Consider the following 71,775-nt stretch of genomic DNA (forward strand, 5'->3'; position numbering starts at 1 on the left):
GTAGATTTCGAACAAAATCAAAGGAACAACAGTACTGTCGGTTCTTTTGATTGCAACATCGGCCATACCTACAAGGCCTATCTCTATCTTTTTATCCTTGCGTGGACAGACCATGACTCCCAAGAACGCTGTCATGAAAGCCAAAACACGTCTTGCTTCCCATTTGTTTCTGTTCCCGCCATGAGTTAGTCCAAGGTTTGGTTCCTCGAAACCTTGCGGAGTTCCGTACCGTTGATACAAGAATTGGAGAGCACAATATCCTCACGATAAATCGTCATGTTGTACCTTCCGACTGATGCTTAGCAAATTCAGGAACGCGTGCGGAGATACTGGCCTTGGCGAAAGTAGGTATTGCCCTCTTAACCTCCCATTCAATCCCGCATATCTGGCGACTTCCTCTAGTGTCGGTGAAAGTTCAAAGTCAACAAAACGGAATACATTGCGGGTTGGGTCCCAAAATGGTATTAGAGCTTCAAGAATATCTATCTTTGGCTTAATACTCAGCAAATTGACAAAACCTCCCAATACTCTTCCCACTATCTCTTTGTTATCGGCTTCCAAATCATTCCACCACATGTGGAGTTGTAGAGGGACCTCGCTGAGGGCCGAGAACGGTTCATTTTGCTTTGTGCTCATCCTGCACATTTATTAAGTTAAATAAAGAAAACTCTTACTAGCCTCAAAACAGAACTGTCTATACTTGATTTTTGAAGACGGAGGACTTGGTTGTTCATATACGGCCTTTCAGCACTTCAGGGACGAAGATTTTTAAGGCTGTGTGGGTCAACTAGACCAAATCTTAAAAAAAAAAAAAGGACCCAAAGGTGGCTGTTTATGCAAAGTCAGCCTTCCGGCGTCCCTTTCGGGAACGTTTGGCTATGTCTTGATAAAACAACGACACCCGACTTCTTTATGACAGAATCAAAACTTCGACATGTTTTTTATTTATTTGTTTTTGGCTATTTTAGCAAAACGGGGGGTTGAACCCGATGAGGGTTGCCTACGTATTTCACATCCGGTGAGAATCAAACCCGCGTAGTTCGGGCGATAAACTAACTAACCTTTCGAAAACAGACATTTTTTTTGTTTTTTTTTGAAAATAAAGCAAATTAAAATAAAAACTCATTCCCAACTCTCCGCTTGCTATTTTTCTCTTTTTCTCTTTTCCTTTGTTTTTTTAGTAAAACAAACTATTAAAATAAAATATACAAATTTTCTCTTTTTTTTCGACACTATTTGAACATTGTCATTTTCTTTTCTTTTTTGTAAAAATTTTCCCAACATTCAAAACCAGTCATCATGCAAGTCCGAAATAAATAAATGCACAAGTAGTGAGCAGGATGCATCAGGATGGCCTTTTCTGTTTCAGGTTGCTATTCCTAGACGGACCCAACCCCTGTGTTGAGTCCCCTAAGTCAAAAAAATGCACATGATGCACATAAGCGTTCCTACTAGGGATCCGGCATGAAGTTGAGTTATTCTAGGTTCAAAACCTGGGTGCTTGGTCTAGACCTGGCTTACCCGAGCGGATAGCTCGAGCCGAGGGGGGGCAGCGTACCGGGAATACAGAAGCTTCACCGGCTTAGCAACTTGTCCGAACCTAGTTCTAAATTGGGATTTGACACTATACAGAAAAGAAGTCGTACGAAGTACACTCTTCTTCATGATTTAGAAGACTCAGAAAGGATAGGGGTTTCGGCACAATTTATATACAGTTCAAATAATATCAAAGCGGTAAAAGGCAACCAATTAGCACATTAAGCACAGATCATGTAACAAAATCAGACAAAGCTGAACATAACAGTTTATTCTAAGCTCGATTTCTAACCCTGAACCAGTGGTTCTGGGCGGAATCCCCAGCAGAGTCGCTAGAGCTGTCACACCTCCTTTTTACATACCCGAGAGGGTACGAAGGAGTTTTTCCCAATTAAAGAACAATCGAAACGGGATTTGTTTGTTTATTTCAGAGTCGCCACTTGGGAGATTTAGGGTGTCCCAAGTCACCAATTTAATCCCGAATCGAGGAAAAGAGTGGCTCCATATTACAGTCTGCGTACCAGAAATCCGGATAAGGAATTCTGTTAACCCAGGAGAAGGTGTTAGGCATTCCCGAGTTCCGTGGTTCTAGCACGGTCGCTCAACTGTCATATTCGGCTTGTTTATCTGATTTTTAATACAATTATGAACCAATGTGCCAATTTTAACTTTTTACCGCTTTATTATTATTGTTTTAAAAGAATGTGAACATCGCTTAAAACATGTCTTTGGACTGCGTCACATGAAATGCGCCCACAATCCGGAACACATTTTATTTGATGTTTTGGGATTTTGATTTGGGTCGCATGAAATGCACACCCAAGTTTAGGAAAGTAGATTATTAAACACGCGCCTAAAGAGACTATCGTGTTATTATTCTGGGAAGGCCGTGAGGTTTGCTAAATGGCCCGCCCTGAAAACTAAGTACTTTGATATATACATTTAACGAGGGCCCCGCAGCTTGTGCATTATTTGTTTGTCGAGACTCGTCTCATCTTTATTTTAAAAGGATACCCTATAGTGGCTACATTTCTTGTTACGTTTGTCTCTACTTAATAAAATCAAAAATGATCCTACTTAATTACATGCTTGCAGGTTATTTATAGAGGGATTCCGAATGATTTCGCGAAATCAGAAGCATGGCCACGTACACGGGCAGCTTATCGAATATTATGGGCCCAAACCCAGCCCACACAGTATCGACTGGGCCTGGGCCACTGCTTTTCCGATGAAAGCCTGCTTGGTTCGTTCGACTTGGGCTCAACCTTCGTGAGGTTGAGAAATGCAGACTTGTGCTATTTGTTCTAAAGGCATGGTTTGCCAATTATAATGAGGCAGTTTATCAAAAGGAAATGAAATTAACTAACAATGGATAGTTTTCATACTTAACATGCATTAAAGGATATGCTAATCACAAACATGGCTAAAGTCTAAGATATAACCTACTGCATTGTGAATCCTTTTATCTACCAGCCTATATACACAATCTAACATCCAGTTACCATACATTGACATTCACTATGTATGAGGGCTACCTCCAGTATCCAAGCAAAAATGTAAACTATTATACATTACATGATATTCAATATAACAGACTATGTATGAAAATAACATCTTCAACTCTTCTCTTTTGTATTCATGCTCAATTTTCAAATTATATTGACAGTGTATTAGTCGTGTACCTGGTATAGAAAAGCAAAAGAAGAAGGAGAATGATCAGCTGAGTAGTATGCAACAAACACAGCAATAGCAGCAAACAGAAGCACACTCAGTCGAACAGCCCCAAACCAGTAAAAGAGACAGTCCAAGAAAAGCAGACCAAGGCTCAACAACAATTTAAGAGACACACCCAACAGCGAGTCCAGAAAACCAAACAGCAACAGCCCACAGAAATCAATAAAAATAACCAGTTGCGACAGTTGCTTAAAACCAAAACAGTATTCCCGGAGTAAACTGATGGAACAATATTCAACCAACAAAAACTGGACACTACCAAACTGAGAATCCAGCAGTGCTTAAACAGTACACAGACTAGTACGAGAGGTAGTGATTTCTGATTTTTGGTTACACACTCAAGAGCAAAGACAATTTCAAGCCCTTTGATGTAAAGCTTAACCTAAAAATGCAAGACTTAACACTCTTTTTTTTAAAAAAAAAACCTTCAGCTCTTTTTCTCCAACCCCCTCTTTTTTCCTAAACAAACCTATTTATAGGCAGAAATGGCAAGCACCAGGCTGCCTTGATCCCCTCCCTTCTTTCCTGCCCATAACTTCTTTTAAAACTAATCAAAAGTATTCCCCATGCCCATCTATTTGACAGCCTCCTAGCATGTGTGTTTCTGCCCAAAGGCATGGGCAGTCCTTTTATTTAATCATTCCCATGCTACCAAGTTTGGTTCCCCACTATTACATTAGTTTAATCCTAATTCAGTACCCTATTTGTCAGCTCACTTAAACTAAGCTTTTCTGTTCTTTTCAAACCCCAAACTACCCCTGTTAAAACCTGATTATTACTGTACTAACATATTGCAGCATCAGGGCATTTCGAACTTCTGAAAGTTCAAATTCAAAGCTGCCCTAGACTGGATTCTAATCATTTGCATTGCAGTTACAAACTAATTTCAGACAATGTCAAGCATCCAATTAACAACAAAGTTCGATCAGTCATGTGAAGTTATCAGAATATTTAAACATTTAGTCATAGAAAACTAATCGACGATGTTTATCAAATCGACTATACTAATTATAACAAGGAATAATCAGTCGATTAAATAAACAATACGTACAGGGTCCCAAATGGCTTCAGACAACTTTGCACAACACTGGGAGGCCGTATGAATTATCTATGCGACGACTAATCTAATCGAACATGTATATCACAGAACGTATTCAAACATGCACAGAAAACAATCGACCAAATAAAAGGCCTTACAAAGACGGAAGAAATTGGAAGAAAATATCAGAAATACCAAACAATCACAACAAAACATGCTAACAAACTCAATCAATATTCGAACAAAACTAAAAAGAAAAAGAAAAACTTACTGTGAATGTTTAATAAAGGCCGACCCAGGTCTGAACTAGATTTGACCATTTGAGGCCGAACAAACTTTAATCGGGGTGTTCTCAACCGAGAACACCTTGATTAAAGTCTATTAGACCCCAAACCCCCTATAAAACCGGCAGGATTCCAAGGTTCTTTGTGTTCTAGGGTTCGAATCTTCAGATTTGGTTTTTTAGGATTTGTGGGTTTCGGACCAAACCAAGCTTGGTTTGGTCACAAAGGAGGTCAGGGGGTTGTCCAGTGTGAATCTGGGGTAATTTGGTGTAGATCTGGGTTTGGTCTCGAATCTTCAAATCAATATTCGAGAGGGCGGGGGCTGATTCGAGGCAAGGGGGTAACAGATTTGGGTTTAGGGTGGTGAGGTGCATCAGGGGTGTTAAGGGGGTGGTCATCGGCATCCTTGCCGCCGGCTTTACGGTGAAGGTGAAGGGTGGCGGCTAGGGTTTGGGATATTAGGGTTGGTCTCTGGAGACGATGAAGCCGGGGGGTGTTTGGATAGGGGCGGGGTAGCAAGGTGGGGCTTTATATATGTTTTAGAGTTTTAGATCCTGGTCGTTGGATCAAGTGAGATCTATGGCCAGGATCTATTCATTTAGGAAGGACGACGTCGTTTAGGTATGAAGGTGGGTGAGACCGGGTAGGGAAATGGATCGGATCAGATTAACGGGTCTTAGGGGAGGGCCTGGATCCGTTGGATCAATGGGATTGGACGGCTCAGATCAAACGCCCTGAAACGGCGTCGTTGTGGTTAAATGAGCGGCCTTGATCGGGACCGTTCAGCTGAATCATATCAACAGATTAAAACAAAGGCGCCGATACGGCGTCATTTGGGGCCGTGCTTGGGCAGCCTGGGTTGGGCTGGGTCTGTTTTGGTTTTGGGCCTAATTTTTGAGGTCCAAACCGATTTTAACCCAACTTTTTTTCTCTTCTTTAATTAACAAAATTAACTAAACTCCTAACTAAATTGTAAAAATAAAAATAAAATTGCACGCATACTGGTTAACACCCACACGATTTTAACATTAAATAAAAATCACTCAATGAAAAAAAACATATATTTTTTGATTTTCTTTTTCTTTTGGAGAACTTCCGTGAAGCAAAAATCACGTGCTTACAACTACCCCAATCACACAATAAATATGTGGTCATGGTAGTGGTGGGTAGACTAAGCAAATACGCCCATTTCATAAGCTTGAAACACCCATATATTGTAACCTCAGTGGCTCAAGCTTCCTTGGATAATATATACAACTTCATGGTCTTCCTTAGACCATAGTAAGTGACAGAGATGTTATTTTCTTGAGCAAATTTTGGCAATCCCTCTTTGATGTTCAAGGGGTCCATTTACATCACTTTACAACATATCACCCACAATCCGATGGCCAAAACGAGGCAGTCAACAAGTGCATGGAGTGCTATCTTAGATGTATATGTACAGATAGGGGTGACAAATGGGCGGGTTGGGCTGAATTTGGGCGGGTCAAGATGTGTTAGGTCAATAAATGGGTCATTGCCCAACCCAGCCCAAAGTGTACTTGGCCTAAGATGGGCTAGGTCAAGATGGGCTAAACAATGAGTCAAACCCAACCCGCCCAACTTGACCCATGTTTTAGAACCATGCTCAACTTGCATAAAAAAAGCCTTTTATCTTAAAATGTATAAGTCAAAATTTTTTTTGGGGGTGGGGGGTGGGTGATGCAGAAAAACGAAAAAAAAGAAAATAGGAAATTAAAATAAAAAAACATAATTTTTTTTAAAATACAAAAAAAAAATTGAGGGAGAGGGGGGTTTTTGCAGGGGGAGGTGGTGCAGGAAAAAAAATAGAAAATTAAAAATACAAAAAAAGTAAGGGGGTGGGTGGGGGAGGGGTGGTGGTGGTGCAGAAAATTGAAAATACAAAAAAAAAGTAAAATTTTTTTAGGGGAGGGGGTTTTGCGGGGGTGAGGGCGTGGATGGTGCAGAAAAAAATAGGAAATTGAAAATACAAAAAAAAAGTAAATACTTTTTTTGAGGGGGTGGGGGGGGGGGGAGTGGATGCAGGAAAAAAAATAGAAAATTGAGAAAACAAAAAAAGTAAAAAAAAAATTTGAGGGGAGGGGGTTTTGCGGGAGGGGGGCAGGGTGGGGGGATGGTGCAGAAAAACAAAAGAACATAAAATTAAAAATACAAAAAAAGAAGTAGAATTAGGGCAACTAAATAAATTTCTATATAAGTTGGGTTGAAATATCTTTTGTTTTGGGTGAGTTTCATGGGTTGTATTTGGGCTGCTTAATGGGTCAGAATTGGCTATAAAATATAATTGGTTAACTTGGGCTCAGCCCAAATTGACCCATGAGCTAAAATGTTTGTAACCCAACTCATTAATCTCTGGACGGGTTGGGCGGGTTAGATGGGTTTGAGCTCAAATTGCCACCCCTATGTATAGATAGACCCAAATATTGGGCTCACTGGTTGCCTTTAGCTGAGTGGTGGTATAATACTACCTAACACTCTACCACCAAGTTGACCCATTTTAAAGTGTTTTATGGTCAGGAACCACCCCTGCACATGCCTTATATTCCTTGCAGCTCCATGGTAGATGAGGTTGACAGGAGTCTTCAAGCTAAAGAATGAACCATAAAGCTTCTGAAGCATCATCTAGTACTGGCTCAATTCAGGATGAAGGCTTTAGCGGATAAAAAACGATCCTTCAGAGTATTCGTAGTAGGAGATATGGTCTTTGTAAGGCCACAACCTTACAAACAAATGTCACTCAAAGGCCACTCATATCACACGTTCAGTCCAAAGTGTATTGGTCCCTTTCGGGTCATTAAGAGAATTGGATCTGTTACATATTAACTACAGTTACATCCCACGCAAAAATACACTTTACATTCCATGTTTCCCAACTTAAGAATATATTGGATCTACCCAGTGGTCTCTGAATTGCCAGTCTCTCTCTCTCTCTTCATGGTCATATTGTACTGGATCCTGAGAGAATTATTGAAAGGGTGATCTCTAAGCTCAACAGGCAGCTCATTCATTACTTGGTGAAATAGTTTAATTGTCCCACTAAAGATAGCAGTTGGATAGATTCTCCTACTTTCAAACTTTAGTTTCCTCAATTTGCCCTTGAGGGCAAGGACTCTTAACGCGGGGGTGGGGGTGGGGGCAGTTGTTATGTGCCAATTAATTAGAAGGGGTATATTAGTCAACTCACTTAAGAGTTAGTTATACAGTTAGCTGTTAAAAGTTAGTTAGTGAGCTTAGCTAATTGGTTGCTAGAGTGGTCATAAATACTTAATACATTGTAAGGAATGGATATGAAAATAACAATAAACTTTTCCTTTCCTTAGTCTTAATTACTCTTGAAGTGTCTTGTTCAGAGATTATTCTTTTCCCTAATCTCTTAGACTTACTTCCAATTTTGGAGCTCCATTGTTAGCTATGCAACAATAGTAGTAGAAATAGAGTTAGTATTTGGTAAACTTATAGCCTAATTGTCCAAGCTTCTCCAAAGCCAAAAGTATTTTTTCTCTTCAAAAGAGATTTTTTTTAAAAAAAGTTGAAGGGTTTGACCAAACTTTCAGAAGAAAAAAAATTGCTTTTAAGTTGGAGCAGAAACATTCTTGGAGAAGCAAAAAAATTGAATTTTTCCAAAAAGTATTTTTTTGTAAAAGACTTTTGAGAAAATACACTTAGGGGTTGTTTGGTACAATGGTGGAATATCTCATGGGGTGAAATATCCCAAGGGATTAGTTATCCCACCTTCTATATGGAATAACTAATCCCACCATTTTAGCGTAAAAATTATCCCCGAATTAGCTAATACGTCAAACCAAACATAGGATAAAGTTAAACCCAAACGTTATCCCGAGATTATTATCGTTATCCCATGTACCAAACGACCCTTTAGAAGCACTTTTAAAGCTAGACCAAATATTAATTGCTGCTTAGAAGTGTTTCAAATTAATTAGCCAAACACAAATTATTTCTCACTAGAGTACTTTTAAAAAAAATATTTTTGAAAATAAATATTCTCAAAATAAATAAATTTGAGAAACTTGGCCAAACATGTTATATTTAAAAAGGGGAGAAAGTAAATTCATTTCAAAGCAGATGCAAAGTTTTGGCCGGAAAACAAAAATTTGAATGTTAAAAAGAAGCATGAACTTTGAAGTGTAAACAAGTGAAAAATGGAGAATGTGTGAATAAAAAAATCTGGAAGGATGAGTTCATTTATCGTTAAAAGCAAAACATTGTTGATATGCCAATCACGAGGTAGAAGACAAGTGGCCCAATTCCATCCAAAACTCCAAAACAAGCGTAAGTACTCTACTCTTCTCTCTCACACGCACTAGATCGATAAACGCAGACACATTAGCCAAAGACGCAACCTTTCTTCCAAGTTTCAACAAAGGCAACAACATCAAACAAAGAGAGAGGAAAAAAAAAAGGCGTAAAGTAAAAGAAAGAAAGAAAAAAAAAAGATGCCACTACAGAACAGTGTCCACCACTATTGGATACCTCTCCTTTTGTTGTCTTTTTCCTCCACTTACCCCCCTCCCCCACTTTCTCTACTTTCCCAACACATTTTTCCTCCATCCCAAGCTTTGTATTTTCCCTAATACCATTCCTGTTGTCTTCTCCTTCTGATTCTTTTTTTCCCTTGCTTCAAATTCCTTTTCTCATTTCCACTTTTCTTTGTCAGCTTCAGTTTCTACTCAGTATCTCCAGTCTGGGTTTGGTTCATCTCTGAAATCTTAGAAAGGGGCATGTAGCAGATACAACAAGATTGTATTTTTGGTCTTTATCAACTTACCCATCTGAGTTTCTCTCTTTCCACTTTATATTTGGGTCTGTAAATAAGTAACAATTAGTTATAGTTGTTGAGAGATTTCACTTTCAGCTTCAGTTTCTGTATAGTATTTCTGGGTTAGGTTTACTTTTGAAATCTTAAAAGGGGGCATTTGGCCGATTCAACAAGATTGCATAGTTACTTCTTTATTTGCTTACCCATCTCAGCCTCTCTCTGTTCCACTGTTGTATTTGTTCTGTAAATAATAGTCTGTGATAGTTGTTGAGGGACTTCACTCTCAAGATTGAACATTTTTCTCTGTTTTATACTGTTATTGCGTTTTTAAGTAATAATTTTTGAGGGGTGCTCTGATTTTTCCTCTCAATATGTCGCCAACTGTGGTTGATGATGGAGTAGAATACTGCTTTGCTATGGAGTATGATGGTCCACCAATAACCCATGATCTTCCACGGGCAGTTCCTATAAATGTTGATAGGATACCAGTGGCCACTGTTGTTTCACAGGTGCCATTATCCCACAAGTTAACTTTACCAGTTGTTCAACCTATTTCAGCCACAGATATAACCAAAAGATTTTCTAAGCATAGTTTAGAATCAACTGTGTCCCCTACATCTGTGATAGCTTTTCAGGGGGTAGATGAAGATGATTCTGCTAGCAAAGAATTAGCTTTAGGCTCAGAGATTACATTGTCCCCTAGCTCTGTTACTGCACTTGAGGAGAGAGTCTGTAGTAATGGGACGGCTTCTGGTCTTTCAGGCCAGTCCAGTAGTTCTAGTCCATTTGAAAGGCGTAATGGCGATGAGAGTGTAGGTGAATTTTCTGGTTTAATTAATGAATCTACTGACTTGGCATTGTCTTCCATTAGTCGTGATCATTCGCATGAATTGTTGGGAAGGGTGGGAAGTTCTGGTACTTTTAGATTTTCGAGTAGTTTTGAGAAATCCAGAGACTTGTCAAGGAGTAGTCATAATTTGAGGGCTTCGACTGGTCGTAAAGATAGAAGCTTGGAGTTAAATGATTTAAGCCAACCAGATTGGGCCTCGAATGAGTCAATTTTGAGTCTTGATTATCCGTCTTCTCGTGTTTCTTCTTCACGTAAATATGGGGATAGTTTTAATGAAACTAGCTGTGATGTTAAAAGAGCTCCTGTTGTGACTTTCTGTGATATTGAATCGGAGGATGAAGGTATTAATGAAGATGTTAGTGGTACAGAGCCTGAGGTGGTCCGACCAAAGAAAGAACCCGCAGTTAAGGTGAAGAAAGGGGTATGCTATCGTTGTTTTAAAGGGAATAGGTTTACTGAAAAAGAGGTATGTATTGTTTGTAATGCGAAATATTGCAGTAATTGTGTGCTTAGAGCCATGGGGTCTATGCCAGAGGGAAGAAAGTGTGTCAGCTGCATCGGTTATCCGATTGATGAATCAAAGCGAGGCAACTTGGGCAAATGCTCTAGGATGCTCAAGCGACTGCTAAATGATTTGGAGATTAGGCAGATTATGAAGGCGGAGAAACTGTGTGAATTGAATCAGTTGCCATCTGAATATGTATGTGTGAATGCAAGGCCTCTTTCTCCTGAAGAGCTTGTTATATTGCAGAGCTGCATAAATCCACCAAAGAAGCTGAAACCTGGGAATTATTGGTATGACAAAGTATCTGGTCTCTGGGGAAAGGTGAGTAGAATTTGATTGTGGACATCATTTATTCTTTTTTCCTCAATCCTCATGATATGTTTTGTATATTGAGCACTAATCTAGAAGTAACCCAATAATTTATTATAACAGGAAGGACAAAAACCTTCACAAATTATCACTCCCCATTTAAATGTTGGAGGTCCCATCAAGCCAAATGCTAGCAATGGAAACACTCAGGTCTATATAAATGGCCGTGAGATCACCAAACCTGAGCTACGCATGTTACAGGTTAATTTTTGATACCTGAAAAACAAGGTCTGGTAATAATTCATTTTTTCTGTTTTAGACTGACTTCTGTTGATTACTTGTACAGTTAGCAGGAGTACAATGTGCTGGCAACCCACATTTTTGGGTGAATGAGGATGGTTCATATCAGGAAGAGGGACAGAAAAATACCAAAGGATATATATGGGGCAAGGTTGGATTTATGCTCGATTTGAGTTTGTTATCCTTCTTTCATTGTTGGGGGTCATTGGTAGGAATAAGAATTGATTTGCACCTGGTTTGCTCCTGTTTGAGTTTAATTACCTTATGGAAATGATAAGTGTCTTATTTATGTTCCATGATTGAGTCCTTCTCGACTTATCCACTTTGCATACTCAAACATACAGCCATATCTGGTGCTCAGTGAAAGTATTTAACTTTTCAGGCTGGAATGAAGCTGGTTTGTGCCGTACTCTCTCTTCCAGTTCCTTCAAAATCATCTAATACTTGTGGAGAGCAAGTTAATAGTGTGGTTAGTCAAGCCGTACCTGAATATCTTGAACAGAGGGCACTTAACAAGCTACTTTTGATTGGATATAGTGGATCTGGTACTAGCACTATATTTAAGCAGGTGATTTTCTACTGTTAGAATTGACTCCTTCAGCCCTTGCTCTTTGCTGTTTTAGCTAATATAATTTATCTGTTATCTCTCCACGCATATAATGCTCTGATGACCAGCTCCATTGCTTTCAATTATCTTGTTTCACAACATCCTATTTCACCTGATTTACGCAGATTTGGGACTTTATTCTCTCTTGAAGAAGCATTAGTTACTATCTCAAAAAAAGTTTGGTACAACAACAACATACCCAGTATAATCCCACACATATAATGCTCTGATGACCAGCTCCATTGCTTTCAATTATCTTGTTTCACAACATCCTATTTCACCTGATTTATGTCAGATTCAGGACTTTATTCTCTCTTAAAGAAGCATTTGTTGTTGTTCTTGCTCTTGTTCCAATGCATTAATCTTCCCATCCTATCTTGCTAGATGAGAAAAAGTGAAACAAAAAAGCGAAGGGAAAGGAATTATGGGCATCTATGCCAACTACTTTGAGAAGAACCTTTTTTTAGCTTATTGTTGTTTACAAATTGTCGCTTTTGTTTGTATTCTGTCTGAGAGCAATTAGAGGCTATTCGTCTTCTTCTTCTTCTTCTTTTTTTCTTCGTCTTTTTAACAATTTAGATATTTTGTGGCATACTGTAATATTGTCTTACATAGAGTTTTCTCTTTGCAAGACTTGTGCTGATGCTTCTTTTATGTTGTTGACCTGTCTGACAAGAAGAATCACTTCAGCTGCTGCGACCTGACTTGCCTTTATTATGATCTTAAAGATGTTTTTATTGGAAATTGAAGGAATGAGGTAGTAGGATGTTGAAAGATATTAAAATATAAATGATACAGAGAGATAGAGCCATAGAGGTGAAGAACTGGTTAAATTTTGGTTGTATGGGCCAGTGAGTTCTTGTTATGGTACCTCGATTTGCCAAAGTGATGCTCATTTGCCTTTTGGGTTTGCTCCATCTTGTTATATTTCTCCTCAGATTTTTATGCTTTCTAATACCAGTATAATTAGAAACGTGAACATTTAAACAATCTGTTACCTTCTGAGAAAAAAAACTAAAAAATATACTTGATGGAGGCTCTGTATATAAAACACATGTCGCTGATTTTTGTCTTAATGATGATATTATTACTTGATTTTGTTCCTTAGAAGGTAGGTTCAGTTCAGGAAATATTTCTATTTGGGCACCTCAACTAACTTCTTGATTCCCTTTCTATTTTTGGTTTTTTTTAAGCGATTTAAGTGGGCAGTTCCCATTTAGCCATGTTAATTAACTTATTATGCACCTTGATTTTTCCCTATATTGTCTTTATTTAATTTGGCTTTTATGGTTGGTAAATTAGGCAAAAATTCTTTACAAGGATGTTCCTTTCTCGGAGGATGAGAGAGAACATATCAAATTGTTGATCCAAAGCAATGTATATGGATACCTTGGTGTGCTGCTTGAGGGCCGCGAGCGCTTTGAGGAAGAGAGTTTAAATGAATTGCGCGAGGCTTCTTTGTCTTGTGACACTAGGCTGACAGGTATTACAATTTTCGGGCTCCTCCTTTTAATTGGTTCCATAAACATGATACTTCGTGTGCATCTCGTCATGTTTGTCTGGGAGCCCAGGAGACTTGAGTGTATAAATTAGTGCGATGAAATAAATAATCCCGTCTGCGGTGAAGATTGGACGACTGTTTTAATTTTCACATAAATTGTTTTGTCTAGTTATGTGTGCTTAGAGGCTTTTATTTCCTCAGATACTTGGTGAACCTGGATTTCTTGCAATATACCCCTTAAGTAACAATTATTGCTTATGACATCAGGGAATAGCACTGGGATTGAAAAGAAAACATTATATTCCATACCTCCGAGATTGAAAGCATTCTCAGATTGGCTTCTCAAAATAATGGCCACGGGTAATCTTGAAGCCGTTTTCCCAGCTGCAACACGGGAATATGCTCCATTAATTGAGGAGTTGTGGAATGATTCAGCCATCCAGGCTACTTATAAGCGGAGAAGTGAACTGGAAATGCTTCATGACATGCCTTGTTATTTCTTAGAGCGGGTAAGAAAATTCTATGTTGACATTTTACTCAGTTAGATGATATCACACTTATGCATAATTGCTTGCAATTGATATTTGAAGGTTGAAGAACTTGTACCTTAGATTCTTCGTTTTATGGTCAAAGTCTACAGCTATTTCATCTCCTTCATTTCACATTTTTCCTCCACCAATGCTGTCCAAACTAAATAGACAAATATTGTTTGGCCCCAAGGAACTCTATCCCCCATAATTTTTATTTTTTATGAAGTAAATAGATTCATGGAAGGCATCAAGAAGATGCAGGATTACTCCCTTGTTAACTTTATGACACTTCATGCCTTTAAAAGAAAGAAAAAGGCTATTTAAAATAGGTTCCATCTTGTCGAGCTCAGGAGCGTGGGCTTGTGACCCAAGTGGGGGCAATATAATGATTGGAGGACTTCTTTATCAAAAATAGGTTCCATCTTAGGGCGGGTTATTGTTATTGCGACATGTGCCTTGTGACTTCGCCTATGTTCTTACGTTTGAGTACTAGTTGTAAGCCAATCTGATGCACGAGATCCTTTCTAATATCAGAGGTTATCACCTGATGGTAAATGTTACTGCTAGTGGTAGTTTTTTTTTCTTTTTGATAATACTGTCAGTTTTATCATTTTAAATTGTCACCATTATTAAAGGGACTCAAAGTTGTATTCTTGAAATAAAATTGTTGTTGTAAATTTTATGACATTATTTGTCTAATATAGAATTCTTTGAAAGAATCACTATATCAGGGGAAGATATATGTCTAATTTGCCTGACTTTACACTACTGCATTTCTTCTCTATACTGTTGATTTTGCATGCTTGCTTGGAGCTAAGGGTCTATTCGAAACAATTCCCTACCTGCACAAGTTAGGGGTAAGGCTGCGTACTCACTACCCTCTACAGACTCCACTTGTGGGATTACAGTGGGTTTTTTGTTGTTGTTGATAAGAGTGTTGAGTACCCATGTTCTGATGTAAATTCTCTACTTTTTGGTATACTTCCTGTATACAGGAGTTCTCTCCCTTTTGATTAATACAATTTACCTTATAAAAAAAAGTGTTGAGTACCGTAAAAAAGTGAAGTGTCTCTGTTTTGGATTAATCAAAAAGGTATGCCCAAGTAGTCTAGACCCTAAGACATCTGATAACAACTGAAATTGGTATGCGTCTTAACTTCTCTGGCAATATAGCTTGTTACTACCTTTTATGATATTTTTGATGGTTGATTTGATTACACCCGCACACTCTTGATCGGAACAAAAATTGAAATCTTTTATGGTACTTTAGTGGACTAAACTTGGTTGACATTGAAAAATTAGTTTGTTTATTCCAAGTTTTTAGTATACCTTGACATAGTAGCATTTGGCTTGGATTATTTTACTGTGAGTTCCTTAATTGATTCCTACAATCTTTCACGTGTTGCTAAATTTCTCTTCATCTATTGTTTTCCTATTTCAGGCAGTTGATATTTTACAAACAGACTATGAACCTTCAGATGTGGATATCTTATATGCTGAGGGTGTTACTTCTTCCAATGGACTTTCATGTGTGGATTTCTCATTCCCAGATTCTGAAGATTATGATAATCTTGACAGCAGTGATCACCCTAATTCTGTGCTCAGGTTTGAAAAGTAAAAATTAACATTTGGTTTACTCGCCTTTGCACTGTTATGCCTTTGATGGGGAAGCACTTTTGCCTCGTTGACTTACTACTTTCTCACTTATGTGGATTAACCTAGAATGTAGTGGGCGACATAGTAAAAACTTTCAATTATTATATTGGTAAGAGACCCATCTCATGGCTGGTGCATAAATCTCGGGTCCATGATAAGTAATTGATATGAGAACTGAAACCGAACGATTGGGCTGGGATTCTCAACGTATAACTTTTTTATGCAGATAATCCTTTCTTATAATTGATTTTAGGATCTGCTTAAATGAATATAGGGTGAGAAGTGAAGTAATTAATAGCCCGTCATTTACGGACTTGATAGATGTGTTGTTAACTATCTTACATTTTCTGTTACTCAGATTTCAGCTGATTAGAGTACAGGCAAGAGGGTTCATTGAAAATTGTAAGTGGCTTGAGATGTTTGAAGACGTTCGGGTGGTCATTTTCTGTGTTTCATTAAGCGACTATGACCAATATGTTGTTGAGGAAACTGGGGAGACAGTTAACAAGATGTTATTGAGCAAGAAACTTTTCGAGAGCATCGTGACTCATCCAACCTTTGATCAGATGGACTTCCTTCTCTTACTAAACAAGTTTGATTCTTTTGAGGAGAAGCTAGAACATGTTCCTTTGACCGAATGCGATTTGTTTGACGATTTTCATCCAATCGTTAGCCGGAATCGCTCCAACAGCAACTCCACCAGCATCAACCATAGCCCTTCGTTGGGCCAGTTGGCATATCATTATGTTGCAGTAAAATTCAAGAGGCTGTTTTCTGCTCTCACTAACAGGAAGCTGTATGTTTCACTAGTAAGAGGTTTAGAGCCAAAAACAGTAGATGAATCGCTCAAGTATGCAAGAGAGATAATTAAGTGGGACGAAGAGCGGCTAAACTTCAGCTTGAGTGAGTACTCATTTTATAGCACTGATGCAAGTTCCTTCTCACATTGAACTCAAAGCTTCAAACAATTATTTTTCCCCAAAAGAAAAGTTATGTCCATAAGAGGTTGTACTGTATATACTGAGATGGATTACATTACACTGAGATGGTAAAAGAAGAAAGCAAAAGCAGAAACAGTGGGCAGATGATCTAAGTGCTTTGGTTTGGCCTTTTGGGTTATAGACTTCAGTTTGTTCAAATCTAACGCAAGTGAACAGAAAAGTGGATCCTTTTAGGACCGAGATACGTTTGCCAATGAATGTGCACAAACACTTCTTTTTACAGAATAGGCTTGTAAATGGCTAATTTGGTATAGATTTGACAATTTTTGTAATATTGTATGTCTCTCTCCGGTAATGTAATCAAATTGTAGAATATAGGATTTAACCAAATTAGAGTGGAAGATGCTCGCTAACTATATGCTCTATGTGTGTATCTCTGTTTTTTTGTTCGTTTGTACACGTAAGTAATCCTCTAAAATGCCTGGCAAATGGGAAAAGGAGGAAAATTATTAAAATAGTTGAATCAGAATCCATCACCATAGAGAAAATGACAAGTTACAAAATTGATATCTGGAAACTCAAATACTATCACAACTTATTTCATTTTATGCCAGGTAACCAAAAATTTCTTTTTTACAAAAACTCATGGTTCACTTTGTCAAATTTCAATTTGATTTTATCCAATTGTAGTATCTCTTACTAGAACAGACTAAAATCATGGTTAATGCGTCAGTGTCTTCTTTATAAAATCCTACAGCGCCAAGTGAACCTGTCCAGCAGATGGAGATCAATATTGGCATTAAATGTAAGGTCTAATGTTTAGAATTACAGTACAAAGAGTCAAAGATAGCTCGAATTGGAAACTGGCAATTCATATGAAATGGACTTATTTTGTTCCTATTTCTAATGGGATCTTGTGTCAGAATGCATTGAATTCATTTTGGCAACATCATTCAATAAAAGGTTATACGATTAATTGGTTTAACCGACATCATTTCAGATTATGGCAAATGATACAAATATGGAAATTCAGAGTTTTCATCTCTGATTATATCTTTAGCCTCCTCAGGGGAAATATTAAACGGCTGTGAGGGGTCAAGTTTTCATATTTCCTCAAATGAGCTCTGCAGAAAAGGTGTAAAGAGACTTGGAACTCTAACTAGAAATAGCAGCTCATTTGGAAGATGATGAAAATGTGTTCAACACGTCAAACGTCCAAGTTGTGGTCCATACTATTACACTCTGCTCATTGAAAATAAAGTTTATTCCGTCTTTCTTTCTTCTTCAAAGAAGCACAATTTTATAAAGCCTCCTCGCTTTACTTGTTTTTCCTTTGCTCTTTTTTTCTTCCATAAACCAAACTTTGTTATCAGGAAATGGCTACAACCTGTGAGAGGTGCAAAGTGATTGAGAAGCAAAAGTATTGGGAAGAGTTCGATAAACATCGGTTCTTCAAAGTAATGATGAATGATTTCAGGCCTAGATTGGTGAGTAAGCCTCTACTATTCTTTCTTTCTTACATCTTTTTTTTTTTTCTTAAAAAATGCAGAGTTCTCTCCTCAAATTTATGTATTTGTAGCTGACACATTTTTGGGTTCTCTTCAGCGCATTCCACACAAGTTTGTGATAAATTTAAAGGACAGTTACAAACTGTTGGGCCGAAAAATTCTTAGGGGTCCCAGTGGCAATACATGGACAGTTGAGGTTAAGAAAAGAGAAGATAATGATTATGTGTTTTGCAATGGTTGGGAACAGTTTGTCAAAGACCATTGTTTGGAAGAAGCAGATCTGTTAGTATTCAAGATGAAAAGCTTTTCATGTTTTGATGTCACTATTTTTGACCTTAGTGCGTGCGAGAAAGAGGAGACTTTCTTTGTCAAGAAAAATAGGAACCCATGTAAACATCCAGATGAAGTAACAGATGAACATACAAGTGATCAAGAAGAGAGTAGTGAAAATGGACATTCAACTGAGGAAGAAAGTTATGGAAAAAAGTATGTGTTTCATTCATCTCAGCTTAGAAAAGGGAAGAAGATGAAGAAAATCTTGATAGCCAAGCAGCAGATCAATAGGAAAAGGGAATGTACACCTTCCTCAACGTGCAAGAGAAACATTGAACCTGGTTAAGTTTAACTCTTCTTTCAATTGCACTTGTATTCTTTTGAATCTGTCTCTTTTTTTTCTTCCTACATTTTTTATGGATTCTGATTTGGAGAAATTGTTTGTTCAGAGGAAAAAATGCCCATATTCTCAAACCGACACAGAGAGGAAGTTTTTCAACAGGCTTCAAGACACAAATCTTCTGTGCCTTCTTTTCTAATGACAATGCAGCCTACCCATGTCTACTTGGGTCAGCTGGTATATGTTCTATTGTCCTTCTATAAACTAACAACAATAGGTTAAAATACACGAGAAAGTAAAAATTCTTTATACCATAAGTGTATATAAGTTAAATCCTTCCTGTTTAAACATTAGCCAAAGTGATAGTAGTATGTAATCAGAGGCGGACCTACGTTGTAAAGAGAGGGGTCACGGACATCCAGAAAGTTTAGCAAAAATTACACCCTATATACAAAGCAGATTCTGGTTGAATGTAAAAGTACACCCCTCACTTTCAAATCCTAGGTCTGCTTGCTTCTGTTAATATAATGTATGTCGCAACTGTTGATTTCTCTCTCTATATTCACTAGCAACCCACCATCAGTCTAGTTTTTCGTGTGTCCTTTCAGCTGTTTTTGTGTTAATCTAGTTTGTTGAATATATGTGCAAGCAGAAACTGCCAAAGAAATGGGCAAACAGATACATGAGGAAGAAATATGAGACAATTAACCTGAGAATCCCTTCAAGTGGAAGGAGGTGGGCAGTTGCAGTTAGTTACAGACAGGAAGGACTTGTGATGCAGAGTGGTTGGGAAGATTTTGTTATGGATAATGATTTGGAGGAGTTTGATATCTGCGTCTTTGAACTAGCTCAAGGAGGAAAGCACAACTTAATACCAGTTGTTTTAGATGTTTACATATATACATCGTGTTAATATGAGACCATCTTGTTCCAACAGCACATCTATTGACTAGATTGCTACTTGATTTGCATTTGAGATTTAAGTATGTTATGTTCTTCTATCATGGACAGTTAAAAGTACCTAGTTGTCTTGTGATATTGGTTGGCTTGTTTTGTTAATGTATTACTCTGGGATTTCAATAATTTTATTCAGTATTTTTCTGTTGTATTTATTTTTTGTGCCTTTCAAGTCATTAGTACTTTAGGAGTTGCGATGACTATTTTAATGAAATAATTCTGGTAAAAATATTGAACATCATCCACAAATAAAACGAGTCTTGCAAATCAAGCAAGCAAACAAATGTTAAACGCAAGTATTTAAAAAAAAGAAGGCATTTCCTCTTTCACTTCCCTAATTTCCCAGTGTAATAGGGAAAAAGGGTGCTTGCCTAGAAGGCATGACTACTTGTTAAAGTCTAGACCAACGTTGTTCTCTCTTTTTGAGGAACCAAATTTCGTAGTGTTTGGTTAAATTAAGTGGGAAAGGAAATAGTACCGCTGGAATTGTTTGGCCATGAATCATATACTGTTTTGACTGTGAGTATTTGTAAATATTGATCTTCAGTATTTAAAATTGCATAAAATTTTGTAATAGTGGTTTTTGTGTACGGGTAAAACCAGGGTAGTAAGCACCTGATTTTCCGACGAGGCAAACGAAGCAAGGACATAACTGCAGGAAATCAGATTTGAAGCCAGGAGCCTCTCGCATCAAGGCCCGAGCAAAACACCTGCCCTCGGAGTCATCGAGACCATGCTCCCCGGTCCGGTTCGAGTTTCGGGACCTCGGAGAGCATTACCGAACGGATGGATCGTGATATCCGTGTCCGACCGGATGTCACGGCGTAAATCTCAACCCGTATCAATAGTAGATCAGCGATTAGCGAAGAGAAAGATTTTTATCTTTTTTAGAGTTGTACTTAGGGTAAAACTCCCTTACTATATAAAGGGGAAGCTGATTATTCATTAGACACATTATAGCACATATATCAAGGCAATATACATTTGCTTTCTCTGCTTCTAAAGATTATTCTAAGTTCTTAGATTTATTCATAGCCCTTCGTAAGGGTTTGGTTCCGAATCAAAGGCAGGCTAATTGTCTGGATCACAATCGAGCTCGAACCCTGTCTTACAACTGGTTTGACCATTTATTCTATCTTTAATCTGCTCATCTAACGTTATTAATCACTTGTATTGAATTAGTTCACATATTCTTAAAACCACGTAAGAATTCGGTTGTTATCCATTTTAAGGGTAAACATGTTTGAAAGATATTTCAAGTGAAATACTAATGTATACTCACACAATTTTTATTTTTTACAAACATTTTTCAGTTTCTAAAACTGAAGTTCATGTCTAAACATAATTAAATTTTTATTTTTTAAAAAAAATTTAAACCTCAGATACATATATTTGACATATTGTTCCAAATGCCTAGGAAGTTTTGAGTAAAATATTAAGTATCCAAATTTAAACTTAAATACTAATATTGCTTTGGATGTGTTGGGGAAAAAAAAGACTAATTTGGAAGTATATTTCAACATAAGAAATTATATCTGCTCTCAAATCTTCAACTTTCCCCAATTTTATTTCCAAATAAAATTCATGTTTAAATTCAACTTAAAATTTTAATAAATTTATCGACATTAAATACTCTTTTCTTAAGCTTTTAACTCTTGTATTGTCCTAAATTCCTAATAATACGCCCCCTCCCCCCAGCAACCTTTAATTAAATAAGTCTGTCTAGAAAAAGAAATAACAAAAAAAGAAGAGTAAAAATGGTGATATATGCTTAAACCCTGAGCCCAAATTCTCCGTCACCTGCCACCACCATGCGCCACTTCCTAACCTCTCTCCGCCACAACCAGCTACATCACCGCCGCATAACGCCACGTATCCATTTCATCTTCTGTGCAAACTACAAGCCCCAGAAACCTCAACCACCACCATCCCCACCGTCTATTCCAAAACCTCCAAAAAAGCCGGTGACTTTCACCCATCACGGCGAGTCATGGGAGGACCCTTACAGCTGGATGTCGCAACTCAATGACAAAGTAGCCATGCGACACATGGATGCGTACATGGAACAAGAGGAGAAATACACTGAAGCCGTTATGTCGGATACCGAACGCCTCCAGTCCAAACTTCAGTCCGAAATGGGCTCTCGCTTGTCTAATGACCTCTCTACCCCTCCCCTTCGTTGGGGTCCTTGGTATTCTTCTGCTTCATTTTATTGTTAAAAATCTTTTTGTATGTCTAAATTGAGCGGAATGGATATAGGTGATTTATACAGCCTACGCCAATTAGTTTAAGATTAAGGCATGGATTTAAGTTACACGCACTGACAGTGTAATGAATTTTTTACACCATTACTGTAAATTAACCTGGTAGTAATAACAGGTTGCTTACTATTTATTAAAGATTACCAATCAATGCTATTACATAGAGTTACCCGCAGTTACCTTTTAAATGACCTCATTGTATAAATTATTTTACACCCATAACTTAATTGATTTATTCATTTGGATACATATCCCGTTGCTGTTGGGATTCTGAAATGTGATACTTGTGTTTACTGTATGGAGGTGGATATTGGTCGCCGCAGGTTGTACTATAGGCGAGTGGAAGAAGGGAAGCAGTATCCAGTGCTGTGTAGGAGGTTAGCGCGGGCGAATGAAGATTTCATTTCCAATAAATCTCCTTCAGCAGGTTTTGATTTTACTTCGGGCAAGAGAATTGAGCAGAAGCTTCTTGACTACAATGAAGAAGCTGAAAAATTTGGAGGTTTAGCTCTTTCACCACTTTGTTTTTATATTGATTTCAAAATGGAGTGGAATGTATGTTGAGAAATTTCTATATCCGACCCCAATCTAGTTTGGAGTCGAGATGTTGCTGCTTTTATGGTTTGTTTTACTCATGGCGCTTAACCCTTTTTACTTTGTTTAATTAAAGGTTATGCATATGAAGAATTATCAGAAGTGTCCCCAGATCACCGATATCTGGCATACACTATGTATGATAAGGATCACGATTACTTTAAGTTATCTGTGCGAGACTTAAATTTCGGCTCACTTTGTAGTCAGCCCCAAGCTGACCAGGTTTCAAACATAGCATGGGCAAAAGGTGGACAAGCACTTTTTTATGTTGTCACTGATCAGTGTAAGAGGCCTTATAGGTTGGTAATTCACTTATTTGGCTAAAAGATTGGTCTGACATACGTTCGTTATCTCAGTTTTTTCCAATTCTTTTTCAGGATCTACTGTAGTATGATTGGATCTGAACAAGACGATGTGTTGCTTCTAGAAGAGCCTAGCGAGAATGGCTATGTGAACATAAGACATACTAAGGATTTCCAGTTTGTGACAGTACATGTATTCTCAACTACGTCATCAAAGGTGATACTTTATCAGCATTATCTAACTTTTTCTTTTTATACGGCTTGCTGTTAGATCAATCTTATGTCAATGACTAGTTCTTAGATCTTTCTCATAGATACTGCTGAGCCTTTGTCTGGCATGGTACCTGTGTGGGAATGTGAGGCTCAAGCCCAGTGCATTCTTGAGCATCACCAAGGGTATCTTTACCTCTTTACTGATGCTGCTAAAGATGGACAATCAGTTGATCACCATTATCTTTTACGCAGTCCAGTTAACTGCTCACTGAACAGAAGAAAGTGGGACGTGAGTTTTTATTGTACTGGGACTTTTATCATGTTTAATTCTAAATTGCAACCCCCCCGGGGCCTGCCATCTTTCCTTCTGCTTGCTAAATAACCTTTCATCTGAAAGCATAATACTCACTCATGGTGAGACCTTTGGCTCATAGCTTTCTCATCAAGAATGCAGAATATCTTCAGTGATGACTCAGAGTTCATAATTGAAGATGTCGATTTCAATGACAAGCACTTGGTGCTCATTTTGCGGGAGGGGCAAAATTTTAGACTGTGTTCCATTTCTTTGCCTCTGCCAAGTGTCAAGGTAATAACTAATTGTGTTCCTGATTTGTACTTCTGATAACTCTTCCTGTTTCTTCCAACCTGAAGTCATTTACTTTACTTGTTTAAGATTTCCTCGGCTCTATAAATTTTACTTTAGAAGAATCCTTTTATAGCAATTAGTTGTTGCAGAAACCTTAAACACGCAAAACCTTGATAATCAAACCAGCCTCCCCCTATCCTCAGAAAGTAGCAAAGGGTCCACGGAGACAATTATGTCCTTTTAGTTCTGTACATGGCAGACTTTGTATCTAATGATTTCAATTTACGATGGTTTCGTTCAAGGTTAGACACTTTTATCCTTGTAAGCACAATTGCTTGCTTTCCTATTTTCTTGTTTCCTGGACTCTGGGGACTTGCTCATAGGCTCTCCCCAACTAACTTCGTAGACCAGGTTCCAGAAAGTTCAGCTTTGGGAAAAAATTTGGTATTTATAACTGCAATGTTTGTTTTGAGATATTTCTCTTCCCTCTAGTCGCTGCCAGAACTAATGAACATGCGAAGAAGCATTTGCAAAGATATAGAGTGCACACAATCTACTGAGTTATGAAATAAGTTCGAGACACATTTTACATTGTAGCTTCTTACTCTATGATTTGCGATATGATGTGCATTTATTGATTGAAAAGGATAATCTGCCTGTTTTGTGTCTTTGTTCCCCTTAATAATTGTGTTCGAACAGCAGTATGTGTTTCACCTGAATTGCTTACCATTGTTATGCTCCTCCTGTCCTTCTCTTCTCCAATTTTCCCTGGACAGGAAGAGATTAAACTCAAAGAGCTCAGTCCACAGTTTTTGCCTCTTCCAAAGAATGTCTCTCAAATTATGCCTGGACCAAATTATGACTACTACTCCTCGACAATGCGATTTACAATATCATCTCCTTTGGTAAGTATTTGTCACCTTTTGTTAATTTATTTCATATATTTTACCGTAGAATATAGTCTTGTGTAAACCAAAGCAAATAACTGTTACAGAATGAGATCTTATAGTTTGAGCTGAAAATTCATGATCTTTTATTGGACCTGTTTCAAAAGTTAGTGCGGTGGTTTTAAATGTATGATTTTGTATATTTTTGTTCTCTCTCCCTCCCTCGCCCAACCTCCAACAGGTGTGCCTATTGCAAGTAATTGAATGCTTGCATAATATCATATGTTGCGTTCACTAAATTCTACTGTTTTGATCTCCATAGAGGAGTAATGCATGATTTCTGAGTGCACATGTTGTTATGCAAGGCTGGCACAGTGATTAAAGTCCGCAATTTGCCGTGCATCAAAAAGCTATACTCTTAATATTTTTACAGGTTTAGTAAGTGCTTAGTTTGTAACGTGATCAGAGAGAGGATAAAGGTGGATTCTTGGGATCAACTTGTAACTTTATGATACTAAGTTGCGCATGAAATAGCCGAGGAAAACTTTGATCGTTTTATTACGTCAATGGAGTATCCTATTTGACCTCTTAGAAGAGTTTGAGGTAATGTTATTCTAGTGATGAAGACTCTAATGCAAATGTGTTATTTGCTTGTCCAAACATTTCTTGGCACTCTGTCTGTGATGATAAATTATATTATAATGTAATAATCATCAAATACTCTTATGTTTGACCAGGCATAGTTTCTGTTGAGTCTGTCTATAGCTTAAGTTCAACTAGATTTCTAGACTTGCATATTCATTAACTTCCATTGATCAGATGTTTATTTACTTAATTGTTAGAAGTATCAGGCTCATTTTGCTCTCCCAAATAGCAGTGTTTGACTAAATTTCACGCTGTTTATAGATGCCTGATGCAGTTGTTGATTATGACTTATCAAGTGGAAAGTGGAATATAGTTCAACAGCAAAACTTGCTTCATGAAAGAACGAAAGTGTTGTACGGATCATCATCTTCGGCTAGTTTTATTCAGAGGCCAAGGAATTTAGGCTCTAACAACGAAGTCAATCCTGAAAATCATCCTACATGGAATGATCTTTCTGAGTTTTATGCCTGTGAAGTCTATGATGTCACTTCTTATGATGGGATGATTGTTCCTCTGACTGTTGTCTATTCGCGAAGGAGGAAAAAGCAAGCTGAGAATCCTGGATTACTTCATGGACATGGAGCTTATGGAGAGATATTAGACAAAAGATGGCGCAGTGAGTTAAAAAGCCTTCTCGATCGAGGTTGGGTCATTGCATATGCTGATGTCAGGTGCTTTCTTCTCATGTCCAATTTAGTAATATAGCTCTAAAATTTACTTTTTCTCTATAATAATGCTCGTCTATATCTTACGGGTATCCTATTCCTATGAAGTGAAGACAGGTTATATTGTTATGGAGTTATGTTGTGACTACTGCTTGACATTGCCTTTTTATTGTCTTCATTCTCAGAGGCGGAGGTGGTGGGGGGAAAATGTGGCACCATGATGGCCGGCGAACAAAAAAGATTAATTCAATTTCTGATTACATATCCTGTGCTAAATTCCTGATTGAGAGGGAAATTGTGCAAGACAACAAGCTCGCTGGGTGGGGTTATAGTGCTGGAGGGCTGTTAGTGGCTTCAGCTATAAATTTTTGTCCAAGTCTATTGCGGGCAGCAGTTCTGGAGGTCTGCCCAAAACTATTGTTTGTACTAGTGCATTTATGCACCTAAAATCATTCTTTTCCTCAACTTTCTAACGTCCCTCACCCCCACGCAACAAGAAGAGGAAAAGTGAGGAAATAACTGTTATTGAAAACTGAAAATCTTCAGTTCGGGAGTAAAAAAGGAATGACCCTTTCAGGGAATGTACAGAGAGTCAACTATTTTTCTCTGTCGAGTAAATCTTCTTCTTTAATTTTATCCTCATTTTTGACTTTACTGAAAAGGTTGACTACCTCTTTTTGTAGGTACCATTTTTGGATCCAGCAAACACTCTCCTCAATCCGATCCTACCTCTTACACCTGCTGACTACGAAGAGTTCGGGTACCCTGGGGACATTGATGACTTTCAGGCAATACGTAAATATTCACCTTATGATAACATTCAGAAAGATATTTTATATCCAGCTATTCTGGTGACCTCTTCATTCAACACGAGGTAAGGTCCAAAGTTTTTCTCAGGGTTTCTGTAGATTGTTGGCTGATTCACTTCCTCTGGTTTGTTCAATGGTACAAGTTCCTTGTACAAATATGTGGCCATCGTCTAAAGCAATGTCTTTTACACTATAACATTAAGTTTGAGTTACAACTTACAACAAACTTTAGGAAAACACTCCATTTTATAAATGGGACTTTGCTTTTAGTTGACAATTTTTACTTGGAGATTCATAAATCCTGTGTTAGCACTTAGCAGCCTCTTCGCGGTCATCATAATCATCGTTATTTGAGTGTTTATTTGTCCCTTGATATTTACTTTTCAAGCAGTTCATGTGATTCCTCTCCATCTATATGATAATTCTTAGGTGGAACAAGTGTTAAACCATCTCCAGTCTTATCCACCCATCATGGCGTAGTAGGTGTTTTTCTTTCTCTTACGTACCTCATGTGCTACAGTACTATGATTGACAACTAGGACTGACCAGGTGTAAAGAACCTGATCCACTAAGAATTGTTCCAAGCTTGTAAATTAAGTGAACTAACATCCTTTTGCATGGGTTACAAAGAATTGTTCTAAGCTGTAAACTAAGTTAACTATAATCCTTTTGCATAAGTTCTAAAGAATTGTTCCAAGGCCATAACGTAAGTGAACTGTCATCGTTTTGCATACTAATGTGGAAATAATAGCAGCTCATTGTGTTGTGAAGTCCTCATAATCTTCCATTATTTTTCAGGTTTGGAGTATGGGAAGCTGCAAAATATGTTGCTCGGGTGCGTGAATATTCTGTGTATGATCCTAAACATCCAGTATTGCTTAATTTGACGGCTGATATAGTTGAAGAAAATAGATACTTGCACTGCAAGGAGTCAGCGCTGGAGACGGCTTTCCTTATCAAGATGATGGAATCATAGCTACTTGTGTTTTGTTTATTAATTTCATGTAAGATATAAAAGCTTATACCCATAGGACTATAACTTGTTTTTTTCCACCTTCCTATCAATCCAGATTGTAATACGCCTTAAAGCAGTGGATATTCCTACTAATCTTGTCCTTTATAGGCAAAGGTGCTCACCAGATAAGGAATCTCCTTTAATCTTTACTTGCCATATTCTTGTCCAACTAATTAGAGCTGTTGTTATTGAAAAGTGCGGTGCTTCTTCTTTGGATGAATGACGACTTTTCAAAAAAGTGGTTTGGTCTGATTGCATTCAAGATTATGACTTAGTTGTCGATAAAGTGGGTGAAAGTCATTGGAGATTAGAATTTTAATCTCTATAGTAAAAAAACTCCTTCGGTAATTTCTTCTCATCTGTCTAAGTCTTTGTCTATAGAGTTACTTAGTAGTAATACTTATGTTGGTGAGAGATAGCAACGTGCGAGTTGTTTTGGATAAAGAAGTGGTTTGGCTTGATTTTGTTGTTGAAGAGATTACGATGAAAATTGTGTCCTGAGATGCATTAAGCTAATTGCTAAAGATATTGGTGATTACTAAGTCCCAAATATACATTGCTGGCGCCTCTTGGATTGTTAGTGTGTCTAAATTTGTCAACGCTTCGTTGTCGCTCAACTACCTCCAAATTTGAAAATGCTTCTTCAACTAGATGACTACCAAATTCTATCAACCAATTTGTCTAACGTGGATCCATCTTCACTATTTTATTGCCTGTTGTTTTGAGATAATAAACACCCGCCAGGATAGAAAAAGCAAATATATATAAGTGAATGAGCACAGCGTTAAGAGGGGGAATTATGTATCATTGAAATGAATATGTTTAAATACCATCACAAAAAGTGGATGAAAAGAATCTAATTTATTTGATAAATGAGCCCACATAGAATAAAATAGACATATATAATCCTCAACTAGTTTGAGACGAGATAAAGATTGATTGAGAGATAGTGCAGTAAAATGGGAAACATGATTTTCGCATAACGTTGGGCAGGTTTGGTTTTTATGCCTAACGATGAAGAGAGGAGAGGGTACAATCATTCCCATCAATGAAAGGTGCATCTTTTGCAATTTGGGACCGGAATCTGCTAAAAAAAAAAAAAGATTAGTACAATGATACAAGACCTCACTATTATCTCTGTGGCAAACAAAACTCAATGGGTGTGGCCCCCTACAATAATTAGCATTACTGATAATCAAAGGTCCCTTTACTTCAAATCATTCACTCCTTATTCTGCTTTTCTCTTTTATCTTTTGTGAGGGAGGAGCACAGGGGCATTGAGGTGTAAAGAATGGACAATAGGAGCTGATGCATACTTAAGTTAGATGCCTATCCTATCTGAATATAAAACACTTAATTATACCATTTGAAACCTTATTGCTTTATGACCAATAGCCAGCAACCTTATAGAATATATGGACAGTTAATATTCATATTACCAACCCCATATTGCTTGGGACTGAGGTATAGTTGATGTTGTGCTTTCGAGTGTATTATTGCGATACATTCAAAGAGTTGAGTGATCTCCTTGTAGTAATTTAACCTTGACACGTTTCTAATATACTATGTCAAAGAAACCCCATAGGATTTATTCAGATGAAAATATAACAGCAGAATTAATCAACAACAACAACCCAGTGTAATCCCACAAGTGGGGTCTGGGGAGGGTAATATGTACGCAGACCTTACCTCTACCCCGAGGGGCAGAGAGGCTGTTTCCGACAGCAGAATTAATCATAGGAGTCAAAATATTTCTAAAAAAATCTCTATGTTTTTCTCAATTCTGCTATCAAGGTTGATGCTTTTACTGCCAGGCAATTTCACATAACAGCATAACTCTCTAACATTAATTGCCTATAGAAGGCATTCAACTCACTAAACATGGAACTTGGTCAAGTGACCATTAATTTCTAAATCCGAAGGGTGTTAAAAAAAAATCCTTGGAGCAACAGTAAAATTGTCTCCATATGACCTATAGGTCACGGGTTCGAGCCGCAGAAGCAACCACTAATACTTGCATTGGGTAGTAAAGTTGTCTCCATATGACATATAGGTCACGGGTTCGAGCCGCAGAAACAACCATTAATACTTGCATTAGGGTAGGTTGTCTACATCACCCCCTTGGGTGTGGCCCTTCCCCGGATCCTACGTGAATGTGGGATGCTTTATGCACCAGGCTGCCTTGAAGTGTGTCAAAATCATTCAGATGGACACTCAGTAGTAAGAATACTGTTTACTTTGATAGTAGTATACTGGACATTATGAATATACTTTATGACAAAATTATGCTGATAGCAAGAACTTGATGCAGGAGCAAAGACAAGAGACTGTATAAGAGACTGAGCAAGCATGAATGATCATTATACACAGCTGAGAAGCAATAGGGCAAATGGTGGAAAGGGATCATTTAACCCCTGCTTATATCTGCTTTGGTTCATCATGATTCATGACTACCTGAGAAAATACAGATTTCTAACTCCCAACTCTACAGGAACTCCAAAAAAGGTAAAGAAAGAAACATTCAAGCAATTAAAAACAAGAATGAAAAAAATTCTCCCACATGCATCGAAAAAGAGACAGGGGGGCCAAAAGAATACATCTCAGACCTTTCATTGTTTCTCTTGAACCTGAACTTTCATCAGAGTGAACTTACGGTCGGCGATACATCCCTGCATCTTAGGTTAGGAACAAAAGGAGTAAAAGCTATTAAACCAGCCTCAAGCTTCATGCCTCGGTCTCTTCTTCTGCAACAGGCGGGAGTCCAGCTTCTTTAATAAAGCCAGGGTCAAGAAATTTAGCCACAAAAGCCCACAACTTATAGACATCAGTAAAATTAGTGAGGAAGCCAAGTGAAGCAGTGACAACTTCGACTCTGACAAACCCACTTCTACCGTCATGCTTGCCATTTTCCATTGGTTTGCAAAGGGTAGTGTCATCAAGACTCAGAGATCGTTGCTGCTGTTTTGGGCTGTCTAAGATCCGTATATGACTTAAGATACCAATGCCCAAAGAGATACCATGTGCCTCACCCACTTTCTGAACTATTTCAGGACTCACGAGGCCCCTGTTTCTGTCTCTCACATTGAATGCAACAGCTGCACCCCTCTCATATTTGATTTTCGGACCATAGATGCGAACTAGCCGTGAACTGTCTTCCCCGTTTGAACCAGGAAATCTTAACTGAAGCAACGAGGTAACTAGCCAATTGATGAGATATCTTAGCCGGAGAGTAGTTTTATTGAGACCTAACATGTTTATGTGATCAAGATGCCTGCATGCTATCTCGGGTTCTCTCCTGTCTGAGTCTTGCCCGTCGTCATAATCCCCATCACTAAGGTACTCGTCATCATCCAAACTTGTTGCTAACAATTCCCCAGGCTCAAGTGTATGGCTCTGGCGAGGTTTACGGTTGTCTTCCATGCTGAAGGATACACGTCTTCCCCGGCTTCCAGGCTGATCAGCATCTTCTATACCAAAAAATCTACCTCCTGCATATCTGTTTCCTTCTCTCCTTTCCAATAACCTGAACTCACCTTCAGTTTCTCTTCTTATAGCACTCTCTTTAATCTCCGGGCATATCTCAGAGATTGATCCATTATCAAGGGTTTGATGCCGAGAAATTGAAGTTGAGTTGTCCAGACCAGATCCCCTTACAGAAGAAATCAACATGTGACCCTGTTTGCTGGTCTCTGGTTCTTCCTCGATCTCTGGGCTTCTCTTATCAAATTGGTCTTCTTCAGGAATCTCCTTGAAGTGGTCGAATTCTTGAGACACCGACCGGACAGCTGCATCAAATGATAGCACATGGTTGTCCTCATGCCGCCCTGTGTCATACAATGGGCTGCTTGATATCTTTGAAGGCTTGGGCGAGAGCCTTTTATTATTCTTCCTGCCAGCAAACCAAAATGGGGGTGCTGGAGAGGCAATCTTTTGTTTGTTGGATTGCCCAGCACCGTCAGATCCCAAGGGGCTCTGGCCCAAGTCAATCCACAGGGAGTTATCAGATGATTCATCTTCACTAAAGACTGGACTTCTCATTACCTCCCCAACAGAAATGCTTTCAGTCTCTTCAAATATCGTGCTGGCTCCGTCCCTATCGGAGCTGTTGTCATGTTCCATCTCCGTCTCAAATACATCCCTGACCTGAGCAGAAGTGTAAGCACCAGAAAAGGCTGGCAACTGAGATCCTGGCCGAGTTTCAGCATTTGCTTCACTGTCCTCTCCCGCTTCATCATCCTCGGCCAATCCAGGGAAACCATCAACGGAGTCACTCAAATACAAGGGGAAAACAGGAGTAATTTTTACTATACCAGACCCAGCATGCCCCGACTGATTTTGAAGGCTTCCCATCACAGATTTTTTTATAAGAAGGCATCCAAATCCAGTTGGGTCATAACCAAACACCCTGTAGAATGAAGTAACTATAAAGTCCGGCCGGAATAAAGACAATCCTAGAGAATCCATGTCTTTTGGACCCAGAGCGCCAGCATCAAGCAACACATGCCAATTATTCTGCTGAGCCAGTGCCATCCACTGGTATGAGTACTTGGCACCAGTAACTCTAGATTGGACTGGGAAAACAAAGAGACCAGTAGCTGAATCTTTCTTTCTCCTCTTTTTGTTCGAAATTTGCTTCCTCAAATCAGTTGAACATAGTTTGAGGGTAGGCCATTTGAACCATGCACTATAAACCTTGGCACCTTTCTCTCTGGCACACTGACCCATCCAGTTAACCGACTGGCTCTCATGATCAAACATAGTCAACAACTTTTTGTTGGTCTGAAAAGGGTATGATTCAGCTAACAACTTAAAAGCTGAGCCCCTACTCACAGTAAAAACAAGACCATACTCATTCTCAGGGATGTTCAAGTAATCCATAATTCTAGTCTTAATATCGTGTTCCACAGTGCCTTTCTCAGCACCCCCATACAAAGCATGATTGCTCAAATTAGCAGTAATCTCAGACAAGCTAAATGTAGATGACTCCCAGTAATGAACACTTTGAAGGAATGAAAACAACCCAAATCCACAGTAATCAAGACATACCTTAGGTGCAGAGCCAGAAAGGTGAGAGTACTCATCTGACCTCAGCTCATCAATCTTTTCCGAGGACTGGTACTTAGGATACATGGTCAAGAACTTAGAAAAGGCTTCATTTAGCTCAGGAATGGAGTCCTCAGATTCAAAAGTGCGCTCTGCAGCAAGAGCAGTGGCTTTCAAGAACTCTTTTTGGGCATGTAGCCTAGCGAGTGACCGGGATCGGCCCAAGCCTTCATCTTGGTTCTGTGCTGACAGGGAGTCCACATCTTGAGATTTAACAAGAGACCCATTTTCAGATGCTTCCTCAAGAGCCTCCCTCAGCTTATGCTCTTGCAATTTTTTCAGCACAGATGGGTTTTTCTTTATCTCTTCGGTGGTATGGTTAGACCCATTTCTCTTTCTGCTCTTTTTGTCCAAGATCAGAGAAGCACAGTGAGATATTGGCTTCCATAGTGAAAGATGCATTACAACCTTATTTTTTCTTTGTCTGTGTGTCAATCAATCACAGAGAGGACCCAAAAAAGGAGTGACTGAACAAAGCTTCACCAAAGACAAAGAAATAGTTTTTAGCCCATCTAACTCTAAACCCCAGAAAAAGAAAGGCTTAGTACCCAAACCCTAACTTCTGGAAAAGCAAAGGAATCAAGCTAAAAGCATCCCCCCAAGAATCAAAACCTTTGCTTTCAAAAATCAAATGCACCCTAACTTAAGGAGGGAAAGTCCTAAAGCATTTGCCTTTACCAAAAACACAAAGACCAGATACTGGTATCAAAAGAATTGATTAAAAATTATACAAAATAGACCAGATCAAAGAAACCCTAATTTTGCCCTTTCTTGAAGATTGACACAAACCCAATAATCTTTGACTGGAATACTCAATCAATCAATTTCAGGTTCTTGAGGTGAGAAATTTCAACGAACAAGAATATAGAAGTTAACATTTGAAGGGGAAAAAACCTAGACGGAACTTAAGATCCAAGACTCAAAGACTTAACTTTTACAAAACCCCACAATGTCCAAATCCAAAGTCAACAAGTTGAATGAAATTGGAAGAAACCCCAACACCCAAAAGTAAGCAACAAAGCAGATCTTCAAGAAATGGACACCAAAAAAAGACACCAAACGAACAGAAAAAGAGAGAGAGAGATTGAAGAAGAAGAATCTACACCTCCAAAACCTCCAGCTAATCCTCAATCAAAGACACCTGAAAGTAGAGTTGAAAAAAAATACACTCTTCATATTACTATTATCTCTCACTAGGCTTTTTCTTTTTTCTTTTTTTCTTTTGGGGTAAAGCCAATTAAAAGCAACAGTCTCAAAATGAAAGGAGCATTAATTGCAGTTCTGAGCCCAAAAGCATACCTCTATTGATTACACCAATACTCTCTTAATTTCTCTCTCCTTCTCTCTCTCTCTCTCTCTTTCTTGATTGATTCTATCTGGCTGTATCTACACACTACATGTAAATTGTACAACTACTACATTTTTTTTCTTCTCTATCTAACAAACAGTAAGAAATGACATTGACTTTCACATACACAGCCCCCCACTAAGAGATAAGTTGTGTGCTTCTCTCCTCTAATAATTTATTAAATTAATTTTGTTACTGAATTAATCAATTAAGTTAATCAAATGGGATAATATTAAAAGTTGGTTTTGCTGTGGTAACGTAGGGTCCACCCAATAGACGTTTGCCTTTTAACGGTGATTTCTCAAGTCAAACCATTAGCTTAGCTTTTAAAAGCTGTTTTCTGTCTAATCCCACTATTTTCCAAATTCCGGCTAATCTTCAACCCTCTACCCTTTTTACCCTATTTTTTTTTTCTTTCTATGTTCGATACCCGTCTTTAGATATTAATTTGAATTCACGTTGCCTAATATTTATTAAAGAGGAAAGTGCTTTTTAGTAGTGTCGGAAATAGAGTTTTCACCTAGGAAATTCAAAATAAAATAAAATTAAACACGTAAAAAAATTAAGAGGATTTAACGCCTAATATATATATATATATATGAAAAAAATTTAATCTTATATATATTGTAATTTTTAGTGAAATGGGTTCGGCTGAACTTTCTTTCGACCACCTAGATCCGTCTCTGCTCTCTAGCCTAGCAAAATTCGTCCATTCTTAGATCTCAAACCAAAAGTCCCTACTTAAGAATAGAATGATCGTATCCATCTCTTATAATCCAAGATTGGTCATTTCGGTATATTTACTTCTGAATGTACATTAAACTAAAGAGATTAAAATTGAACAAGATTTAAGTTCGCCTTCTGGATCGAAGAATTTTTCAGTAATTTATTTCTTTTAGTGAGTCTATATATTCAATATGAATTTGAATTAGTTGAATCAATGGATTTTGAATACCGTATTATTAACGGGGAAAAGACTTTAAAATTTGTCCATTTACTATTTTAAGCATAAATAAATATATATATATACACAATCATGCTACATAAACGTTAATTAGACATAAGTGTCTATAAATATAAAAAAAGAAATAAGGTGACTAATATGTTGCAGTCGGTCAAAGAGTGCAACTTTTTATAAAGTAAAAACTGAAATGTAAATTAGAAGCACTTGAAAGGAAGGACTTTTAATGGTTCAAGATTGGTTTATATCTTCAAATTTCGTTGGCAAGACTAAAAGAAAATTCAGGAACTGGAATCATTATTCTTTATAACGTCTTATTCTTCCCTTTGGATTAAACAAATAGAAATGAAAAAGAAAATGTTGAAATTCTCTTTTTGTTCTTTTGATTTTCCATTGAGTAATTTTCACTTTTCATTTCGGCTGACCACTAAAGTTGCTTCTTAAGGCAAAAAAGGTGGAAATTTGACCATGACTGCAGCATAATGTAAAAAGAAAAAGAAGAAAATAAATTGCTTTTATTGAGGTGAGTAATAACTTGGGATTTTCCTGAGATTAATAATATTGTTTTTTCATCTTTTTAGTCTACAATAAGCACATTGTAAAACTATAATCCAAACATACTTGCAGAAAGAAAAAAAAAGCATAACCGTGAGAGGTGACAGCTTCGAATCTCAACTATAAGAATAAATAAAATAGGCGACTGAAATTATGTGTACATTTTTTTTAACAAGGAGAAAACAAAATGAAATCGTACAATATCACATAAAATATTTGGGGAGAAGCAAGTGGAGTGCTGGATTTTTCCATCTTTTTGTAGTTTATAAATCTAATCTAATCGAATCAGCATATTGTTCAACCCCTTCAAGCATCCTCGTTTTGTTTTTTTCAATTCAGAAACTGCTGTTCCTGTTGCCATATGTTTCATTTTTATGTATTGGGTTGTTTGTTCATGTTCCGATGGCCAAGGCTTGTCTTTTATGGTTGAAGCGATGGATTATAACGAGCAGCGAAAGCAATCCCAGTATCAAAATCACATGTAATCTAGACAACTAGTGTATATGGGGTGTCACGGGCTACCTCTTGAAGCGTGAACATATCTCTTCTATCACGCGAGCCTTCAGTTCCATAACTTCTCAATGGAATCTCCATCATCCGCACAATCGTGATAATCGAACGTTCTACGATCTTCTATTGTGTTACCCAAATTTCTAGGAAAACTTGGCTGAAAATTTCGGCCACCATGTACTACTCCCTCTAGATAGAAAACCTTATGTATTTATAGCACAAGTTTTAAGGGTTAAAACTCTTTTCCAAAACCTGTTGGGTTTTCTTTTCCACAAAAAAAAAATGATTCCTTTATTTCCTATTATTTAGGCATAGTAGGGACCACATAATTTAATTAACAAGGCTCCAATTATGGAATTAATTTCTAATTTTCGAAATTAATATCTACCATAATTAATTACGAATTATTTCACTAAAAATTTGTAATTGCACTTCTTATTCAATTTCAAAATTCATCCATTAAATCTTATTTAACTCGCCATATTATTCAGATACTAATCAATTAAATTAAATTACTGACGATTTAATTTATTGATTATTTCCTTTAGACTTTCGCTTAACTTATTTCATGTGTCGGATATAAAATCCACCAACCGGGTTTACACATGAAAACTTATAAGCTTTCATAAAGGTGTATCATCAATCTCTAAATCGAGACATGGATTCCATCAACTAACTATTACTTCGCCAATGTACATTATTATTATCCAATTTACCAGGCATATTGACCCACGAAAGAATCTCGCCTTTTAATAAATCAAAACAATAATAATGTACACAGCTAATAATAATTATATTAATATTAAGAGTATAAGTACATTTAATGGCTAGAGAGTTTATTTTATTAAGTCAGTATAAAATACTTATCTCTACTTGGTCCGTTCAATACATACAAAATATACTAGTACAAGAAATTGGAATTAAACTATTCCCATAATCAAGATAAATTATATTTAATCTTGTGCTACAATCATCCATGATGGTTTGTCCAATTCCATCATTAGATTGTGAACTCAAACTTTATACTTATAAGAACCGATGATTTAATCTTTCGTGTACAAGCTAAACTCTATACACTAAATCATCTACTATATAAGCAAAGGACACAGACTAATATATGATCTATTTAAAACTTTATTAAAATTGAATAAATAATTATTCCATAATAAATACTAGGAGAAATGGCTTCCTGGCCACTTAAACTTGCATCAGTTTGTAAAGCCGATATATGAACTTTTGAGTTTTTCATTTGAACACCTTTACTTGAAAAAATGACTACTAATAAACACTTGTGATGGTGCATGTTATTCAATTGCTGCTGACATGGATTTAATTTAATATTTTATATAGTCACATCATCCATTCATTCACATTTTGTTGACACCTGTATGTTCAAGGTCCCAATTTGTGGACCCTGTCCTTTTCCAAAATTAATTTATTAAATTTCTATTTTTTCTTCTCTTTCCCTTCTTCACGAACTGTAAACAAAAGCTCCGATAATGGAGACTGTAAATATAAGCTCTGATAATGGAGACTGAAGTTCAATCGAGTTTTGATATACCAGCCTAAACAATAAGCTTCTTGATAACCTTGAGAAATCTTTCTTTGAAGCCAATAACAATTTATGTCCTGAACATTCAAAGTCATTCCTTCATCTGCCTCCTGCATCTCATCTTCCTCAATGCCACTGCCCATCTGCATAGCGCCAGAACCATCGGCTTCTAGCACAACATCATCCTCATCTTCATCATCAAGCTCTCTCTCTTCATCTTCTTCTTCGTCTTCATTCTCATCAAACTCAACTGCTACACCAACATCATAATCAAGAGCTTCATCGCCATTATCGCGACCATCTAATTGGTAGTCAGTGATGAGTTGCCCATTTGACACCAACTTATCAAATACATGGTCCAAAATAGGGTTTAACAGCTTTTCAATTTTCAATTTCTTTTCAGGGTTCTTAAAGTTGCCGTCTTTTAACACGGCCAATATCTCATCAGCAGCCCTACTCACAATACTAAAGGGTTGTCCACCAATTTACTGCTGAATGAGACTGTAAACATAAGCTCCGATTTTACTTCCCATGGTTATTGGAGTTTGTTGTTGATATCTTGGAAGGAGTTACGCGAGTGCGTTGGAGGTGTGCTAAGGTTCTGAGCTTTTTCCTTTTTTTGGGTTGTGTTCTATGTTTTGCTAGAAGTGGCTATGGTAGAATAGAAGGGGGGAGGGGGGAAGGGGAGGTGGGAGTTTGGCAGGGAAGATGAGGGGAAAATAGAAGGGAAAGGGAAAGGTTTTTTTTTTCTTTCTTTTTTAATAAAAATAATGACTATCCACGCGCCTTTGTAGCGTGATATGCACATAATTTAGCCATGTCAGTTATGCCGCTTCCACATAGGCAAAGTCAACGGTCAAATATGTTTATTAGTATTTATTGCATTAAGTTGGAGTGTTCAAATGGAAAAAGTGCAAGTTCATATATCGACTTTTAAAACTGATGCAAGTTTAAATGGCCAGGAAGCCATTACGCCTAATTACTATATATAAACCAAACACATAATTAATAGTATATATCTCAACATGAAAAACCAAGAAAAATAGAGAAATACTTGTGCTTATGGGAAATAACAAATATTTAGCGTTAGGCTGATAAAGAAAAAGAGAAGGGTGATTGACTGATTGTAGTTTTTTACCATTATCAAATCATATAGTAGTACTTAGTTTTCGGTTCAGATGTCTCAGCACCTTTCACTTCAGAAAAGCCTTTGACAAGTATGGTATCTCATCTCTCAAGGGACAATCTTTAGGGCCCCTTTAGCCATAAAAATATTTCATTTTTTCAAAAAATTTATGTATATTTTTCGGAATGTGAAAGTTTCAAATTTCACTTCAAATTGAATTTCGGAATTTTTCAAAAATTGAAAAACTCCTAAAAATTATTTTTTAAAATTTTCACTTTAAATCACTCACAAAAATTTAAAATAGATCCAAATTGTATACATATTCTAAAACATTTCTAATTTTCAAATATCATTTCACTTAATTTTTTCCCCACTTTTTTTCGAAATTTTACAATTCTTATATCCAAATGCCCACTTTGATTACTGAAAGTAATTCATTTAGTTTCAATATTATATTACACGTAGTTGCTGCAGCCTTTTCAAGTGGTGATTAGCATGTCGAACTATATAAAGCTAAATTGAGCTGTGTTTGGAAATGATTTAATTGGATTTCTACACAAAAATTTTGTTGCAAAAGAAGAAAGGTAAATAATTTACGTGGAGCCTCTAAAAATTACTAGATATAGCTATCAATAATATTCATAGCTTCTTTAATTCAGGAACTGGTGGATTTACCCCAGTGTCGTTGGATTGTATTTTCCTTTTTACATGTGACAATTTCGTATTAAAAGTTAAGATAAAATGGTACTCCCTCCGTTCACTTGTACTTGTCCAGTATTCTAAAAATAATTTTTCACTTTTACTTTCATGGACTTCTAAATGAAGAGGAGGACAGAGATATTGTGATACGTGATTTGGGGCATTCAGAGAGTCTCTGGGACTTTGGGTACTGTAGGCGCATTATGGCCGAGGAGGTCGTGGGGGCTATGCTAAGATGAGAAGGGGCAGAGCGAACGGGCTAGACGAAATTCCAGTCAAGTTTTGGAGGTGTATGGGTAGAGCAGGCCTAGAGTGGCTGACTGGGCTGTTCAATGTTATTTTCAAGACGAAGAGGATACCGGATGAGTGGAAGTGGAGTACGATGGTACCGTTGTACAAGAAGAAAGGTGATATTCAGTGTTGTAACAACTATAGGGGTATCAAGTTACTTAGTCATACCATGAATGTTTGGGAGAGGGTGGTGGAAGTAAGGGTGAGCAGGACTGTGTCTATATCTGACAACTAATTCGGGTTCATACAGGGTCGATCGACTACGGAAGCTATCCACCTTATTAGGAGGTTGGTGGAACATTACAAGGACAGGAAGAAGGATCTGCACATGGTGTTTATTGACCTGAAGAAAACATATGACAAGGTCCCTAGATGGGTTCTCTAAAGATATCTGGAGGCAAAAGTTGTGTCGGTAGTTTACATTAGGGCGATCAAGGACATGTATGATGGAGCTAAGACTCGGGTTAGGATAGTAGGAGGCAATTCAGAGCATTTTCCGTTGTACATCAAGGATCTGGGCTCAGCCCATTCTTATTTGCCTTAGCGATAGACGCACTGACACACCACATTCAAGGGGAGGTGCCATAGTGTATGTTATTCGATGACGATATAGTTCTGATTGGCGAGATGCGATGTGGTGTTAACGACAGGCTAGAGGTTTGGAAGCGCATCCTTGGGTCTAAGGGTTTCAAGTTGAGCAGGACCAAGATAGAATATCTTGAATGCAAGTTCAGCGTCGAGTCGGCGGAAGAGGGTATGACGTGAGGCTTGGAGCACAGGTCATCTTGTGTGACAAGAGAGTGCCACCGATAATAAAAGGTAAATTCTATAGAGTTGTAATTAGACCGGCCATGTTGTATGGAGAAGAGTATTGGCTGGTTAAGAACTATCATATCCAGAAGATGAAAGTGGCAAAGATGAGGATGTTGAGGTGGATGTGCGTGCATACTAGGATGGATAAGATTATGAATGAAGTTATTCGGGAGAAGGTGAGCGTGGCTCTTATGGATGACAAGATGCGGGAAGCGAGGCTCAGATGGTTCAGGCACGTGCGGAGGAGGAGCCTTGATGCCCTAGTGAGGAGGTACGAGAGTTTGGCCCGGGCAGCGACGAAAAGAGGTAGAGGGTGGCCTAAGAAGTATTGGGGAGAGATAATTAAACAGGACATGGCGTTGTTATAGATTTCCGCGAACATGACCATTGATAGGAAGGTGGAGGTTATGATTGTAGGTTAGGACGTAGTCAAGTCCAAGGATGAGGCTAGTTCGATAGGGGTGGTCTTAAACTGCTAGGGGTTTATGTTGTATTCTCCCCATCCTTACGTTTTCATAGCATCGGGCTTATTTCCTGGTTTTAGTATTGCATTTCAACTATTTTCTAGCTCTTATGATGCTAATATTATTTCTTTGGTTTCTGCTTGATGGTACTAATATATTGTCCCTTCCCTCCTTTTCTCGCCTTTTTCGTCTTTTTGAGCCGATGGTCTTTCGGAAACAGCCTCTCTACTCCTTCAGGGTAGGGATAAGGTCTACGTACACACTACCATCCCCAGACCCCACTTGTGGGATTTTACTGGGTCATTGTTCTTGTAAATTTTCACTTTTACTTATCACTTTTAGCATATCAAGAGAAGTCAATTTCTTTTTTCCTGTTATACCATACCCACAGTATTAGTTACTTATTTCAAATTCACTAAAGATACACATTAATTAATATGGGTATCATGGTAAATTATGTACTTTATTTATTATTTTTTAAGGAGTATGCAAAGTCCATAGTAAACAAGTAAAAGTGAATGGAGGGAGTATAATTTTAATCAAAGTTGGACATGATTATCAATAAAAAAGAAAATGACAGCTGGACGTAATATTAATTAGATGGAAACTTCAAATAATTGAGACAAAATAGTGACGGTAATGTAATTAGATGAGCATACTTTGGAGTTTAACTTAACTAATGTTACAATACAATTCAACTGCATGTCCTTTGGATTCCCTTGTCATGAATAGTCGGAGTTTGGGTGCACGATACCCAAAAATTTGGCACCAACAAATTAAAAGGACCGAATTGACTACAATCTTAACTTTTTTATGGACCACAATTGTCATTTCCTTCTTTGACTTTATCAACACAGTCAATTAGTACAATTTCAAACAAAATGCTGCACATGTTGTTGGGTGTTTGCCTTTGCCCCCCCCCCCCCCCCAAAAACTTCCTATATGTCTTTACATGCATTTGACTTGCCCATTCTAATCACCTCACTCCTTCTATTTCATTTTTTAGTCCAATATTCCTCCTTTATTTTGTTTGTAACTGTCACGACCCAAAATTCATCCGAAGGAGTCGTGATGACATCTAATCTCTAAACTAGGTAAGCCTAACATTTACAACAATAACATTAATATTAACTAACTTCAACTAAATAATTCTCAATAAATCACAATTTCCAAAACCGGTGGTATAAGTCATAAGCCTTTTTAAGAGTAATTATACAAAATAAATACAACACTGTTCCAGAACGAGAAGGAATCAATGGAACGTAAATACAAACGAAGGTGACTCTGAGGCCTGCGAACGCAGCAACAGGTTACCGTGAGTCTCCACCGCGACGAACCGCACAGCTACTATCGATCAATACCTGGATCTGTACAAAAAAATGTACAGAAGTGTAGTATGAGCATACCATGGCGGTGCCCAGTAAGTATCTAGACTAACCTCGGTGGGGTAGTGACGAGGAATAGCCAAGACACATATTGGTCAAATGAAATGAACATGATATGATAGTAAAACATCGAGATAAAGACAACGAGGTAATATCAACAGTGGAAAGAAATCAAAATACCAACAGTAAGAACCATAAAGGGAGAATACGGGTAGTAACGGACGGTAACTAAGTAAATCAGATAACCAAGTAAATCAACACTCACATAACAGGAACATAGACAAGTAAGAATGTATTCAATTAAAGAAGGAGATGCCCACTCAATCAATCACATCATGTCTAATACACAATCCCTACCATCTCAATCCTCGGTTTCTCATATCATAATCTTAACTTCTGAACCTTCCGCACGCATGGTACCTTGTGCCCCCATATTTTTCATCTCACTTTTAACAACATAATCCACATGTTATACCATACATAATGTCCGTACAATGCACTCAATATGTCCAAGAAGTCCCATTTACCTAATATAAGTAAAATTACAATTTCTAGACTAATTGGAAAAAAACAGCGAGGAAAAGATAAAATTGTTTCTTTTGAAATCATTTGAGTAAAGAGAGTACTCCTTTTAATTTAAAAATACAACATTGAATGAATTATTACTTTTAACATGAGATTTAATAACTTAAAACTTAATAGAAATTCCTTTTTAGGTAAAACACAACCTCAGACAGTTTAAGGGGCATAATTGAGAAACTAATTGAATTAAGGCTATAACAATTATTGGTGTTTGAAGTATTGAAGTATATATATACATAAATACGATGAGGTATTGAAAACATTGTAGGTTCTAACACAAAGAATCACAGCAATAAAGGAATTTAAACAGTTTAAACACTTGAATTGATAACAACAAATAAACACAGCAGCAGAAAGTGCACGACATCACCATTCGTGCTTTTACTCTCGTTCTCACCATAAGGGTCAATATTCACTTTTATTCTTTCTTGTTGCGGCGTGCAACCCGATCCCCATCATATAATACTGTTGCGGCGTGCAACCCGATCCAAATCGTATAATATTGTTGCGACGTGCAACCCGATCCAAATCATATAATGATGTTGGGGTGTGCAACCCGATCTTTAATCTTATAATATTGTTGCGGCGTGCAACCTGATCCAAATCATATAATATTATTGAGGCGTGCAACCTGATCCAAATCATATAATATTGTTGTGGCGTGCAACCCAATCCAAATCATATAATATTGTTGCGGCGTGCAACCCGATCCAAATCATATAATATTATTGCGGCGTGCAACCCGATCCCAATATACAAATCAACGCCAATCACAAAAGAATCCTGGCAAGGGAACAATAAGGAAACAACCATATCCCGATAAGGGAGTCAACAACAAGAATAAACACATCCTGGCAAGGGAACCAACAGTAAGGATTAAATATGTCCCGGCAAGGGAATCAACTATAACCAAACTTGTATCGACATTTAACTTCACAATGAAACCTCAACTAAACAACAAGACATAACAAACACGTGATAACTACACCGGTAACCGCAACAATTGGACATGTAACCTATTTGCACGAAGTCATAAAGGAACTCACAATCAAGAAGTATCAAAACAATAAGGAAGACAATTACTTCAATTAAGGCAATTAAAGGTCAATGCAACACGTAGGAATTAGAGGAAAGCTAACAACATCATATGGAGCATATAGAGACAATTTAAGCAATTATTAAACCCAATCATAACGAAATACTCTCCGCATATTGAACATAAGGACTTAAGAACCTTAGAGCACATTTCCCACAAATAAGTCCGAGCACACACTCGTCATCTCACATGCATGGACTACAATTAGCAAAGAAGACTCAATCCTAAGGGGAAGTCCCCCCACAAGGTTAGACAAGATACTTACCTCAAAGACGATAAACCGATACTCTAAAATGCACTTCTCGGATAAAAAGACCTCTGAACGGCTCAAATATAACCAAATTAACTTCAAGGCACAAATAAAAACACATAAGAAACTATTCTGGATCTTAAAGTCTCAATCTTTAACAAAATTCAAAAATTGGTCCAAAAGTTGACCCCCGGGCCTACGCCTCGGAACCCGACAAATTTTACAAAATCTGAATACTCATTCCAATATGAGTTCAACCATACAAAATTTATTAAATTTCGATACCATTTGGCCCCTCAAATCACGTTTTTCATATTAGGATTTTTCTTCAAAAACTAACATTTTACTCAACCCAAATCACAAATTAAATGATAAAAATAAAGACAAATTCATGGAATATAATCAATTCTAGGTGAAGAACACTTACCCAATCGTTTTGCTTGAAAAACCCACAAAGAATCGCCCAAAACCGAGCTCTAGAACTCCAAAAATAGTGAAAATGGCAAACCCTCGGAATAGAGTACTTTTTATTCTGCCCAGGTCTTAAAGCATCGCGAACGGGGAGCAAGTATCGCGTTCGCGAAGAAGAAAAATGAAGGCTGCCTAGTTGTGCTTCGCGAACGCGAAGAAGGAAAATATTATGGCCCAGAGATTGCTCTTCGCGAACACGTGAACTAGTACACGAACGCGAAGAGTGGAACAATATAACTACGCGAAAGCGTGAGGGGGACGCGAACGCGATGAGGGATAAAGCAGAGCTTCGCGAACGGGAGGCTCTAAACGCGAAGGAGGATTTTCAGGTGGTCAGCAACAAAGCTTCGCGAACGCGTAAGGCGGTTCGCGATCGCAAAAGAGGATACCAGAAGCAGAAAACAGCAGTTCAAAACAAGGGAAAATGACCCGTAGCCCACCCGGAACACACCCGAGGCCCCTGGTACCCCATCCAAACATACAAACAAGTCATATAACCTAACACGAACTCGCTCGTGGTCACAAATCACATCAAACAACGCCAAAACGACGAACAACACCATGAATCGAACTAAGGAACTTTCAAACCTTCAAACTTCCAAAACTCGTGCCGAAACCTATCAATTCAATCCGGAATGACGCCAAACTTTGCAGACAAGTCCAACATGATATAACGGAACTGCTTCAACTCTCGAAATCGCATTCTGACCCCGATATTACAAAAGTCAACTATGGGTCAAACTTCTCTATTTTCCAAACTTCAACTTTTCCAACTTTCGCTGAAACACCTCAAATTACCCTACGAACCTCCAAATTCGCCTAAGTCCAAAATCACCATACGAAGCTGTTGAGATCACCCACGACCCATTCCGGGGCCGTTTACTCAAAAGTCCAATTCCGGTCAAATTTTTACTATTTAAACTTCCAAAACTAGGTTCCTTCTTCCTGTTCAACTCTGATTCATCCGGAAACTGAATCCAACCATGCACATAAGTCGATATACATAATGTGAAGCTGCTCGAGGCCTCAAACTGCCGAATCTGGCGTAATTGTTCAAAACGATCAGTCGGATCGTTATAGTAACATTATTTTTCTACCTAAAAATATGAAATAAGTCTCAAATACACTCCTTTTTCTATATTTGGACTAAAAGTTGCGGAAACTAGGTCACAATAATTGATATTGTAATGGATTTGCAATTTAAGTCTCACATTAAAAGTTGACAAAAAACTGTACATATAAAAGATGATGAAATACTTTAATCAGTGTAAGACCTTCTGAGAAAGATTATATAAGTTAGGATTAAAAGCGTACAATATCATACCATATTAAAAATATCGTTAAACTATCTTAATTCTGACATATTGGGTGACAAGAAAGAAAGAAAGAAAGAAAGAAAGAAAGAAAGATATTAAACCAAAGGAAATTAAAGCTCAAATTAGGGGGAAATGAATGAGAGAAAGGAGGAATGTGTGCTCGCAAGGCAATAACTAAGGCCTAGGGGGTAGGGTACAATTTTTTGGACTCGTTACTCTATGCCAGACACATTAAATGGAAACTCAAATCTTTTTCCCAAGCTGTCCTTCGTAGTTGTTGGAGTTGTTGGAATGACTAAATTAAATTTGATTTCTCTTTTTTCACCTTGTATGGTATCTCCACTTCGTTCTAAGCTCCCAAGTCAATTAGTTCAAAAAAAAGCTATCAAGCTTTTCAAAAGTGAATCCCATTTTCTCGAATTGCATGAACTTTCTTTGTATAGTGTACACCTTGCAATTATTAGTGCTCTTCTCTTCTTTTCCATATAACTGTTGTCTTTGATTTCGTGTTTTCTATTTAAATAAACAAGGGGATTGTAGTTGTCTATCTTTGTAAAGTTTCGTGGAGGGCAAACATTTAATGCAAATGTTTGATTCTCGAAAACAAGAGGAAACCATATTGACATCAAAAGTCACGAACCTCTTTTATCATAGTTAGTGTCGTGCATCCATAAAGATATGAATAAACTCAAGTAAAACAATGGATAAAATAAGAATATCTCGTATAGCATAGGGAATTTTGACCACTTTTCCTAATAGTATTTATATTCGATATAAATTATTTTCGTAAATTATGTGAACTTTGACTAATATTTTAAAATATATTTTTATCATATTAAATAGATCTAACTCATTTTAACTTCTAAAATCCTTGATCTTCCCTATGTTTATTATCTTTATTACCCTCCCTACTCAAGTTTCAATTTAATTACATGGTCATATACAATTTACCAATTATATACAAATAAGTTTTAAATGAGTATCCCTTTATATTAGGAATTGAATAAGGAATATCAGTTATTTCCTTATCTCTTTATACTTGCCCACACCCTCTCCCCCGTCTCTCTCTTGCAAAGCCTGAAGATTCACTTCGCTTTAGTTGGTCATATGTCTCTCTCTTGCAAAGCCTGAAGGTTCATAAGGAATATCAATTTATGATTTGAGAAGACGAATGTTCAAGGAAGTTAAAATTGCTAAGCCTGAAGATTCACTTCGCTTTATTTGGGCTATAACATATGCAGAGACTTTAAACTCTCCTAATTCTCTGTATGATTATAAATTTTGAAGGTGTTTGACTCTCCACCGTTGACAACCACTAAAAAGCCTTGAAGCTTTGAAATCGAATTTGGATTTTCAAAAATCATTATTTATTTGAATTGGGTATTGTTGCAAACAATTGGGAATATTGTTTGGAATTTATATATCAATTTTGAGGGTGTTTTGGTGAAGATTAGACTTGATTTTGGCTGAATTTCAGATTGAAACTCGAAGAAGAAGAGAAGACATGACATACAATATATTTACGAAATTGCAGTAAAGTTGTATTATAATTGTACGAAATTGTAGTAAAGTTGTATTATAATTGTATGTAAATTATATTCTGTTGTAGTTATATATATATTTTTATTTGAATATTGTATGAAAGTTGAAAAATAGTTGTATAATGTATGAATCGTTATATAAAATTTGTATTTAAGTTATCAATACTACCTTTTTACGTAAAGTTGTTGATATGTATCAAAATTGTATTAAGAGAGTAAGTTTTGATTGGAATTTTAGAGAGGAAGAAGCACAAACCACAGAAAAAATACATACAAATCAGATACAAAATATATACAAAAGACATATTCTATAAAAATTGTATAAAAATTATATTTAAGTTGTATGATATTGTAGTTGCATTTAACTAGGTAAAAATAATGTATGAAAGTTGTAAATAAGTTGTAAATAAACTATATAATATATAATTAGTTGTATAAAATTTATTTTTACTATGTATAAATCAGATACAAAATATGCAAAAGACATATTGTATAAAAATTATATTTAAGTTGTATGATATTGTAGTTGTATTTAACTATATTGAAATAATGTATGGAAGTTGTAGGTAAGTTGTATAATATATAATTAGTTGTATGAAATTTATTTTTACTATATATGTTATTGTAGATATTCAAATTTGCATTAAATTTGTACGAAATTTATTTTTAATTTGTATGTTGATGTACCATACATTGTTCTTTTTCTCAATTGATTTATTAAGGAAAGAAAAGTAGAGAATGAATTCCAAATCAACTCATGTGCACTGATTCCTATTTGTTTGAACGGAAAAACTTGAATATTAATGGGAACTGAATGATTTGGGTGTAGAAATTTCGAGTTTCATATTAAGAGCGCCATCGTCGCTCTTCGGAGAAATTGAGTTTTATGTGATATTTGATTTTTGTGTGAGAAATTAACTGGGTAGTATAGATTCTTGTTGGAAATACTAATACAAAGTTGAATTCGAAGTTTATGAGCAATTGGATTTAATTTTTTCCTATTCAAAAGGCCTTGGTATAAGTGAGTTCCAAACGACCCAATCTTTTGGGATCACATAGTTTAATTTCTGCCTCCCTAACTAAGCCAGATATGAAATAGAAACAAAATGTTTGTTCATATGGCTACTTGATCACGCATAACTATGCCTTATAAAAAGGACAAACTGTCATTGCAAATATAATCCAGGTATTTAGCCCAGAGTCGAATCCCACAGAGAATTAACCTACCAATTACTTTTGTCAGACTCACTGAATTCTCCATAATCAACTTCCTAGATATTTTGAATAATACTTGGTGATTTTTCTACTAACTATACCTAAATAAAAATTAAGTAAACTAAAAGCTAACTATGACTGAATTGTAAACAAATAAGGGAAGGATCTAAGGTTGTTATTTCCCCTATTGATGGAATCCCTTCATGATATGTTTCGCATAGATTTGCCTAATCGTCTCTATCGATCATGAGCACTCTTACTACCGTAAATCTCTCCCGAGTAATTACTATAATTTACTAGACGCACTCTCCCGAGTTACGCTAGCTGGCTTTTATTACAACTCACTTAGATCGCACCCAAGGTTTCGTTATCCCTAATCCCACCTTTAAACCCTCGGTTATTGATTCCTTATATACTTTGAGAGTGGTGTTGTTTAACAACTACCTAAATATGCACTCTCTCCTGAGTAATACATATTAAATAGGCACAGCTAATTGAGGATCCTATCAATTAACTACAACAAGAACGTAGTTGAACAAATAGAGATTAAACTGGGCAAACTATATTAACACAACAAGAAGTTCATCTCTCAACAGGTTCCATCAAAACCCTAAACTAAATAATTAGCTACTCATAATCATGTTCATACTAACAATAGCAAAATTCATCATGAATGATAAATACAAAAGGAAGAAAGGTAGAACTGGATGTCGAATTATCCTATTTGCCTTCACAAAAACTATAAAAACCTTGATAATCTCCTTTTTGGGCGAGCTGGACCTCTTATAGGTTAAGTTGAATTACCCCCAACCTTCCAAGTTTACCCCTAAAATTTCTGCGCTCCGGATTAACTAGTGCGGTCGCGCTCGAACCGCGCTAGTGGGCGCGCATATGGGCAAGTGCACTGTCCCGTTTTTTTGCTCTAGCGCGGTCGCTGTAAGGCCGCGCTTGGCCCCCGCTAGAGTGGATCGGCATTTTCTTTCTTCTTTCACACGTACTCAACTCCGAGGGGCTTCCCTTGCTTTAATTTAGCTCCAAACACTGTCCTAAGTTCTCATAAGCACAACTTGCTCCTGCAAAACATGAAATTCACAATTAGAGCCATTTATCATCATTTAACCTTCCTAGAACGGTGAAGCATAGTCAAGTTGGAGCAGAAATAGTCGCCAAACTACATGAATCTAGCCTATTATCAACACCCCACATTTAAATTATTGCTAGTCCCTGAGCAATCCACCATACTCTATAAAGGTTCCTTTACTAAGCTTTTCCCTAATGTATGACACCAAGAACATATCACCAAAGTTGCATCTAGTAGTGTAACATCTTTGCCTCAATAGTCGACTCTCACGTGCCGTGCAATATTCATACTTACTCAAATTACTCTATATAGAGGTCAAGACTTACCTTTCCTTCGTGAATCAAATACACTCACATCACACAAGGGAGTAGTTCCACAAATAATAATATTAAGAACAATTAGGAACTTAGATAGATAAAATTCACTCACTCTCAGAAAAAACATTCATATGCCACAAAGATGCACCATAGGCTTGCACGTAGTGTACTACTCTACTAATCGAGCCCACTCATTCTAAAATCAATTAGGACTTCATTTGGTTGTAATGTAGGCTAAGGGACATGTAGGTTATATTTGGATATAGTGACTAACCTCCCTAAGCACTTTTAATATAATCACCTTCGCATTCAGAACCATACTTATGTTAGACCAGACATTCCACCACACTTCTATTTATAATACCCCAAACTCCTTTAGGTGCAATTGTATCAAATCATCACTTCTCAAGGACTACATTTACTTTTTTTTTTCAAGTGGCGCTTATTCTTTCATTTTTCAAAATACTGCACCTTTATCTCTATTTCATTGGTTCCACTCAAAAATTAAATCACCACCCCACACTTTAACTTTTGCATATTTTATAACCATTCAAGTGCTCATGGGAGGTAAAGGGGTTCAAACAGATGGCTTATAAACACACGGGGCAAGTTCTAGATATCAAATGTAGAGCATAGAATACAACACAACTCACATACACACGACACATGACTCACTCTAGATTGGCTTATCAAAACACTCTCGTTTGAGTACTTAAGTCAGTTACAACATACAATTTAAGGCACTCTAACAAGAATCAACCACTGAGACTAAGCGTCACACTCTAATGTCTACTGTGTTCAGGTGTATTAACACTAAGGGCTTCTCTTCCTATTTCAGCTCATAGCCTATAAGTACCAACTAAAAACTAGAAACAAAATAAACAAAAACTAACTACAACCGGTTCAAGCAAAACCCTTGGAAAAGAACCGCAACCTAAAGAAAAACTAAGGGGGAGTTACTACACTACCTAAAACAAAAAAATCTTTTTGGTATTTTCTTTAGACTTACTTCCCTCAAGTAAACTGTCTAGAAGATCCCTCATCTGGAAGAGTCCAACATATATCTATTTTTTTCTCGTCGACTTAAACCCTAAAGAACCCTGTCAAAAGAGATCCGTCGTCCGGACAAGTCGACTTACCTAATTTGACTGCTACTCAAAACCACAAAAACAAAGAAAACATAAAACAATTAAGGAAAACAAAGAAAACATAAAACAATCAAGTTCTTACATATATACACATACATTGAAGTATCATCCACCCCACACTTAAAAGGAAAACATGTCCAAAAGGCATAGAAAATAAAGAAATGTGAGGTAAAGGAACTTTCCTGATGGATCAATCTTGATCGGAGACCGTCTCCGGGTTCAGATGACATACACGACCCAGAGCTCACAGCCAGCCCGTTATTTTCTTCTCCGATTTAACCTGCTGGGTGGCTATCGCATCAATACGTGTACCTAAGTCAGAGACCAAAGTATGCAACCCTGCCACCTCTCGCTCTAAGGTTGTGAACCGGGTGACCCGACTAACCCAGATGGTCCTGCAGCCTCTGCAATCTGCTCATGGGCGGGTGACTCAGCCCTTACTTCCTCCTGCTCATCCTCCCCTTCCTCAGATTCATCGGAGTCATCACTATCATCACCACCAGGTGCCATAGGCTCCTTCCTAGTAGTTACTTTATCAGCTCAGAACTTGGAGTCTTTCGGCACTATCCCATCCACATTCAAATTTTCCGGCACCCGAGCTGCCCTGCAAAGCATGGTGACTAGTGAGGGGAAAAAGAAACCATACCTCTTCACCGGACATCGTGTAAACATCTCCTCGTGAATAAGCTTGGCCACGTCAAAACTGTGACCATTTATAAAGCACCAAATTAAAGCAGCTCGAGGAGCATTCACTTCCGTGATGTTGGAGGATGAAAGCATGCAGTTGTTGATGACATACAACCAACACTTCCCTTCAAAGGTGAGTGCCGCTGAATGGAACTTCTTCCCATATTTCATCCACACAATCTCCTTGCCGGGTACATATATGATTTCAAAGAACCTCTCTCACTAAGTGTATTTTCTGCCATATAGTTCATAATAGTCGTCCAACTCCTCCACCGGTGGGGGCAACCGGTATATCCTCCGAATAGCCTCAACAGAGGCATCCACAACCTTCTTGCACACTGTTACTACAACATTCACATGTTCTTTTACGTTGGCATAGAATTCGCATACAACGATCAAATTCCCATCGTCCGACTCTTCAAAGAAGATTTTTAGCCCACGCCTGACCAGCTCATTATACAAGTTGGGGTAACCAAGTTGGAGCGACCCTATATCTATGCCCCTCTCCGGTATTGGTTTCTTAGGAGCCTTATCAACAAAACAGTCCTGAGCCTTGGCAGAGACGAACCTGTTACTATCAAAAGGACAAGTAGGAGTTGACCCGCGTGCCCTGGAAGATCCAGCTTGACCGCTGGATGAAGCACCGGTGGTTCGGCGTTTCCTGGAGGGTGACATAGTACCTGGAAGAAGAATAACATTAGCACAACACAAAATGTATGACTCAATTGCGATTACTCAGACTTCACCCGCACAATTGGTCACAATTACCATTGACACTCACTGTGGCATTTAAACAAACACTTTGTGGGCATCATTTACCGGAACCCCCAATTAAACATGTTGTAACCCAATTACTACCACAATTGTCCCAAATTCACCCAGCTAAGTTAAGAGATACAACTTCACAAACATCACCACCCACAAGCACTACGTATACATTACAAATTACTTCTAAGAAAAGAGAAGAAAAACTACTACATAATTAAGAAGTCAAACAAAAATTCACAAAAATTGGAAAAAAGAAAACCTTACCTGCAGTGGGAGGAGATTGTGAGAAGTGAAGAAGAGTAGTAGAGGGATTGGCTTGAACCTTGGGGAATTAGGGCTGGGATTATTTGGGAATGGAGAAGAGGGGAATTTGGAGAAGAGGGGAATTAGGAGAAGAGGGGAATTAGGGCTGGGATCGTGGGGTGTTGATAGGAGAAAAGGGGAATTGTTAGGGTGGGGGAAATAAATAAAATAAAACAATTAACATACAAAATAAGAAAATAAAAAAATATTAAGTTCTACAAAGTGGCAGGCGGGACGACACTAGCGCGGTCCGAGCGTTACCGCGCTAGTGAAACAGTGTACTTGGTCATATGCACGTTCACTAGCGTGGCCATAGTGCGGTCGTGCTCCTGGGAGGAAGGTTGAGGCAGAATATTTGGCCTTTTGCGCGGCCACTAGCGCAGGCGCGCTCCTGGGCTTCAAAAAATTTCCACTTTTTTTACCTTTTCCTTCAGCGTCTGATGGACTTATCACTTGCCCAAGCTCACCTGCACTGGTTAGTACTTACCAAAATCAAAAATACCAAATACTAACTATACTAAAGTCACTACACATTGGGTTACCTCCCAACCATGGCCTTAGTTAATGTCGTGGCATGATAGTTACAACAAGTCAATGGGTTGCTTCCCATGCATCTCCTGATTTAACATCGCGACACGACGCAGATGAGCGCATTTAAAGCTCGCTCGACCTCTGAGGTTCAATTGGATGGATCACTGACACTTCTTTGGTTTGATCCATGCCCATATATGGTTTCAATCTTTGCCTATTGACTCTAAATGTATAGGAGTCTTTCTCTGAGGCAATCTCTATGGCACCTGAAGGGAGCACTTCGACCACCCGAAATGGTCCAGACCATCGTGACTTGAGTTTACCCGGAAATAGCCTTAGTCGTGATTTATAAAGCAACACCATGTCTCCAGGATTGAAATTTCGCTCAACAATGTTCTTGTCGTGCAACCTCTTCATTCTCTCCTTGTATAACCTCGTGCTCTCGAAAGCAAGAAATCAGAACACGTCTAGCTCATGCAATTCTGTAACTCTATTTGTTCCTGCACTCTCAATGTCCAGATTTAGCTGTTTCATTACCCACTGATCACGCCCAACTATGCCTTATAAAAAGGACTAAGCGGTCGCTGAAAATATAATCCGGTTTACAAGTCCGGAGTCGAATCCCACAGAGAACTAAGACTTATCTACAGTTGTTCACTATCACTAAGAATACAAGCTTGAACAATTCCTAGCTTATAGATATTAAGACTCTTGTGTTTAACTAACTAACTAACTAACAAATTAAAATAATAAATTAACACTAAAGATACTACAGGTTGGAGAAAAGATTAAGGAGGCCTAGAGTTATGATTTCCCCAATTATCGGAATCCTTCCCGCTATGTCTTCTATAATTTCGCCCAAGTATTCTCTACCGATCATGAGCGCTCTGCGTGTTGTAATTCTCTCCTGAGTAATTACGACAATTTACTAGACATACTCTCCCGAGTTACGCTAGCTGACTTTAATTACAACTCACTTAGATCGCACCCAAGGTTTAGTTATCCCTAATCCCACCTTTAAACCCTTGGTTATTGATTCCTCACATACATCAGGAGTGATGTTGTTCAACAACTACCTAAATATGGACTCTCTTTCGAGTAATACATACTAAATAGGCAGATCTAATTAAGAGCTCTTCAACCAACCACAATATAAATGTAGTTGAACAAATAGAGAAAAGCTATGGCTCAATTATATAAAAACATAACAAGAATTTATCCTGCAAAAGGTTCCATCAAAACCCTAGATAACAAATTAGCTATTCATAATAGTATATAAAACTACAATACTAAAACTCATAACCAACAATGAAAAATAGGAAGAGGAGGAAAAACTCGTAGAAGAATTCCTCGCCTTGATCCTATTGTGCCTCTACCTCCTTAGGTTGAATCTGTGTCTCTCAAATTTGTCCCACCCCCTCAAAATAGCATTTTACATGTATTTATATAAAGTAGGGTCGGTCCCAGATGAAAATACCTTCTCCTGCACGAAATAGGACACTCACTCTGTAAAATTTTCACTACCGCACCGCATGGGGTGACGCGCCTTATGGGGCGGCAGTGGAAAAGCTCAGATTGTTGATTCTGACAGGCTGTAGAAAATTTCCATAGGCGCGCCGCACCACGCACTGCGGTATTGGGAATTAGCAAAAATGCAAAACACGAAAGTTGTATCCCTTTAAAATAGCTTTCCAACGATATATTGTGGAGCCCAAACAGAGTTTTGAGCGAAAGGTTATGTGCATTTTACTAGACAATGCACCGTATGTCCACTCGATTCTTCGTTCGTTCTAACTAGCATCCGTTGATCCCCGAACACGATCCCGACTTAATTACTTGGGCTTTTAATCAGACTTCAAAGCTCCAAATCACTTTAATTCATTCTATAACATCTACATAGCTTTGAATCACTTCTTCAAGGCATAAAACATATAAGTAGTGCAAAACACTAGCGATTAAAGCTCAAACTCAATTAAAGTGCAATAAATTAGAGTGTGATAAGCGACTAAAATATGCAATTATAGCCTATCATCACCCACCAAGCTCTATCTTCTAGTTCCACTGGCAAGTGATCGGCCTTCCCGAATACCAACTTGTATGGTGACATACCAATTGGTGTTTTGAAAGCGGTTCTGTAGGCCCAGAGTGCATCATCTAGCTTTTTTGCCCAATCAGTTCTTGTGGCGTTCACAGTCTTGGTCAGCACACTCTTTATTTCTCTATTCGACACTTTGACCTGTCCACTGGTCTGAGGATGATATGGGGTTGCCACCTTGTGGTGCAAATCGTACTTTGTTAGAAATTTCTTGAAGGCTCGATTGCAGAAGTGAGTGCCTCCGTCACTAATAATAGCTCTCGGGGTCCCAAAATGGGTGAATATATTCTTCTTCAAAAACCCCACCACCACCCTTGCATCATTGGTGAGGAGTGTTGCCGCTTCCACCTATTTGCACACGTAATCTACAGCTACAAGTATGTACTTATTGCCAAAGGAGCTGACGAAGGGGCCCATGAAGTCTATCCCATATACATCGAACATTTCAACCTCTTGAATTGGGTTCATGGGCATCTCATAGTGACTGGAAATGTTCCCGGTTCGCTGACATTCTTCATAGCCCTTCACCTATTGATGTGCATCCTTAAACACTGTTGGCCAGTAGAACCCGACTTCTAGCACTTTTGCTGCCGTCCAAACTCCTCCAAAATGTCCGCCATATGCTGATGCGTGACATGCCTGCAAAACAGAAGATTGTTCTATCTCAGGGACACACCTACGGATCTTATTGTCAATACATATTCTAAACTGATAAGGTTCATCCTAGTAATACATGCGACAGTCATGATAAAACTTTTTCTTTTGCACATAGGAAAGGACATAGGGAACTATACCGCTTGCCAGATAATTTGCAAAGTCTACATACCATGGCATTTCCTCAAGGCTTGTGGCGAGTAGCTGCTCGTCTGGAAAGTTTCCAGAATATCCTCTGCCTCAACTGAGTTTTCAGCTCATTCAAGTCTCGATAAATGATTAGTGACTTGGTTTTCTGTGCCCTTATGGTCACGAATCTCCAGGTCGAACGCATAACAACACCAACGAATCAAGAGCAGTTTGGACTCCTTCTTTTCAATCAAGTACCTGAGAGCAGCATGATCAGTATATATAATTACCTTAGAGCCAATCAGGTATGATCTGAACTTATCGAATGCGAACACCACGGCCAACATCTACTTTTCAGTCACAGTGTAGTTCAGCTGAGCTCCACTCAACATTCTACTAGCGTAGTAAATTGGGTGCATTATCTTATCTTTCCGCTGTCCTAGCACTGCCCTCACTGCATAGTCACTGGCATCACACGTGAGTTCGAATGGTTGCTCTCAGTCGGGGGCAACAATGATAGGTCCTGTGACTAGCCTCTTTTTCAACTCCTCGAATGCTACCCTGCAATCATCAAAAAACATGAAAGGGTGATCTTTTTATAACAATTTATAGAGAGGGTTGGCAATTTTTGAGAAGTCTTTGATGAATCTCCGGTAGAAACTGGCATGCCCGAGGAAGCTCCTGATTGCCTTGACTGATGTGGGGGGTGGCAGCTTTGCTATCACATCAACTTTAGCACGATCCACCTCAATTCCCTTGCTTGATACCCAGTGTCCCAAGACTATACCCTCTTGTACCATGAAATGACATTTTTCCCAATTAAGTACAAGGTTAGTCTCGATACATCTTTTCAACACTCGGGTCAGGTTTGTAAAGCACTCATCGAATGAGTTTCCTACCATTGAGAAATCATCCATGAACACCTCCATTATGTCTTCAATCATGTCGGTGAATATGTCCATCATGCACCTTTGGAATGTGGCGGGTGCATTGCATAGGCCAAAAGGCATCCTCCGAAAGGCATAAATCCCATAAGGACATGTGAACGAGGTCTTCTCTCTGTCCATTGGTGCAATGGAGATTTGGTTGTACCCTGAGTACCCATCCAGAAAATAGAAGCGGGACCTCCCTGCTAGTCTATCTAGCATCTGATCAATAAAGGGAAGTGGGAAGTGGTCTTTCCGGATGGCCAAATTCAATTTCCTATAGTCCATACAAATTCTCCAGTCGGTGACGATTCTTATAGAGATCAGCTCATTGTTATCATTTTTTACTACCGTCATACCACCCTTTTTAAGAACACATTGTACCGGGCTAACCCAATTTCTATCAGAGATGGGGAGAATGATTCCCGCATCCAACCACTTAATAACCTCCTTCTTCACCACTTCCTTCATGTTGGGGTTCAGCCTTCTTTGGTGCTCCCTAGAAGGTTTGTGCCCCTCTTCCAATAGATTTTAATGTATACAGTATGCCGGGCTAATCCCCTTAATGTCTGCCATGGTCCACCCGATGACAGTCTTGCATTCCGTGAGTACCTGCAAAAGTTATTGTGCCTGCACATATAACAAACTAGATGAGATAATAATAGGTAATGTAGACTTAGGTCCTAAGAACGTATACCTGAGATGGGCGGTCAGTGGCTACAACTCCAGCTTTGGTGGTTCTTCTATGGATGGCTTGGCTGGAGGAGTTTCTCTATTTTCTAAATGCAGGGGCTCGGATTCAAGTGTTCTCTCTCAAAACCCTCTGCCCTCTAGATCCAGCACCCATTTTGCCAATTCTTCCCCATTCACCTCATCTAAATTCACAAGACATGCAGCAAGAGGATCCTCAATAGTCAATGTCTCATCATCCTCTTCCACGATTACATCCACGGCATCAATAAGAGAACAATTGGCGAATTCACTTGGTTGCCTTATAGATTTTTGCACGTTGAATGTTATCTCCTCATCATTCAACCTCATCTTGAGCTCCCCAGTTTCACAATCAATGAGGGCTCGCCCTGTGGCCAAGAACGGCCTTCCTACAATTATGAGAATTTCTTCATCCATTTTACAATTTAGAATCACAAAATCTGCAGTGAAGACAAATTTCCCTGCCTGTATCAACACGTCATCCAAAATACTTGAGGGTCTTTTCACAGCTCTGTCAGCCAACTGCAACAACATAGACGTGGGTCTAGCTCTTCTAATCCCCAACCTCTTATAGATCGCTAGGGGCATAAGATTTATGCTAGCCCCCCAAATCACAGAGTGCCTTGGCAAAGACAAAGTTACCAATGGTGCAGGGAATTGTAAAACTCCCTAGATCAGACAACTTCTCAGCAACTGGTCTAGTCACCACAGCACTGAAGGTCTGAGTTAGAGTTATTGTGGCCAAATCTTGGAAGTCGAATTTTTGGGACATCAAGTCCTTCATCATTTTTGCATAACCAGGCATCTCCTTCAAAGCATCAATCAATGGAATATTTACCTGGATTTGTTTCAATATCTCCAAGAATTTCTTGTATTGTTCCTCTTTCTGGTATTTGGCTAGCCTTTGTGGGAATGGTGCTGGAGGTCTCTTCTTCCCAATGATTTGGGTTTTTTCTTTGTCAGACACCACCTCAACTACCGTTCCTGAGCTGTCTCAACTTCTTTCTCAACCTCAATTTGTGTGTTGGTTTCTTCCTGGGTAGGATGTACTGTCATCTCTATCAGTTTTGTTGAATCATCTAGCTCAATGGGCACTGGTACAAGTGTCTCAGCCTGTCTGCTTTCTCGATCCCTCTCTTGCTCCAAGTCTAAGTCTCTGCCATTACGTAGACTCACTACCATCAGTTGCTTCAAGCCTTGATCTTTTGGATTTACCTGAGTGTCTGCAGGCAATGTCCCATGAGGACGATTATTTAAAGATATCGAGATTTGGCCCATTTGCACTTCAATATTCTTTATGGCTGACTCATGTGCATCTAGTCTTTCACTCATTTTCGCATTTGACCCAATAACCTGTTGCATCATTGCCTCGAGTCTAGCAAACACATCTTCCTGTCTTGCACCATGTTGCTGCTGAGGAGGATGATAACCCTGATGTTGATTTTGGTTGTTGTATCCTTGTGGCCTTTGGTAGGGTGCCACATTATTGTAAGGTTGCATGGCTCCCATATTTCCATTGTTGTGTTGTGGTTGGACTGGCTTGTATGACTGATTCTGTTGTCCCCAATTCTGACCACTTTGTATCTGACCCCCATAATTAGACACATAATTCATGTTCTCAAGGTTATGATGATGATCACTTTCTGCATTCCATTGACTACCAATTGACTGACTAATGCAAGATGTGCATAAGCCCCCATTGGTTGTATCTACAATGTGCACTTGCTGCTTCTGCCTTGACTCTTCCACTTTTTTTGTGAGTATACTCATTTGTGTCATTAAGGTGGCCATATTTTCAGCAAGAGTGTTAGATGGATCTAAGGGCACTGAGTGAACTACTGGAGTGATAGGTGCATTCCTGGTTGTCCACCCCGAATTCTGTGTCATCTTGTCTAGTAGGATCTTGCTTTCTCCATGATTTGCTTAAGAATGCTCCACCAGCTGAAGCATCAACATTAGCCTTTATACTATCTGTCAGACCCATGTAAAATTTTTGCCCCAACATCTGCTCTAGAATGTCGTGGTGCGGATATATAACCAACATCCCTTTGAATCTCTCCCATGTTTCTTGCAATGTTTCCATTGGTTTCTGTTTGAAGCTCAAAATTTCATCAATTTGCTGAGCAGTCTTGTTGGGTGGATGAAATTTATTCACAAATTGCTTGACTAACTCCTCCCAAGTCGTGATGGAATTAATAGGGAGTGAATTTAGCCAAGTCTGGGCAGTTTCTGTCACTGAGAATGGAAACAACAACAACTTTATTGCTTCCTGAGTTACGTTAGGCTGCCTTTGAGTTTTGCAGATTGACAGGAAATTTTTCAAGTGCTGTTGAGGATCTTCAATGTATGACCCCGAAAATAGTCCCTTGTTTTGTAACAAATGCAACATGTTATTTGTGATTTGAAAAGATTCAGCTTATATCTACGGGACTAATATCGCAGTGGCCAAATTCTCTACTATGGGTTGTGCCCATTCATATAGAGGAGCCTCTAGAACAAGAGGCTCCACTACCTGTGCAGCCGGGTCTACCTCACGATCCCCTATGTCTGGTTTAAGTTGTTCAGTTGATTGTTGTTGTTTGTTTTTCCGGTTGGCCCGATTCAAGGCCTTGAAAACTTTTTCGGGATCTGATAATGCTTCAAATACTTCACCAGTTCTTGATGAGTTTCTAGGCATGCACCTGTACAACCAAGTTAACAAACGTTAAAATTTCAATGTATGGATTGAAAATAAAGAATACTGACTACACTAAGAATTTTTATATTTCTTTCAACTGTAATTGATAACACCGTTAATTCTCCGGCAACAGTGCCAAAATTTGATCATGCCCAACTATGCCTTATAAAAAGGACAAGCGATCGTTGCAAATATAATCCGGCTATTTAGCCCATAGTTGAATCCCACAGGGAATTAACCTACTAATTACTTATGTCAGACTCACTGAATTCTCCGTAATCAACTTCCCAGATATTTTGAATAATACTTGGTGATATTTCTACTAACTATAACTGAATAAAATTAAGTAAACTAAAAGCTAACTATGACTGAGTTGTAAACAAATAAGAGAAGAATCTAAGGTTGTGATTTTTCCTATTGATGGAATCCATTCATGATATGTTTCGCATAGATTTACCTAATCGTCTCTATCGATCATGAGCACTCTTACTACCGTAAGTCTCTCCCAAGTAATTACAACAATTTACTATATGCACTTTCCCAAGTTATGCTAGCTGGCTTTTATTACAGCTCACTTAGATCGCATTCAAGGTTTCGTTATCCCTAATCCCACCTTTAAACCCTCGGTTATTAATTCCTCATATACTTTAGGAGTGGTATTGTTCAACAACTGCCTACATATGCACTCTCTCCCGAGTAATACATATTAAATAGGCACAGCTAATTGAGGATCCTATTAATTAACTACAACAAGAACGTAGTTGAACAAATAGAGATAAAACTGGGCAAACTATATTAACACAACAAGAAGTTCATCCCTCAATAGGTTCCATCAAAACTCTAGACTAAATAATTAGCTACTCATAATCGTGTTCATACTAACAACAACAAAATTCATCATGAATGATAAATACAAAAGGAAGAAAGGTAGAACTCGATGTCGAATTATCCTCCTTGCCTATTCTTGCCTTCATAAAAACTATAAAAACCTTGATAATCTCCTTTTTAGGCGAGCTGGACCTCTTATAGGTTAAGTTGAATTACCCCCAACCTTCCAAGTTTATCCCTGAAATTTCTGCGCTCCGGATTGACTAGCGCGGTTGCGCTCGAACCACGCTAGTCGCCGTACATATGGGAAAGTGCACTGTCCCATTTTTCTGCTCTAGCGCGGTCGTGCTAAGGCCGCGCTTAGCCCGCGCTAGAGTGGATCAACATTTTCTCTCTTCTTTTCTTTCTTCTTTCACACGTACTCAACTCCGAGGGGCTTCTCTTGCTTTAATTTAGCTCCAAACACTGTCCTAAGTCCTCATAAGCACAACTTGCTCCTGCAAAACATGAAAGTCACAATTAGAGTCATTTTATCATCATTTAACCTTCCTAGAACAGTAAAGCATAGTCAAGTTGGGGAATAAATAGTCACCAAGCTACATGAATCTAGCCTATTATCACTACTCAAGCTATTTCAATATTGAGTTCACAAAACAAACTACAAATTATGTATTCAATAACAGAGACACACACCAGAAGAACGAGGAGAACCAGAAAAAAGAAGGGGGTTCGTTAGGGTCTAAGCAGAATTGGTGAGATTGAATTTAATTTGAAATCTGCTAAAACTTTGAATCTGCTCAATTATGCTTTTTCCTTTTTTTGTAACTGAAATTCCGTTTGTTATGGTTTAAAATAGGTAATATACAACTGGAGTAAGTCTTATTAAAAGAGGAATTGAGAGAAAATAGGAAAATGATATAACTAAATCCCTTAATTTAATGCACTAATAATGAATTGGGAGCCTTTTAAGGTGGAATTTATATAATTTATAAGTAATCCTTATTTAGGAGGAGGCGGGAGGGGTATATACAAAATTAGGATAATTTTGGTAAAAAAAGTTTCAAATATTGTATAGGTAGGAAAAAATCCCGATTTTTGTACAGTTTTTGAATATCTGAATTGTAATTTTAAAATATTAAATTAATCTAATTCATTTTAGCTTCAAAGATTAGTCAAATTAACTCTCGAAACGCAAAAAAATGTTACATAAATTGAGACGAAGAGAGTATTTATTCTCATTTTTGTTTGTGACGTTTAAAGTTAAATTCTCTCGCCTTTCAAGTAAACATTGGATGAAAGTAAATATTTTTCATAAAAAAAGACAGGTGCCTCACCACCGTAGTCCATGAGTAATTGTACATCCGGGAAACTAGAACTATGTTTTGTCTAAATACTGTGAGAGAGACAGACTAATTTGAGGCAAATAATGTATCGTTGTCTCTTAATGATGCAGTCCCTCTCTGTTACTTAAATAATAGGTTCTGATGAAGGGCAAAAGACTAACATCTCTGATAAATCCATAAAATTTATTAAACTTAATGCAGTTGACTATATATTATGCGCATGCTACAGTAACCTTTTTTAAAATAATAAAGTGGCATTTTTATTGCAACCTCAAACAATAGCGAAGAGAGTGATAAAACTTTGATAATATGACTGTCCCAAAAAAAAATTCCATTTAATTGAAGTTTTAAGGATTGTTTCTTCATTGAAAGTGCCGAACGACTCAACCTAGTCATATGCTCTAAAATTAAATTATCCAACTTTGAGACTTTTTCTGGCTTTCTTACCTAATCTCTCATGAAAAGAAATTCAGCTCTAGACGAATGGAAAATGTAGATAAACTTCTACAAATATGAGTTTATAGCGTATTTAAAAGCGGAATTGATACAAAAAAAATACATAGTCTCTGCGCATTTAATTTTGTTAGTTGGTCATTTTCTATTTTTCTGTTTTACATTCCACATGGAGGGGGGAATGGTTCTTAGGCAAATATGAGGGGATTAATAATAAAGGGTGTTATGGTACACAAAAACTATTTTTACCTAATAGTGTCATAAAATAATTAGATGTCGATTTTATAAATTATTCTAAGTAAAAAAAAAGAAGCTATTCTAAGCTGTTTGCTCATAAATTATTGAAAACCCTCTGATCGTCGTAATGTTAAACTACGGAGTATTATTTTTAATCGAGAAACAATTTTACATATTAATTAATGATTATATTTGAAAAAAGATATTTTTGATTTCACTTCTTGTTCTTGGGAGGCTACGAAAGAAGCGTATGTCTCTTTCTATTCCTAATTTTCCTCTTTTAAAAGTGAAAGTGCGGTCTTTAAAGTGATTATATGATCAAGACTCGAGAGCTTTTTCTTTCTTGCAACTTCCTCACTTTGCTTTGCCAATTTCCACTAACAACAAAATCTACTCTTTTATATTCTTTTTCTTTCGCGCTTTATTTCTTGGGGAAATACAATTTTTGAGTCCTACATTTGAATGTTGTGAGTCCTGCATTTGAATATGGAATTTTCACTTCTTCATTAGACTTAGCTCCGGTTTGGCCATAAAATTTAGGAGTTTTTTTTTCAAATTTTGTTTTCAAATATGTGTTTTTTATTTATTTATAGATTTTAATCATTTTTTGACAGATTTTGAAAATAAACTTTCAAATCCCAAAAACAGGTCTAGAGTAATTTTTGAAGTTTTTGCAGTTTTCTACTCACAAAACTTCTAATTCTTTTCATGTAAAATGCATGTCCAAACACAATTTCAACTTTCAAAAACTATTTTTTAATCTCATTTTCAAAAACTCATTTTTTTTCAAGTTTCAGCCAAATTTATGTCAAAACGCTAGCTTAGAATAATTATATTAAAGCAGTAACTCTGTTAAGAAACTTAAATATGTTAACTAACTAAACGATTCAACAAAAGATTGATTAAAAAGTTTAATATGATATTATTACCTTTTATTGATTAAAAGAGAGAAAACATAAAGCGAGTATAGCATACCAATTAATCGAGTCAACAAAGGGCCAATATACATTCCTCAAACCATAATAATGTTGAAAAGTAACTTGAACATGGTTACTCCACTTGAGAAATAAAGATTTTGTGTTTGTGGGTTTACTTTTGGTCATTTAGATCAATTAATCCTTTTGTAAATGTGAAAATTACAACTCTCTTTGTATTTGTTTATATTACGAATAAGATAACACGCTCTTTTTCATATTGTTTGCAGTTATTTATAAATTAACTTTCAATACTAACATTCTATCGGTTGTCTGTTTTATTGACAAGTTCTATTTATTATAGACGCGCAATTATCTATAGTAATCCTTTGAGTGACCTGATAATGCAATAAATAAATAAATAAATAAATAAAGTCGTGTATACAAGTTGAACTCTTAGGAAAATTAGTGAAACTTCCCTTGCATGAATTGCTTCTAATAGTACGGGTTGCTTTTACGTAAGTAATGATCAATTGAAAAACTTTTCACAAAAATGGATTAGGAACAATGCATGAGGAGATAGGATGGCACTTTCTGAAAACAACTGCTTTAGGTTATTTCTTAAAATCCTTACTCTTTTTAGCATTACCTTTCCTCTTCTAGTCTTTTGACTTGTAACAAACATATCAATTCTACTGTGTTTTGTTTTCTAAAGGAGTTTTAGAGACAGACGGAGGAAATTCCAAACTGATCCCTATTATATAGGCTAGGTTGCAGTATTGTTCCCCACCCTAACCATTGTTCTTATTTGTTCCCAAAATTTATGACATATATACATTTTAAAACAAGTCCTTACTCCAATGTAGGCAAAGGCGGAGCTAGCCTATAAGGTGTCTGAACTTAGTCACTTTTGTTAAATATTGTATTTTTATTAGGAAATATATATGAATATTTAATTGCGAACCCAGTAACTAAGACGAGTTATGAATTTTGTGGTAAATTCAGAACCTATAAAGTTCAAACCCCGGCTCTGCCTTTGAACGTAGGTCCATATTTTCATAAGTCTTTCGGGAAATTCTTGACTAGCACTAGCGTTTTAGAAAGGGCAATCTTGACACTACACATATTTTATTGATTTTGGAAAATATATGAAAATGAGAATTGTGTCCCATCACATGACAAGCAAGTAAATGTTGTTCGTGAAATTGTGTCCTTTATAGAAGGCCTGTGCAAGTCACATGTTCTCAATGAATTGAACAAATGATGTCATAGATTGGAAATGAAACAACGGTTAGAATCGAGATAGGATGCAACTTGTCCTATTTAGAAAAGATTTAACTTATATATATACACTGATACTTCAAATTATTTTCAAAGTGCATGTAAGTTACTAAGAGCCCGTTTGAATTGGCTTATTTTAAGTATTTTTAAGCCAAAATAGCTTTTAAGCTACTTTATAGTATTTGGATAAATTAAAAAAAATGCTTTTAAACACTTGTTTTTAAGCTGAAAGTCAAAAGCTAGAATTCCTAACTTATGAAAAGTCACTGACAACAAGCCCATCCAAACGGGCTCTTATACCTATAATTCTCATTTAATTGATTTGTTAGTGGAAAAATTCATTAACATGTCAGCGTGTATATAAGTTAAATTCATTTAGAAAGCAAAATTGGCAATTTACTTGAGAGGGAAGTGATGAATGAGTTGATATGCCTTGTATGTCAAGAGGACCTGTTGCTGGAGCTGCCTATATTCTGGGCTTAACCAAAACCTTTTGTGGTTTGGTCACTTTAGTTTGGCTACTGGGAGTTGAAAAAATTTATAACGAGTCAGTGTCATGATTTATTGTATAAAGTTATGACTAGGTCATAATACAAGAACGGCACAAGAGATAGCTAAATATTGCCTCGATTTGGTGCTTCTACATGCTCCTTTTTAATTTTCTATCAACTGCAACAGTTCTGTTAGAAGAATACTATGAATTTGACTCATTCAGTGCTCCTTTTTATATTGGTTCAACTACTTCAGCTGAGTCAGTTAAAATGTTTTGCAAAAACTTAAATGGAAAAAAAGAAAGAAAAAGTAACCCTTATACAGGATTATATATTACATTTAGCAAAAACGACCAGCCACCTAGACTCCACTGTCACAATGTGATCAGCGAATGCTTTTGACATTCAATGTCATAACCTGTTTCAGGTGCAAAAGACTATCCCAGCATTTGTCATCTGAGATGTTATGCTTCCACATTGCTTCTTCCACGTCTCTGCCTTCGTCTTCCAGCAATGCTATCAATGACTTGTGCAGCAGCTCGACAAGGCTTCTTCTTCGACTTTGAACTTGCTTCTGGTGCAACCATACCATCAATGTTTACCAAAATACCACAGTTTTTGTCATCTAGGACACAATTGCCATCCTCTTTTTCTTCGTCAGATTGCTTTTTCCCAACATCAATTCCATAACCAAGTGGTGACTTGCCCTTGTAGCCATCACTCAACTCGGTAAGCACAGGTGCATTTGAAGTCAATGCACTGCCTACCAGCACAGCATTTTCATTTCCTGGTTTGTTGTCTGCTGAGAAGTTTCCTACATTGTCACATGAGGACACCAGATTTATACCATTGTTTTCAGAGTCATGTTTCAGTAATAATGAGGGTTCACCACTGGACTCAGCAGCAAAAGCAGGCTTCAGCAAGGGCTCTGTGCTACTTTCTGGTGCTAAATTGTTCTCATTGGGATCTTGTTCCATTGTTTTCACCTCGGTTTGAGCATTCATCACCAGCCCTTGTGAATCACTGTTATAGTTGCAAAATTCCTCATTTTTCATTGTAGCTTCCTTATCTGAGAAAGCTAGTGATCTTTTTGCAGAGAATGGTGTCGAGTTGTTTTCAGAACTAACACTAGCTCGATGCGTTTGAATCAGATAATGTGCAACTGACTTATAACCCAATCTTGCAATCTGGATAGGTTGAACAATCAAGAGTTTGAGAATGGAAAAGAAGCGGAAAAAAGGAAAGATGTGATAAAGAGATCGAAAGAACAATCAAAAGTTTGTTAACATGAAATTTTTATAAATAGTATTACCTTCTTATAAAGAGGACCAGTAGGAGCCCATCCTTTTGCTTGCCGGCACAAGCTGCAGTTGCAAATTCCTCGACAAGCAGGACAAATCCAGTCTGGATTCTTTTTCGCTTCAAGTACATGTTCTCCATATCTACATTGAGTAATTCAATAACACAATGAGCAAGAGGCTGCAGATTGCAAAATGAAAGAGTAAAAGGGACTTGAAGCAACTTGTTCCACCCTGCTACACTGGTGGGCTGGATAAAGGGGGATATACAGACCAAATGTTAAAACAACTAATAAGTGCTGAAGTTCCCTTCTAATGAAAATACACATGCATCATATTCTGCAGATCTTGTAAATGGAGATATCCAGAACAACATGATAAAACAACTAAAAAGTTCTGAAAGTTCCCCTTCTAATTAAAATACATATTGATCATCCTGCAGGTCTTGTATCCGAGAATCTATCTTGCGACTTTTTTCTAATTACATGACTAAAATAAAAGCTGGTCATAGTAGGATTTTTGCATCCAGTTTGCACTACATGAGTTGCATTATAGGGGAATTCAAAAATATGAAGCTGAAAGTTGATCTTGTATCCCCTGGTAGAAAACTCCAGGTTGCGTGTTTAAAGAAGAAACTTCTTAACTTTTTTTTCTTTTGATCAGGTAATATAGCTAGAAGAAACTTCCTAACTGATACTCCCTCCGTCCCAATTTATGTGGCACACTTTTCTTTTTAGACTGTTTCAGAAATAGTGTCACCTTTCTATATTTAACTCGAAATTCCTTATTACCCTTAATAAGATGATTTATAGCAACACAAGTTCAAAAGTGTTCTACAAAGCGTGGTTAGACCGACTATGTTGTATGAGGTAGAGTGCTGGCCAGTCAAGAACTCCCATATTCAGAAGATGAACGTAGCTGAAATGAGGATGTTGAGATGGATGTGCAAGGCACACTAGGTTGGTTAAGGTTAGGAATGAGGATATTCGGGCAAAGGTGGGCGTGGTATCCATGGAGGACAAGATACGAGAAGCGAGGCTAAGATGATTTGGGCATGTGATCGGTTGGCTTTGACGGGTATAAGAAGAGGTAGATGACGACCTAAGAAGTATTAGGGAGAGGTGATCGGGTATGACATGATGCGACATCAGCTTACTGAGGACATGACCCTTGATAAGATGGTGTGGAGGGCGAGAATTAGAATAGAAGGGTAGTAGATGGTCGGGGGTTTTTCTTATCCATACCGGGTTGTTTAGGGCTAGTCTGTTAGTATCTTGTCACTATTCTTAGATTGCTAGTATTATTGTTGTTTTCTTACTATCTTCCGCGTCGGTTTTCTCGAATCTTGTCGTAGTTACTGCTTGTTGCTATTGCTAGTACTATTGCTTTCTTCCATCTATTTTTCTGGTTCTTACATTGTTCTTATCATTTTTTCTGGCTTTATTGTTGATATTTGATTGTCTTCTAATTTTCCTCTCGAGCCGAGGGCTTTGGGAAACAACATCTCTACCTCCCCAAGGTAGGGGTAAGGTCTGCGTACATACTACCCTCTCCAAACCCCAACTTTACAACATAGAAAAGTGTGCATGGAACGAGATATAGTACAAGTGGTTAAATGAGAGGGGAATAGATGCATATCGTCAGAGCTTTTCGACAAAGCTCTAAAGGACCAAATATACAGACAATTGACTGAGATAGAAGTTCCATCATGGAGCAGCATAGAAAGACAAACATCAATGTAGAGATAAAAATACACTTCTCGATTGAATTGCTTCAGTTATAGACAGTTTTGTCTATTTGAGAAGTTTGACATAGTAAGAGCATAAAAAGGGTTAAACATTAGTAGATATCAAAGCATTGATATGCATGATGTTATACCTCATATACAAGCAATCTCCACAAAATTGTCCTTGAACCAGGTTGCATTTGCAGCAATGAGTTCGATGACCAAGAGTTTTCTGTCTGTAGAAAGAAAGTGAAGAACCACATGGTTATAACTTACTATATTCATATAGGGGAAATTGTATTTACATGACAAAAGACACAATAAAACTGTCTGGCAAATCTCTGTGTGTGCAAGAGCGAGAGTGTAAGAGAGTGAAAATCAAATCAATATTCAAGTACCATTACATAATGACAGGAAAAAGGAAGGCAGATATGTCATTATTTTGTTCCTCCTTCAAAGAAATATCCCTTGCAAACATTACTTGATTCATCACACTAGAGAAAGCACTAAACTCCTTGCATATTTAAAATTTCTAGGCTCAGACAGAATAATTGGTGCTCGCACCATTTTGAGATAGGCTAATAAAACCAATAATCTACCCCTCAAAATAAAGATGTAAATAGAGATTCCAATGCTAATACAATGAGATGTTTGATTGAGGAAATTCATAGATCATTTCATGTCATTCATATTATTTCCTCATTTTTCATTATTTTGCCAATGTCACATAAGGTTAGCTTATAGGAACAACATGAAGCAAGAATTTACCGATGATACTAGGTCCCAACTGAAGGTAATGTCTGTAGCAATGCTGATGAAAATCATTTTAAACTTTATATAAAGCACAATAAATGCATAGTGTAGACCTAAAAATATCTCCTTACCGACATTGATGACAAGTTTTTCCCCTGACCGGATCATAGATCCGCTTCCCATCATTTCCATATCCATCCACAAACAGAGTCCAGCTCAAATCAGTGGTACCCAACAATTTCTCATGCTCTTCCGTGTAAATCTCTGGCTTTGACCCTTCCTCCCTCAACAAATTGTGCTCACTGTCCAACGATTTATCAAACTTCGACAGATGCACCTCCGAATAGCTAAGTGGTGTTACATTCTGCAGCCTAAATTCCCCAAACAAACAAGAATAAGTCATTAGATATTACAACATGTCCACATTCTTTTTCATTTCCTTGCAAGTATCAAGTGGTCTTTAAGTTATATACACTGTCAATGTAAAGAATTTTTACACCATAAGAACACCTTTACCTGTTGCAGTAGGTAACCTGTTTCATCTTCAAGATTACAAATCTCACATTAAGATTACAGATCTCCCATATTAAGGAGGTTTATATGTAGATACACTTTGGATGACCTAATAGTGCAAAAAGTTTTTTACACTGATGGTATATACGACTTAAACTCCAAGCAATATTAGCAAAAATATTACTCCTATTTTTATCAAGATTAATAACAGAAAGTAGAGGATATACACCCAACAGTAAAAAATGGTATACTGTTTGAGTAAATACACTAAAATAAGTGGAGTATACCTAGAGGAGCGGCGAGCGGGTCCAGAAGGCTGCAATGGAGAGAGACGCTGAGGGGTTTTGCGAACGATGGGTGTCTTAAAGGACTTGAGTTTGAGTGATATGTCAAAAATCCCTAAGTTTTGCATTCTCTCAAGATTTTCTTTGATTCTTTTTTCCCTCAACCGTTCGTACTCGGTAGTTTTCTGATTTTCGCCGTCGACATCATCGATGTTCACCGGAGCAGCTCTTTTCCTCCCACGAACACCCATTTCCAGTTTTCTCCTCTCTCAGTCTCTCAACCCCAACGGTCAAATATAGTGGAAGCGACAAAACTGCCGTACACAAGTTTACGGCAATAGGTATAAGGGAGGAGGGAAATTCAAGCCCGTTGGGTGCTAAAATGACCGTTGTCTCCCCATTTAGCGGACATGCAAATTTGGTTAGCACGAGCCCACTAACCAGGGAAAATAAAACAATTAATTGTACTTAACTCATTTACTCCTCTATAAAAGAGTGACGGAATTCGAAAGACGAAGAATACTAGTACTATATTACAACTTATAACTTTTTATTAATATAAAAGTATTGAGAAATTATCAGCTATGTCCATTTATAAGTACCTTATTATAAAAATTGGTCAATTTATTAAATATTACTAATATTATCCAATTAACTATTTGTAGTAAAAAAAAAGGTCAAATTTTTGCTTTTTTTTTGAGTAA

General features: G+C 37.6%; 5 protein-coding genes and 1 non-coding gene across 7 annotated transcripts; 4 read left to right on the forward strand and 2 right to left on the reverse strand.

Annotated features, from left to right (window-relative positions):
- The first annotated feature begins 8,691 nt into the window (after positions 1–8,691).
- LOC107759134 (extra-large guanine nucleotide-binding protein 1) lies at positions 8,692–17,006 on the forward strand. The gene is made up of 8 exons (XM_016577009.2): positions 8,692–11,067; positions 11,179–11,316; positions 11,402–11,506; positions 11,738–11,923; positions 13,265–13,445; positions 13,731–13,972; positions 15,435–15,598; positions 16,008–17,006. Exons 1-8 carry the CDS (start codon positions 9,763–9,765, stop codon positions 16,597–16,599), a joined length of 2,913 nt encoding a protein of 970 aa, XP_016432495.1. The 5' UTR covers positions 8,692–9,762; the 3' UTR covers positions 16,600–17,006.
- Positions 17,007–17,697: 691 nt separating this feature from the next.
- LOC107759135 (B3 domain-containing protein REM16-like) lies at positions 17,698–19,806 on the forward strand. The gene is made up of 4 exons (XM_016577010.2): positions 17,698–18,077; positions 18,196–18,712; positions 18,821–18,948; positions 19,364–19,806. Exons 1-4 carry the CDS (start codon positions 17,967–17,969, stop codon positions 19,622–19,624), a joined length of 1,017 nt encoding a protein of 338 aa, XP_016432496.1. The 5' UTR covers positions 17,698–17,966; the 3' UTR covers positions 19,625–19,806.
- A 1,579-nt stretch (positions 19,807–21,385) lies between these two features.
- On the forward strand, positions 21,386–27,735 carry LOC107759133 (uncharacterized). Of its 2 annotated transcripts, XM_016577008.2 has the most exons (11): positions 21,387–21,859; positions 22,253–22,431; positions 22,600–22,822; positions 22,901–23,042; positions 23,127–23,327; positions 23,493–23,624; positions 24,401–24,529; positions 25,418–25,827; positions 26,007–26,223; positions 26,505–26,695; positions 27,429–27,735. In XM_016577008.2, exons 1-11 carry the CDS (start codon positions 21,480–21,482, stop codon positions 27,604–27,606), a joined length of 2,382 nt encoding a protein of 793 aa, XP_016432494.1. In that variant the 5' UTR covers positions 21,387–21,479; the 3' UTR covers positions 27,607–27,735. The 2 variants fall into 2 exon arrangements, with proteins under 2 accessions (XP_075105794.1, XP_016432494.1); XM_075249693.1 differs by lacking the exon at positions 24,401–24,529 and having other exon boundaries at positions 21,386–21,859.
- A 2,220-nt stretch (positions 27,736–29,955) lies between these two features.
- LOC107793930 (uncharacterized) lies at positions 29,956–34,194 on the reverse strand. The gene is made up of 2 exons (XM_016616378.2): positions 34,048–34,194; positions 29,956–33,889 (listed from the first exon to the last, which is right to left on the reverse strand). Exon 2 carries the CDS (start codon positions 33,148–33,150, stop codon positions 30,370–30,372), a length of 2,781 nt encoding a protein of 926 aa, XP_016471864.2. The 5' UTR covers positions 33,151–33,889; positions 34,048–34,194; the 3' UTR covers positions 29,956–30,369.
- Positions 34,195–60,288: 26,094 nt separating this feature from the next.
- On the forward strand, positions 60,289–60,391 carry LOC142179669 (small nucleolar RNA R71). Its single transcript, XR_012708214.1, has one exon. It is a non-coding gene; the product is annotated as a small nucleolar RNA R71 (small nucleolar RNA).
- A 6,296-nt stretch (positions 60,392–66,687) lies between these two features.
- Positions 66,688–71,439, reverse strand: LOC107793931 (uncharacterized). Its single transcript, XM_016616379.2, has 5 exons — positions 71,075–71,439; positions 70,406–70,645; positions 69,674–69,757; positions 67,810–67,939; positions 66,688–67,684 (listed from the first exon to the last, which is right to left on the reverse strand). The coding sequence occupies exons 1-5, from the start codon at positions 71,320–71,322 to the stop codon at positions 66,962–66,964; spliced, it is 1,425 nt and encodes a 474-aa protein (XP_016471865.1). The 5' UTR covers positions 71,323–71,439; the 3' UTR covers positions 66,688–66,961.
- Between the last annotated feature and the right edge of the window lie 336 nt (positions 71,440–71,775).

Source organism: Nicotiana tabacum, chromosome 3 (assembly GCF_000715075.1).
Source record: "Nicotiana tabacum cultivar K326 chromosome 3, ASM71507v2, whole genome shotgun sequence".
Taxonomy (NCBI): Eukaryota; Viridiplantae; Streptophyta; class Magnoliopsida; order Solanales; family Solanaceae; genus Nicotiana; species Nicotiana tabacum.

Excerpts from the sequence above, each read along its gene's own strand:
- LOC107793931 (XM_016616379.2), bottom strand. The coding sequence starts at position 71,322 with ATGGGTGTTCGTGGGAGGAAAAGAGCTGCTCCGGTGAACATCGATGAT. Across the intron at positions 70,646-71,074 it reads CCCGCTCGCCGCTCCTCTAG|GCTGCAGAATGTAACACCAC; the intron begins GTATACTCCACT and ends TGGGGAATTTAG. Across the intron at positions 67,940-69,673 it reads GGAGATTGCTTGTATATGAG|ATATGGAGAACATGTACTTG; the intron begins GTATAACATCAT and ends TACTCAATGTAG.
- LOC107793930 (XM_016616378.2), bottom strand. The coding sequence starts at position 33,150 with ATGCATCTTTCACTATGGAAGCCAATATCTCACTGTGCTTCTCTGATC.
- LOC107759133 (XM_016577008.2), top strand. The coding sequence starts at position 21,480 with ATGCGCCACTTCCTAACCTCTCTCCGCCACAACCAGCTACATCACCGC. Across the intron at positions 23,625-24,400 it reads TGCCTCTGCCAAGTGTCAAG|GAAGAGATTAAACTCAAAGA; the intron begins GTAATAACTAAT and ends TTCCCTGGACAG. Across the intron at positions 26,224-26,504 it reads TGCGGGCAGCAGTTCTGGAG|GTACCATTTTTGGATCCAGC; the intron begins GTCTGCCCAAAA and ends CTCTTTTTGTAG.
- LOC107759134 (XM_016577009.2), top strand. The coding sequence starts at position 9,763 with ATGTCGCCAACTGTGGTTGATGATGGAGTAGAATACTGCTTTGCTATG. Across the intron at positions 11,924-13,264 it reads CTAGCACTATATTTAAGCAG|GCAAAAATTCTTTACAAGGA; the intron begins GTGATTTTCTAC and ends TTGGTAAATTAG. Across the intron at positions 13,446-13,730 it reads TTGTGACACTAGGCTGACAG|GGAATAGCACTGGGATTGAA; the intron begins GTATTACAATTT and ends TTATGACATCAG.
- LOC107759135 (XM_016577010.2), top strand. The coding sequence starts at position 17,967 with ATGGCTACAACCTGTGAGAGGTGCAAAGTGATTGAGAAGCAAAAGTAT. Across the intron at positions 18,713-18,820 it reads CAAGAGAAACATTGAACCTG|AGGAAAAAATGCCCATATTC; the intron begins GTTAAGTTTAAC and ends TTGTTTGTTCAG. Across the intron at positions 18,949-19,363 it reads ATGTCTACTTGGGTCAGCTG|AAACTGCCAAAGAAATGGGC; the intron begins GTATATGTTCTA and ends ATGTGCAAGCAG.